Here is a 72,089-nt window from a genome sequence, read left to right on the forward strand (position 1 = left end):
TTACATAATTTTTATTTAAGTTAAAAAGGTTTTTATAAATTTATTTTGATTTTTAAATGATTAAAATGATTTATTAATTATTAATAAACTAGAAAAATGTTTAATAAAAAAAATATGAGATTGACCCAGTTTCGAACCCGGGTCTTGGTGGTATAAGTTCTGGGTATTATCCAACTACTCTGGTGACAATATTCGTTTATAGTATGGCTTTTAATACTTAAATATACCATTAGCTTTGAAATGGATTTTAATAATAATAATAATAATAACAATAATACAGGGTCCAACACAAAAAAAAAGACGCGCTTGACCCGGGTTTCGAACCCGGGTCTCATGTTTACAATGTTAACGATTTAACCAGTTGGACTAGGAAGCAATTCAATGAAGTTATAGAAACAATTTACTTTAAACAGATGTTCAACTTCATCTTCTTCATCTTCAAGAACATAAACCCTAATTTATCAATTGGGGTCTCTGTTCCATGTTCGTTATAATTAGATTAGGGGTTTTGTTTATTGGTGTAACGACATTAACAAGCATATATTAATTACCTTATAAGGTTTTGTTTTGACCGAAACCCAGTTGCCGGAAATGTAATAAGAAAACTCCCAATTACAGACAAATCGGTGTATTAGAGGGGGATTGAGAGGAATGAGCGAGTTGTTTATGAGTTTAGGCGTCTATTTATACTAGGTGGAGGAGCGTCTTCACATTAATTCGTTGATTTGATTATCCGAATTTTCCGGCGACCATTACGGACACGATCACGGGTTGATTAACGTGATTAACGGGTTGGTTATGATGTATTAACGAGGAGAAACATTTTCTAATATTAAATTTTGGTTTAAAAAAAAGGTTTACGGTGGCCAGCAGCCACTCCGGCGCCGGATTCCGGCGGCCGGAGGGTCACCGGAAAAACGTGACGGGAGGGAGGGGAAGGGATAGGGTTGGGTTATTATAATATTATAATTTAAATAGAATTTACAGTTTTAACCCCTAAACTTTCAAGAACTTTTAAATGATAATATAAATATCTTCTAAGTTAAAGTTTTCAAGTTTTACACTTTTAACCCAAAACTTAATAATCGAATTAAATAGTGTTCGGTTTTGGATTATTTACGCGTTTATTCGTACGTTAAGGCTCGGGAATTTATAAACAATTGAATATCAACGAACAACGAATAATGAACATTAAATGTCGAGAATCACTTTATTAATGATAAATAATAATGAATACACATCAAAACGACCCAACGGGTCGGGTTTACAAATACGAATATGAATCGAAAATTGACGAATGTCACAATCTAGTCGTCACGACTAAAGTAGTTGCATGCATCGTAATCTACAACCACGAGTACTGCATAAATGTTTTAGTCGTGACGACTAGATTACAACTTTTCGAGACACGGGTAGTTTACTAAACTAACCATAACGAGTTGTTTTGTTTACCAAATTCATTGAACCGTTTAGTTTGAAATCTAAAATAGTAACTACGAGTAGTTCTTTCTTATATATTCCCAATATGAGTAGTTCTTCCGTAAACTTATCCAATACTAGTAGTTTGATACCAGTTAACCCGTCGCGACTAGTTTGACCTTTTAATCTACTCGTGGCTACTCATTTTAGTGTTAATACGATTTAATTATAAAATATTCAAAAAAAGATTAGTCGTCGGGTGCAATTAATTGTAGTCATGTAATTGCCGTTTGCAAATGCATGAACGGCGCGTCTACTTTATCGGAACCCACTTCTTCAAGCCGCAACGAGTAATATTTTAGAATATTTTATAATTAAATTGGAGGGTTTTCTGATTAGAATCACCATACCACAAATCGTATTTACGAATAAAAAACACCATTAGGTGATAATCAATCGCATAGAGTCTTTTATCTCCGAACTACACATCCGTACCGCGACGAGTAGGATTTAATTAATTGCATCGCGGTGAATAATCTTTTAGAACATTTTAAATTAAATCGTATTAACGCTAAACTGAGTAGCCACGAGTAGATTATAAGATCAAACTAGTCGCGACGGGTGTTAACTAGTAACAAACTACTAGTATTGGTTAAGTGTACAGAAGAACTACTTGTATTGGGAATGTATAAGAAAGAACTACTCGTAGTTACTATTTTAAATTTCAAACTAACCAGTCCAGTTAGTTTCTTGTAAAAACCGGTTCGATGAATTTGGTAAGCAAAACAACTCGTTATGGTTAGTTTAGTAAATTACTCGTGTCTCGAAAAGTTGTAATCTACTTGTCACGACTAAAACATTTATGATGCATGCAACTACTTTAGTCGTTATGCAGTACTCGTGGTTGTAGATTATGATGCATGCAACTACTTTAGTCGTGACGACTAGATGGTTAGTGAACTTACTCGTCACGGTTAGTTTATGGCCACGTGGCATGTTTTGATTGGAAATGCAAACTACTCGCGTACTAAACTAATATACTCGTCATGACTAGTTTATAACAATGTTGTAAAAGTAGGTTTACAAGGCCGAATACTCGCTACAAGGTATGTCGCCGAGACGAGTTTCTGTAACTCCGCCTAGTTACTAAGAATCAATCAAAGTTGGTAAACCTTAGCCAGAATCACATCTAGTCGGTGAACTTGGGCCGATTTTGACTTAGAAAAAAATAGAACATTATTCGTATTTCTATAATATTAAAGAACAAATATCATTTTCTTAATTAATGATTAGCAATTTTTAGAATAATTTATTACATAAGAATACATTTCTTTTATTTATATTGTTATTCACATATTTTGGTATAAGTATTTGTAAACTTATTGGCATATATATAATATCCAATTATTTTCTTTATATTTACCACGTCCGAGTACTCTTCGAGTACCCCCCGAGCAATCCGAGTACACCCAACTCTCCAGTCGGCCGCCTAGGATCCGCCTAGCGAATTTTGCAACTTTGGTGTATAATACCTATTTTTAGAATTTTTTGAAAATCATATCTAAAACTAGAATTTTGTTTTCATAAATACCTATTTTAGGAATTTTTCCTTTTCAAAACAATATAAGTTTAGTTTGTACAAGGTATTTAGATGCATGTTAATGAAAATAAATAAATTTATATAATATAAAGCATGTGGCATGCGGGCGACCAGCAAACTCGTAATTTCACTTTAACGGATTGGCAAAAAGCATGTCTGCCTTCACATTGTTGAATTTAAATACATCAAAATCACAAATTTGTAACTTTTTGTGTACAGTTAAAATAATTTTCTAATAACTAACGTATGATTAACGATAAATTTAGTAAAGTAATTTATACATTATGTTTTCTATCTTTATGTAAAACAATAAAATAACCCCAATGGAGTTTGAGCCAAAAGTTGTATGGAAATGATATTTAGTGGGAACGGATTATAAGTGGTAAGTTGCTACTTATCATTAGTCGTAATAGAGAACAGTGGCAAATATCATAAATATCAAGTACATACTGATTAGTGAAACCGAACGTTGGTGGTAAGTTACCAGTGATCAGTAGTTAAGAGTAGTGCTAATGTGAGCAGTAGTAAGTATGGTAATCATGCTTATATCTCTGCTTACATGCTAAGTGGTAATTATGTGTAGTAGCAATTAAGAGTAGTGCTAAACTCGAGCTATATATAATAAGTTTCTACTATTGATTGAGGCACTTATAACTGCCAAGTGATTAGTGATGTATTATTTCACAAAGAGGTACAGCTTTTCAACCTAATCGTTGTAATGATTCCATGCGTGTAAAATGGAGATCTTTGGTCTGACTAAAAGACACGAATTTACAACTTCATTTTCGTAGAGAAGTCATTCTTATTATTCGTACAAAATTTTGATATCCAATTAATAAGTTTTATACACTCGAAACACCTTATCTAAAGTTAAACTCACTTTATTCTGAAAGTTGTATATGCATACGGGAATTCCAAATTCGCATAGAGCTATAACCCACATTTTGTGGCACCGGAGGCCGTACGTTGTTGTGGTCGTGAAGGGCAACATTGTGGCCGTTGCACAGTGAGAACACTATTAACAATTAAAATGTCATGTCGGAACTTATAACTTGTTACGCCTATAATTATTAACACAAATTGTTAAATAGTTAAAATGTTTATTATGATTGAAGAGGTAGGTCCCAGCAGAGCCCAGTTGGACCCGCAGAACTCACCTTGAAGAGAGACGTCTGCGCGGAAACCAACTGGATCCGCAGGACCCACCATGCTCAGAGACGTGACGTCCTTACGCGCAGTACGCAAGCTGTTCCCGCAGGAAATGCCTCCCAATGGTGAAGTACTCCGCCTGTTCCCGCAGCTGCGGATACAAGCCATCAGGGAAGACCACCCGCGCAGCAAGGCTACACGCACAAGGCACTTAGCTCTCAAAATAATTCAGTAGTCACCTGAAGGAATGAGCAAAGCCGGGAACAATCCCGCACAAAGGCGGGAGGGGGAATACTCCCGCCCAAATGAGCCAGTCCGTACGATACTGGAAGATCTTTTGTACTGTACCTGACGAGGTTTGGGCAAAAGATCTGACCAGAGATACGACAGCTCATTGACAACAGTATGGCGAGCAGCATGCTCTTGTACTGTATGTCACTATTAGCCGCTGCCTACTCACCAACTCCTGTCATACCACGTGCATAGCCTGCAGTTGGTGGAAAAGGAATAGTACACAGCAGGCCTGGTCACTGTCAGCCGCTGCCTACCCACCAACTACCAGCATGGCACGTGCGTAGGCCACAGTTGGTAGAACAGGAATACTATTCAGCCGGCTACACCTTCTTGGAAACCTACCTTCGGCTATAAATACCCCTAATGGTATGATCATCTCATCTTATCTTGTATCTTATATCTTATACCTGATATTTGCTCTAGCAATCTCTTAATATACACTTATATTCAAGAGCAATCTAGTCTGATTCTCACGCCGGAGGGTGGTCACAAGGAGGTACCCCCCCCTTCTCAGTGACGAGCTCACGGTGTCTGTTTTGCAGATTATCAGAAGAACCATCTTTGCCGGGTCTAACCCCTCGTGGGAAGCATCTATTTAACCCCCAGATTATCCGTAATCTTCCCGGGGTCGATTAGTGTTTCTTCATTGGCGCCATCCGTGGGGCAAGTGCAGTAAATAATCTCTCACTGGGATTCACCGATACCCAGTTAGAGAGACAACGAACGAGGCTCCCCCACCAAACACTCGATGAAGTTAAAGCATGGGCGGAAGCACGTCAAAAAGAATTCCAAGCTGAGTTGTATGAACGCTTACGTTCACTCCAACAGGCTGATGAATTCGAAGAGCACTTGTACGATAATTCGGAGGAATCCGATATTGACGCAAACCCTCGTCATAGGGCGAAAGGGAAGCGTAAGGAAATGGACTCCCAATCGAGAAAGCGTTTTGGAGAAACCTTCAAACCAAAAAACGCGGGTGGAAACCCACGTGACTTCTCCAAAATATTTACACCAACTGCTGCAAAGGCGGGAACGTCCAAATTTGCAAGGGACATTGCGGAAGCAATCGTCCCGAAAAGTGCCAAACAGATGTCCAACATCGGCACTTACGATGGTATATCTGATCCAGACGATCATTTGAACAGGTTCATAGCGGGGGCAACCGTCAGTAGTTGGACGGAACCTACGTGGTGTTACATGTTCCAAATGACGCTTGTTGGGGCAGCTAGAGTGTAACACCCCGACCAAAGGCGGATTATACATCGGGGCGCCACATATTGTTTCATTACTCGTGACACTATTGGGTGTCAATATTTAATAAATATATTCATTCGCGCACGCGCAGAGTAAACACAAGATAGCATAAATCAACATAAACCATTATATTATAAATAATAATAAAACAACAATAACTTGTCTTGATACATTTTAATCTAGGTCCAAAATAAAGAAAACTTCCTACGTGTCCTCGAACTCCAAAACAGCTACTGCAAACCTGAACATGTGTTAAAATAAACGTCAAACACTTGCGTGTTGGTGAGAAATCAAGTTTAATAGATAATAATAGATAACAATAAACACTGCGCGCAACACGTGTATGTCTGGTGTTTAACAAGGGTGTAATCAGATTGTGATCAAGCCTAAATAGATCATAGCTCATAGTTCAATCCGTGCTCCCAATTGAGCACAAAAACAAGAAAACATCTGTGCAAGTGTAAACAAAGAAAACCGTAAACGATAGGTCTCCCGTGTTCATCTAATGGATCCATGAAAACTTCGGAATAGGCCGAACAAAGCGGTTAATGATACACACATACAAATAAACAGCCAAGTAAACGTCCTCAACACATGGGATACTGCGCGACTAAAGTTCATAAACCAGTTTAAGACTCTAAGTTTGTACGAACACATGAACATCCCAAAACATTAAAATAAAAAGGGATTAGGTACGAGATTACTCACTTGATAAACGATGCGGTGTAAGATAAAGCAAGAACCAACTTTAAACAAGCACAAGTTAACCTATAAATAAGATTATTGTTTTAAATGATTTGTTTTAAGTCTTGATTATAAGTTAGCATAATTAATAAGTAAATTATTATATATTATATATTATATATTACCGGAAAAGCAGGGCAGAACAGGAAGGAAGACGGAGGCAGAGAGGAAAACGGCAGAGAGAGCAAGGAGGAGGTTAAATTAAGTGTTTGTGTGTGATGTGTTAGGAAAATAACATTATTATTTATAGAGAAACCCTAGGGAACATAATCCCTAGAAAAAGGGGAAAAGATCTCAAAAAGCAAAAGATTCCAAAAGCAAAAGATATGGCAGCTGCAGGGGGCAAGATAAAGCTGACAGGGAACAGTAAAAAGGCATGGGCGGGTCAGATAAAGGTACTGGTCAAGCATGGAAAAAGCAGATCTCAAAAGATAATGTCAGTCACTTTTTCTGCCAACCAATGGGGTTGGTGCGCATGCTGCGCCGAAAGTAACTTTTCAGACATTAAGCAGATTAGGTCAACAGCACAGAAGATAAGATATCAAAAGCAAACAAGCAAGTTAAAACAGAAGAAAGGACACAAGACAGCGCGAGAAAGCTTCGAGCGCACGCGCGAGAAAGCATCGAGCGCACGCACGAGAAAGCATCGAGCGCGAAGGCAAAAGTGCGCGAGCGCGAAGGCAGACAGAACCAACCTTAACGCGTCGCGGGAAGAATTACATTTCTAAGCGCGCCGCGGGAAGAACTTCAATTCTAAGCGCGTCGCGAGAAGAACTATATTCCTTAGCGCGTCGCGGGAAGAACGGTAACCATAGCGCGCCGCGGGAAGAACTAAAATCCTTAGCGCGCTGCGGGGACAGTTCGTCTCGCGTATCGCAGTAACAGGTGGTCTTCACGCAGGCTTCCTTGTAAGGAGTCTGGCGCGTGGAGCTGCGCAGACAACCTTAGGCGGGAAGGAACAAAGGACAAGCAAAGAGTTAGAAGAAAAAGAGGGAAACAAGGCTTAAGGGCGGGACGGCGACAAGAGGGAAAAGAAGGCGGAAAGAGAGAAGGAAGAGGGAGGGGACGGCGGAAAGAAAGAGAGAGAAGGAGGCGGGAAGGAAAATATATTATTATTAAAAGTAAAATATAAGCATAAATAAATATTAAATCACACAAGAAAGAGATCGGGTCAGAGAAACGGGTACCTGGGTCGGGTCGGATCGGGGCAGATGTCACAGTCTCCCCTACTTTAAGAAATTTCGTCCCGAAATTTATCTCGAAGTAGGTTGCGCAGAGAACAGGTGCGGGTACTTGATCTTCATTTGATCTTCCCTTTCCCATGTAAACTCGGCTCCGCGCTTGGACTCCCAGCGAACTTTCACGATAGGGATGCGACTGCGCTTGGTTTGCTTAACCTCGCGATCCATAATCTCAACAGGCTTCTCAACGAAATGCATAGATTCATCAACTTGAACTTCATCAAGTGGAATGTGAAGGTTCTCGTCAGCTAAACACTTCTTGAGATTGGACACATGGAACGTTGGATGCACATTACTGAGCGCGGGCGGCAGGTCAAGTCTGTAGGCAACTTTTCCTACACGCGCGAGAATCTTGAATGGACCAACATAACGAGGAGCAAGCTTACCCTTCTTCCCAAAGCGGACAACACCTTTCCAAGGCGACACTTTGAGGAGAACAAGATCACCAACTTGAAATTCGAGAGGCTTCCGCCTACGATCTGCGTAACTCTTCTGTCGGCTTCTGGCAGTCAGCAGATGATCACGGATCTTGGCGATTTTATCGGTTGTCTCTTGAACAAGTTCGGGTCCTGTGATTTGAGTTTCACCCACTTCGCTCCAACAGATCGGGGAGCGGCACTTACGACCGTAAAGTGCTTCAAATGGGGCCATACCGATACTGGAATGATAGCTGTTATTATAAGAGAACTCAATCAAAGGCAGGTGCGAATCCCAATTACCTCCAAAATCAAGAACACTAGATCGGAGCATATCCTCAAGAGTTTGAATAGTTCGCTCAGACTGACCGTCAGTCTGAGGATGATATGCCGTACTCATGTCCAAGCGAGTTCCTAGCGCAGATTGGAGAGATTTCCAAAAGCGAGATATAAAACGGCCATCGCGATCGGATATGATGCTCAAAGGAGTACCATGGCGGCAGACAATTTCCTTGACATAAAGCTGCGCGAGTTGCTCAACACGGTAGTTTTCACGAATGGGCAGAAAGTGAGCAGACTTAGTCAATCGATCCACTATTACCCAAATGCTATCATGTTTGCTTGTTGTCAAAGGTAACTTGGTAATGAAGTCCATCGCTACACATTCCCATTTCCACGTAGGAATTTCTGGTTGTTCGAGCAAACCAGATGGGCGTTGATGTTCAGCTTTTACCTTAGAACAAGTCAGGCATTTAGCTACGAACACAGCAATATCCTTTTTCATACCGGGCCACCAATAAGTAATGCGCAAATCCTTGTACATCTTATCAGCGCCAGGATGAACGGAATATCGAGATTTATGCGCTTCACTCAGGATATCAGCGCGAAGATTCTCATCAAAGGGAATCCAGATGCGATTGAGATAACAAAGAATTCCACTCAGATTAGGGACAAAGTGCGCTTCCGCGCCACACGCTAACTCGGCGCGAAGGTTACCATTACTGATGGATGCGCGCTGCGCGCCACGAATACGCGATTCAAGGTTGCTTTGAATCGGCGAGAAGTGAAGCTGCGTGCGCGGCAAGATACAGTTAAGCTGGCAGGGTTTTCGGCTGAGCGCATCGGCTACCACATTAGCTTTACCAGGATGATACCGGATCTCACAATCGTAATCGCTGATGAGTTCGTTCCATCGGCGTTGCCTCATGTTAAGTTCCTTCTGATCAAAGATATGCTGAAGGCTTTTATGGTCAGTGTAGAGGATACACTTAGTACCATAAAGGTAGTGTCTCCAGATCTTCAAGGCAAAAACAACTGCACCAAGTTCGAGATCGTGAGTTGTATAATTCTTCTTGTGAACCTTGAGTTGCCTTGATGCGTATGCGATAACCTTGCCTCGTTGCATAAGAACACAACCGAGACCTTGGTTGGAGGTATCGCAGTACACGACAAAATCATCATTACCCTCAGGTAGCGCAAGGACAGGAGCTTCACACAACAAACGCTTGAGCGTTAGAAAGGCTTCTTCTTGCTTCGAGCCCCAAATATACGGTTTACCTTTGTGCGTTAGAGCTGTTAGAGGCAAAGCGATCTTTGAGAAGTTCGAAATGAAGCGCCGGTAATAACCAGCTAAGCCCAGAAAGGAACGGATCTCGGAAGGAGTGGTCGGCGTAATCCAGTTCTTGATTGCTTCAATTTTGGATGGGTCGACATGAATACCCATCTTGTTTACAACATGGCCAAGAAACTGTATTTCATCAGACCAGAATTCACACTTGGAAAGCTTGGCAAATAGCTGCTCGGCTCTAAGCTTTTGCAATACCAATCGGAGATGTTGCTCATGCTCGGCCTTGGTCTTAGAATAAATCAGAACGTCATCGATAAACACAATCACGAATTTATCCAAGAAAGGCCTACACACCCGATTCATTAGATCCATGAAAACGGCGGGTGCGTTGGTTAAACCGAAGGACATGACCAAGAATTCAAAATGGCCATAACGAGTTCGAAAAGCAGTCTTCGGAACATCATCATCGCGGATGCGCAACTGGTGATAGCCAGAGCGGAGATCAATCTTGGAAAAACACGAGGCACCTTGGAGTTGATCAAAGAGATCGTCAATACGCGGTAAGGGATACCGGTTCTTAATGGTGAGTTTGTTCAACTCGCGGTAATCAATACACATGCGAAACGATCCATCTTTCTTTTTAACGAACAACACCGGAGCACCCCAGGGCGAAGAGCTAGGGCGGATGAATCCTTTAGCAGTCAACTCTTGAAGTTGGCTTGCCAATTCTTGCATCTCAGCGGGCACAAGACGGTAAGGAGATTTAGCTACGGGGAAAGCACCAGGGACAAGATCAATACGGAACTCGACTTCACGAGCGGGAGGGATACCAGGAAGATCATCAGGAAAAACTTCAGGGAAATCACGCACAACAGGGATATCGCGAAGCTTCTTCTTTTCTTCAGCAGGTTTAACCACATTGGCTAAGAATGCAACACACTTCTTCCGCATGAGCCTTCGGGCTTCGGCGCAAGACATAAGCTTAAGACCGCGGGAGGGTTTCTCGCCGTAGATATGAAGATCACCATTTTCTCGAGGTATGCGAATCATCTTCTTGGCCCAAATAACTTCGGCGCGATTCTTCGAAAGCCAGTCCATACCAATGATAACATCAAAACTTCCAAGAGGCATGGGGATGAGATCGATTAGAAAATCGTTTTCGTTAAGATTAAGCGTACAATCCTTGATCACAGAGTTTATTAAAATAGTTTCACCATTAGCCAATTCAACTGAAAATTTTTCTTTTAAGTTATCGCGTGGTCGCGCAAGCTTCTGCTCAAAGGCGCGAGAGATAAAACTTCGATCGGCGCCAGTATCAAAAAGTATAGAAGCATAATTTCCGTTAAGTAAAAATGTACCATTAACTACGTCATTATAAGCTTGCGCTTGGTGCGCGGTTATATTAAAAGCTCGTCCACGCGTCACTTGGTTTGAAATCTGGTTCACCGGATTCGCTTGTGTGATTTGCACTTGTAGTCTCGGGCACGCGTTCCGGAAATGACTGGGATCACCGCAGTTAAAGCACGATCTGGGTCGTGGGTTAGGGTATGTTGGTTGTGGGTTCTGCGGGTAGACTGGTGGTGTTGGCGCAATTGGATTGGCGGGAGGGACTCTACAGAACTCAGCAGAGTGGCCAACGCGGCCACAACGGTTACATTGTCGACACGGGGTTTGGGTTGGGTGGTGAAGTCTACAGGTTGGGCAAAAGGGGTGGTTTTCTGTGTAAGGTTTCTTAGTTGGCGGGGCAGGGAGTGCTGGATTGGTTAAGGCATAGTTGTGGACTATAGGGGGAGTTGGGTAGGCTGACAGTGGGTGAGGCGCATAAACTGGGTGTTGGTAGGTGGGTTGCTGGACAATGGGCGGGCTGGTAAGCGCGTAGGCCTTGCGCCTGCGCTTGAGGTTGTTACGGTTTGAGGGTTCTGGTTTGGTTTCTGTTGGTTCAGGGGCAGTCTTGGTGGGTTTGGTCTTCTCAGTTCCCCGCAGGAACAGGGTTCCTGCTCTGACATGGTTGTCGCTGAGCACAGCGGCCAACTCGATGGCGTCAGAGAGGGTTACGGGGTTTCTGGCCCACACAGAATCTTGAATTTCCATGGGGAGACCCCCAAGGAATTTCTCTATGGCGCGGCGGGAAGGGGTAACAAGGTGAGGGACAAGCAAACTTAGTTCATGGAAGCGCGTCGCGTACTCGCGCGCTTCGCCACTGTATTGCTTAAGGTTCCAAAATTCCTCCTCCAGGCGCTTAACTTCGTTGGGAGGGCAGAATTCTCGCGTCAGAATTTCTTTGAATTCCTCCCAGGGCATGCTAGAAGCAGTTTCTGCGCCACGCGCATGAGCTACTCCATTCCACCATGTAAGCGCTCTAGATTCCAGGACACTGGAAGCATATAGGGTTCGTCTGTCTGAGGGGCATTGGGTGTGGAGGAAAGTGTTTTCAATTTTCTCAAGCCACTGGAGCATCACGGTGGCTTCTTCAAGGCCTGTGAACTTTGGAGGGTTCCCCGCGTTAAAGGACTTAATGTTGTAACCAGAGGTATTAGCATTGTTTTGGCTCAAAGCTTGGGCTATTGCGGTGGCCATTTCCTGGGAACGTTGCTGCGAACGTCTGCGCGAGGCTTCTCTCCTCTGATGGCGGCGAGATAGCGGAGGCATTCTATAAAAGTTTTAATTTTAGTTAATATCTTGATTTTATCGCAAAGTATAACCTTATAAAGCTTGGTTTCGCAGAGTTAGATACTATCAAAAGTTATAGTAAAATAAATGACCCAAAATGCAGACTTAATAAAGGTAACAAATTCGAATCAAGAATCGACAATTCATGTATCACCATGACTTTCCGAATTCCCAATTTAAAATATACGAGCGAACGAGTATTGGAGATTGACGATTCATGTATCACCATGACTTTTCAATCTTCAATATAAAATATACAAGAAAATGAGTATTGGAGGTTGACAATTCATGTATCACCATGACTTTTCAAGTCTCCAACCTCAGAACATAATCGTAAATGGAAATTGAAAATCAACTATTCATGTATCACCATGACTTTTCGGATTTTCAAATCCAACAAACGAATATGTAAGTAAAATCAATAAAAATCGAAATTCAACAAAAATCGAAATATCGCGGAATAAAACAAAATCATATACTGCGCAAGCGCGAGCATATTCATAAATAACGAGTAATTAACAATAAGCGCGCAAACATGAGATTTCTCTCATGCGCGAGAAGGGACTCTTAGGTATTCTAGGTCGTTACGTCTAACCACCTATCCTAAAGTCAACGGCTCTGATACCAATCTGTAACACCCCGACCAAAGGCGGATTATACATCGGGGCGCCACATATTGTTTCATTACTCGTGACACTATTGGGTGTCAATATTTAATAAATATATTCATTCGCGCACGCGCAGAGTAAACACAAGATAACATAAATCAACATAAACCATTATATTATAAATAATAATAAAACAGCAATAACTTGTCTTGATACATTTTAATCTAGGTCCAAAATAAAGAAAACTTCCTACGTGTCCTCGAACTCCAAAACAGCTACTGCAAACCTGAACATGTGTTAAAATAAACGTCAAACACTTGCGTGTTGGTGAGAAATCAAGTTTAATAGATAATAATAGATAACAATAAACACTGCGTGCAACACGTGTATGTCTGGTGTTTAACAAGGGTGTAATCAGATTGTGATCAAGCCTAAATAGATCATAGCTCATAGTTCAATCCGTGCTCCCAATTGAGCACAAAAACAAGAAAACATCTGTGCAAGTGTAAACAAAGAAAACCGTAAACGATAGGTCTCCCGTGTTCATCTAATGGATCCATGAAAACTTCGGAATAGGCCGAACAAAGCGGTTAATGATACACACATACAAATAAACAGCCAAGTAAACGTCCTCAACACATGGGATATTGCGCGACTAAAGTTCATAAACCAGTTTAAGACTCTAAGTTTGTACGAACACATGAACATCCCAAAACATTAAAATAAAAAGGGATTAGGTACGAGATTACTCACTTGATAAACGATGCGGTGTAAGATAAAGCAAGAACCAACTTTAAACAAGCACAAGTTAACCTATAAATAAGATTATTGTTTTAAATGATTTGTTTTAAGTCTTGATTATAAGTTAGCATAATTAATAAGTAAATTATTATATATTATATATTATATATTACCGGAAAAGCAGGGCAGAACAGGAAGGAAGACGGAGGCAGAGAGGAAAACGGCAGAGAGAGCAAGGAGGAGGTTAAATTAAGTGTTTGTGTGTGATGTGTTAGGAAAATAACATTATTATTTATAGAGAAATCCTAGGGAACACAATCCCTAGAAAAAGGGGAAAAGATCTCAAAAAGCAAAAGATTCCAAAAGCAAAAGATATGGCAGCTGCAGGGGGCAAGATAAAGCTGACAGGGAACAGTAAAAAGGCATGGGCGGGTCAGATAAAGGATCTGGTCAAGCATGGAAAAAGCAGATCTCAAAAGATAATGTCAGTCACTTTTTCTGCCAACCAATGGGGTTGGTGCGCATGCTGCGCCGAAAGTAACTTTTCAGACATTAAGCAGATTAGGTCAACAGCACAGAAGATAAGATATCAAAAGCAAACAAGCAAGTTAAAACAGAAGAAAGGACACAAGACAGCGCGAGAAAGCTTCGAGCGCACGCGCGAGAAAGCATCGAGCGCACGCGCGAGAAAGCATCGAGCGCGAAGGCAAAAGTGCGCGAGCGCGAAGGCAGACAGAACCAACCTTAACGCGTCGCGGGAAGAATTACATTTCTAAGCGCGCCGCGGGAAGAACTTCAATTCTAAGCGCGTCGCGAGAAGAACTATATTCCTTAGCGCGTCGCGGGAAGAACGGTAACCATAGCGCGCCGCGGGAAGAACTAAAATCCTTAGCGCGCTGCGGGGACAGTTCGTCTCGCGTATCGCAGTAACAGGTGGTCTTCACGCAGGCTTCCTTGTAAGGAGTCTGGCGCGTGGAGCTGCGCAGACAACCTTAGGCGGGAAGGAACAAAGGACAAGCAAAGAGTTAGAAGAAAAAGAGGGAAACAAGGCTTAAGGGCGGGACGGCGACAAGAGGGAAAATAAGGCGGAAAGAGAGAAGGAAGAGGGAGGGGACGGCGGAAAGAAAGAGAGAGAAGGAGGCGGGAAGAAAAATATATTATTATTAAAAGTAAAATATAAGCATAAATAAATATTAAATCACACAAGAAAGAGATCGGGTCAGAGAAACGGGTACCTGGGTCGGGTCGGATCGGGGCAGATGTCACATAGAGCGTGGTTCGATCGTCTACCGGTCCACCACATCTACGATTGGGAAGACTTCCAGCAGAAATTTAGCCAACACTTCAGCCAGCAAAGAAAGTATACCGAAGAGCAATGGACAATCCTCAATTGCATTCGAGAAAAAGATGAATCTTTGCCAGACTTCATCACTCGCTTCAACTCAAAGAAGCTAAGTCTGGGTAATATTAGCGAAGATCTTGTTCGCGCTGCTTTCATCCAGGGCGCGAACGACCCAGAGCTCATCCGCACCTTAACGGGTAGAGATGGCATGCCATCCACATGGGATGCCATCATGACAGCAGCTAAACGCTTTGCGGAAACGGAGAAGCAACTGGGTAGAGATCTCCCCTAGAGCACAAACCTCTACACCCAGAAAACAAGAGAAGACAACGTCCTTACCGCCCGACTAAACAAAAAACGGAAGCTAGGCATTTGGCAGTCAAGGATAAACTTTGACACCTCATCCGGCTTGCAACATCGGTTAGGCGGAAGGGATAACGTACAGTCGAACCAGAACTCCAGATGGACGCCACTCACCAAAAGCGTCACCGAGATATTCGCCACTGAGGAGCTCCCATGGCCAAAGGCTCCAATAATCCGACATCGTCACAACGCTGATCGGAGCAAATACTGTGACTTTCACAGGACAAAAGGCCACAACACTGAAGAATGCACAGACGTGAAGGACATCGTCGAAGCATACGTCAGAGATGGAACGCTCGCGCACCTCGTGGCGTAACAAACGCTGAGCAGGCTGATGCGTGTAGAACCCCAGCTGGGGAAAACACGAATAAAATTACAGCTTCAATGCCGGAGACTACATACTGCGTAAACAACGAGATCCCAAACCAGGTGCATATCGGCTCGATGGCACTCCCATCCCAACATGGAATGGAGCTCAATCACACAGTTTGCTTGTAGATCAATTCCAAACTTGTAAAGAAAAGTCCCAGAGCCACCTCCCCGCTCTCGGTCTCTGAATCAGACCGAGGCACCGGATCGGCAGTGGAGGCAACCTTCGCCTTCCCCTTCCCGCCGGCAGCCTTCTTCTTCCGCACCAACGGAGGACCATCTGCGGATTCCTCATCAGAACACAAGATTAGAGGAATTCCAGCAGAGGTTTCAGCATTGAGGGGTCGAGGGTTGAATAACTCCTTACCTGGCCGCCTGGCGCTCAGGATCTCGTGGCCTGGCGGGTAGACCTCCACGAACCGATCTGCCGTCTGTTCAAGGATGGGCAACTCGTTCTCATCTAGAGCACGAGTACCCATCCGAGCGGGACTATCAGCCTCCCGCGGATGCAGGAGCGACTGCAAGTCGTTCCCCTCTAAAATAAAAGAAACAAACAGTTAGAAGACAAACCTATATAAACAAAGAAGACAGAGCATACCGTAAGGGACAGAGTTCAAACCGTATTCGAGGACGATGGGAACCTGTGACGCCTCCTTCCACACCCGGCTCATCCCAAGCATCACCATCCCGTACTCCGCAAAGCGGTATACAGGAGTCTGGACCCGGGAGATCTTGGCGAACCACTCCGCCTCCTGGTAGTTGAGGGCGTGAAGGGCGGGGAGTGCTCTCCCATTCTTAAAGGTCATCGCAAGGGGGACGACGCGAGCGGAGATATAAAAAAACTCACGCTTCCACGACCGAAGACTGCGCTCGGTAGCGCAGATCTTCAACCCCTTGATCCGATTGACCAAGGTATACCACCCCTGGATGCACCTCCAAGAATAGAAGGTCATCAACCGGTCAACATGGGGCTCCACGCCCAGAATGAGGCACACCCACTCAAAGTGGCGGATCTTGGCGATCGCCATCGGGTGTACCTCCGTCAAATGCACCCCGTGCCTCTCCAAGACACGGTATACAAACTTCGTCAATGAGAACCTGAGATTCCCATAAACAAAGAATGCAGCGTACACCCCTATCTTGCCCTTGGGGGCATCGTACACCGTCTGGTGTGGCTCCGGAAACTCAGGCTCGAACGGCTCGAGCATGAACTTCCGGACGACGTACCGATAGAGGTCGGCCGGAAGAGCACGCTGGTATTCGCCAGCAGTGCTCTTATCGTCTTTATCAGACGTAGACGTCGGGATGTCGACGTGCACGTCAGATTCTTCGGCAGCAGCTTCAAAATCGTGAGTAGAAGACATGGTTTGGAAGTAAAGAAGAGTGATTTCAGGAAAATGCTTGGCAGAAAGTATTCGCCGGAAATCTTTTACAAGAAGAGAAGAGTGAAAGTGTGAACTACAAAGGACCCTCTCCCCCTTTATATACTCATCGCAATTAATGCGATGAATTTAATGCGGAAGAGAGAGAAATCGCAGGTGCAATGAAACTATGACACGTGGCAAAGTGCAAGCTGGCAACAGCTATTGAAAGGACGCGTGCCATTAATTTCGCGGCCACGCGCCCGAAAAATCGCGCCCACGCGCCTGAAAAGGCGTCTGGAATGACCATGTACTGTCACGTCGCCATAACTTCCTGCACGTCTTGACACAGTCAGAAGAAACCGTCGGACGACGTTTCAACAGTTTGGACTGTTCTTATCCTTTCACCAACTCTTCGAATTTCAAAATTTCAAAAAGATTCAAAAGTAAGCGGGAAAATACCCCTTACCTTGGCAACCAAGTAACTATAAGACAGGTGCGGGTACAGTGTTAAGGCAAAACCCTTCACATACTTAGCACCTGCAGGGAATTGAAGCCAAGAATACCTCGGCGACCAAGTAACTATAAGACGGGTGCGGGTACAGTGTTAAGGCAAAACCCTTCACATACTTAGCACCCGCAGGGAATTGACGCCAGGAATACCTTGGAAGTAAAGTAACCGTAAGACGAGTGCGGGTACAGTGTCAAGGCAAAACCCTTCACATACCTAGCGCTCCGCAGGGAATTGAAACCAAGAAGGATCTTCCGGGCCATGCTTGCGGAAACGGGAATAACATCCCCGCATAGCGGGAACGTCGAGAACTGTATTGTTTGAAGCTCCAAGATGGAATTGGTGGTTTTAACATAATTGATCACTATGTTCAAAACTACCAAAACCTCATGGAGAATCTACACAAGTGGGACTCAACGCTCCTGACTTGCGAGGAGGTTACAGACCTACCCGCATCATACCCAAAGATCAAGCAGGAAAGTCGGGAATTTCTGCAAGTGACATTAGGACTTCCGCGGGAAGAATCCCCATGGAAAACCTTAAAACTAAACCCTTTTCAAAACCCTTTGCTTAAGTCCAAAAGTTCACCTCACTTATTAGACATTCATGAGAAGAACATTGGACTGGGGGGACTTGAAGAGGTAGGTCCCAGCAGAGCCCAGTTGGACCCGCAGGACTCACCTTGAAGAGAGACGTCTGCGCGGAAACCAACTGGATCCGCAGGACCCACCATGCTCAGAGACGTGACGTCCTTACGCGCAGTACGCAAGCTGTTTCCGCAGGAAATGCCTCCCAATGGTGAAGTACTCCGCCTGTTCCCGCAGCTGCGGATACAAGCCATCAGGGAAGACCACCCGCGCAACAAGGCTACACGCACAAGGCACTTAGCTCTCAAAATAATTCAGTAGTCACCTGAAGGAATGAGCAAAGCCGGGAACAATCCCGCACAAAGGCGGGAGGGGGAATACTCCCGCCCAAATGAGCCAGTCCGTACGATACTGGAAGATCTTTTGTACTGTACCTGACGAGGTATGGGCAAAAGATCTGACCAGAGATACGACAGCTCATTGACAACAGTATGGCGAGCAGCATGCTCTTGTACTGTATGTCACTATTAGCCGCTGCCTACTCACCAACTCCTGTCATACCACGTGCATAGCCTGCAGTTGGTGGAAAAGGAATAGTACACAGCAGGCCTGGTCACTGTCAGCCGCTGCCTACCCACCAACTACCAGCATGGCACGTGCGTAGGCCACAGTTGGTAGAACAGGAATACTATTCAGCCGGCTACACCTTCTTGGAAACCTACCTTCGGCTATAAATACCCCTAATGGTATGATCATCTCATCTTATCTTGTATCTTATATCTTATACCTGATATCTGCTCTAGCAATCTCTTAATATATACTTATATTCAAGAGCAATCTAGTCTGATTCTCACGCCGGAGGGTGGTTACAAGGAGGTACCCCCCCTTCTCAGTGACGAGCTCACGGTGTCTGTTTTGCAGGTTATCAGAAGAACCATCTTTGCCGGGTCTAACCCCTCGTGGGAAGCATCTATTTAACCCCCAGATTATCCGTAATCTGCCCGGGGTCGATTAGTGTTTCTTCAATGATAGTTTGAACTATTAGCTATATTACACATTGAAAATAATATTCTATTCAAGTGTGCTAGAAACAAGAAAGTTAAAACCGAAAAACCGAAGGCAGCATGCTGAATATAATTGAAGTGATATAAGAACATGTCATATGCAAACACAAGTCATTATATATAGGAGTGATTGCCCTGCAAAACCCTTGTATTATTGCCGACCAAATGGGAATAAAGACAAAGAAAGTATTTAATTATTTTGTAAATGGGTAGGCAAGCTAAGAATCTCACAAATAAATAAATAAAACAAAAAATGTAATTGTTTTTTTACAGTTATGTGATGTTATAGATATAAATACATGGCCGTTTTTAGGAACAGCACAACAAAGTTATGGCTTTAAGTCATCACCTGATAAAGTGTTTAATTTTCAAAACAAAACTAATATTTATGCGTCCGTAATTTGAGATTTGGGTTAATGTGTGTGATTTGAATGACGTTTAAACTGAATTAAGTCTAGGATGGTGTGAGAAACTAGATTACTTATGTATTTGCAAAAAGAGATGACATCATTTTGATTTATTTGGATTGAAAGCAAGATATATTTTCTACAACAATGTCTTGTTTTTATATATTGCTTTAGGCCATCAAAAAGGTTGAGCCTGTTGGATATTGTGGACCGTTCAGGTAAAGTCAAAGGGGCTGACCGAGTTTTGACCCGTAAGAGTTACACCTTGGGTAACGAGCATAAAATCCGCTTAAATTAGTTAACCGGTATTGACGATATTTAACTGGATTATTATTTATACTATATATAAATAATAATTTTAAAGTTTATTTATTACATAAATAAGATGGAGCGGGCTTTTAAACGAGTTGGGCTTTGGGACAAGGTTATGTTTTATTATTGATAATTAATATTATCCCTATAATCTATATATATATATATATATATATATATATATATATATATATATATATATATATGATTAGGTTCATTTCAGATGTGATTCTTATAGCGAGAAGTGATCTCAACCATTAGATTATTAATCAATGGTTGAAACATTATTGCATTTATTGTAATTAATAAAATTTGAAAGACATTAAAATAAATAAGAAAAGGGTAGTTTAGCTGTTTAGGTAGAATAAAATAATTAATCATTTAATTTATTTTATCTATCCCAAAAAAAAAGCTCAAAGCATAAATATTACTAATTTATTATTTGTAAGTTACAATTTATTTATTCATTATATGTTAGTGTAAGATTAAATTTTGTTCTTTTTTCATCAATAAACAGTTTATAATTTATAATATTTAAGTAAAATAGTATCTTCATCTTTGATTACTCCTTTGTAAAAAAAAATAAAAATAGTTCGAAGATGTGTAAGATGAAAAAAAAATATGTACGAATAAATTGAAGATGTGTAGGAAAAACAATAAGACGTGTATGAGAAAATTAAAGATGTGTAGGGAAAAAAATGTGACATTCGTCAATTTCGGGTCTTGTTTGTATTCGTTTTTGTATTTGTTTATTATGTAAACCGACCCGATTTGTAAACCGAAGCTTATGTTATAATCAAAATGATGGATTTATGTTACAATACTGTTTCACACTTGTTTGTTGGGTCTTGAAAACATCCTACCTTTATTTTTATTTTTATTTATTTATTTATTTATATTATTATTATTTTTTTGTTGTTTTGTGTTTTTGTCTTGATCCATTTTGCATTAAAACTCTTGTGTCTCATACCCATATTTGATCACCAACAGTACCCTATATATACACCACCTTTCCTCTTCATTTTCCCTTGCTACAACTCCAAAAAAAAAAAAAACTCTCTCAAACATCAAAGATTCAAGGTTATCTTCTTAAGTGTTCTTGAAGGATTTTGGTCTTTCATCTTAATTAGTTTATGTAGCCTTATTAATACTTGTTTAGGGTTGTGCAACATATATATAATATACACCCCTTGTTTACCTTTGGTAGTTACTTCTCCGATTCCGGTCGGTGAGGTTTCGGACCCCATAAGGCAAGGCTTCATGGAGGACTTCGTGTCCTTGATATATATACATCTATATAACTTGTTCATGCATATTAATCTTGCTTATTTTAGTTTGTTGGTCATGTTTACAAGTTCCATGGTTATGGGTTTTAAGAGTCTATGCTTCGGTTTAACCGTAAATAGCTATAAACCGTAAACCGAACTTTGTTACTAGTTTTGTTTGTTTAAACATACTTAGTGTTAGATCTAAGTTTCTAAAATCATTTTTACAAATTCTATGGTTATGGGTTTGTAGAATCTTACCTCGGTCTTAACCCGAAACACGATCCGAACCGAAAACCGAACTTTTGTTTAAAGACTTTATTGTTAACTTTTGGTATTTTTTATTTGTACATTATTATACAAGTTATTTAGTGTTTGGACATGTGGAAACCATCTATGAACTTGTTGTAAGATGGAAACCGAACCAAACCGATTCTTGCTCGCTTAAGACACACAAGTTTGTTTTTTTTAGCCATCAAGACTTGTATATTTCTTTAAAAATAGTTACAAATTGATTTTTAAATATTTTCTAAGTACTTGGAAATGTTGGATCCAACTTGAATCTCATTACAAAGTTTGGACCGACAAAACCGAACACTCGCTTAACGTACGTTGTTAGTTCTAAAACAATGGAACTACATACTTGGTTAAGTCTTATTAAATTTTATTGAGTTATCTCATAACATTCAATATTTTGGGAAGCTGACTTTGGGTTTGACCAATTATCAAGACCCGAACCGACAACCCGAACACTCGATAAAAAAAACCCGTTTTAGTATCTTTATTCCAAAGGGATTTGCATCCTTGCATTTTACCCACCTTATTACTTAACATAGGTTGAGTAAATATTAAGGTTAGATACTTTAACCCGGTTTCGAGCAAACTTACATTTTTAAAGGGTTATTATTATAAATTCTTAAATAGTCACATTTTAAACCTTGAACTTTAATTATTTACATTTCTCAACATTTATTTTGTTTAAAGACCTTCAAGACAACCTTTCTAAATTCAAGACTTCTTTTCTTTTTAGGCATTGTGCGTTAAACTCGTCGTTCCGACAAATCTCCAAATTATCATCTTTCAAGTTTACTACTTGAAGGTGAGTACTTCATACCCCATTTTCCATCTTTTATTTTGGGGGTGACATTTCATACTTATTCAACAAAATGCTTTATATTTGAATCTTAAACCACAAACGTAGTTGTATACTTTACCTAAATAATTGCTCGATTTGGTGTTCTATGCTTATATGCCTATGTGTTTATCGCTTTTGGTTGGTGGAACTATAAAATCCTAGACTATTTGGCATCCCCTTATAGCAAGGTGTCGTTAACGTAATGCAATTAACGATAACTATAAAATACTAGACTATTTGGCATCCCCTTATAGCTAGGTGTCGCTAATGTGTTTAGCGATATCTATTTATCCAAATTACCACTTTTATTTATCGTTTCGTATGCAAGTTTTGTGGCTATATTTATTATATACTAATATGATTAAACTTATGAATTGCTCACCGACCTTTGTGTTGACAAACTTTATTTTATGAAATGTTGCAGGTTTGCATCTTGGTTGATTTATGATTATAAAGAAAACGACATCAAAGACCTTAGGATATTAGTAAAAATGAACAATATCAATTTGCCATATTTTGTGATATCTTGTTTATGGTTATTTTATGGATAATTGTTATGTGACATTTTCGATGTTGTGAAATGAAATGAGTTTATTAAATACTGTCACTTTAATTAGTGTCATGTGCTTATGGACAATCGTTACACCTCGGCATGTTCCGCTGCCTTTGGTCGGGGTGTGACAAAAAATTAAGATGTGTATGAGAAATTAAAGATGTGTAGGAAAATTTTGAAGCTGGGTAGGAAGAAATTAAATATGCGTAGGAAAAATTGAAGATGTATAGGAAGAAAAAAAAGTGTACGACGAATGTAGATGTGTAGGAAAAAGAATATGTTGTCCATGAGAAAATTAAAGATGTGTAGGGAAAAAATTAAAATGTGTATGAGAAAATTAAAGATGCGTAGGAAAATTTTGAAGCTGTGTAGGAAGAAATTAAATATGTGTAGGAAAAATTGAAGATGTGTAGGAAGAAAAAAAAAAGTGTACGACGAATGTAGATGTGTAGGAAAAAACCTGTTGTGTATGAGAAAATTAAAGATGTTTATGAATAAATTAATATGCGTAGGAAACATAAGAAGATGTGTAGGACGAAAAACATACGTATGAAGATAATTAAAAATGAGTAGGAAAAAAATTAAGATGTGTAAAAAATATTAAAGATATGTATGAAACATTTGAAGGGGTGTAAGAAAATATTATTGTTGTGTAGGATGAACTCAAGATATAGGGTAAAAAATTATAAAGATAAATTTATTGTTTTATGAATTTATTGATTTTTTAATTATTTTAGTTATTTTGATTATATTAATTATATTAGTTAGAAATGTAACTCCTATGGTTTAATTATATATATTAACTGGAGAGAGAATAAATTTATATTACTTTAATATCATTTTCATATATTTTTAATTATGTAAGATTGAAAATTAAATGAGTGGCCCAGATTGACTTCTCGCTGTAACTTAACTTCTCGCATGATCCATCCCCTATATATATATATATATATATATATATATAAGATTAGGTTCATTTTAGAAGTGTTTCTTATTGCGAGAAGTGCGAGAAATGAATTCAACCAATCACATTTTTTTTCTTTTCTTTTATCATTTATTTAATGACAATGGTGTTATAGTAAAAGATCATGTTTTTTCATATTTGGTAGGTCATAAGTTTTGGAGAAGTTACAATTTTTGTTTTAATATTTGTTAACATATAGTCAAATCAACCAATGTTGAATTCTTGTTTTTTTTAATTTATCAAATTCAATGTTGTCGATTAATCCATATTATTTTTTTTATTCTTCTAATTTGAATTTCATACATTTGTCCAGATAATAGTTCCAAAATTCAATAGCGCTGATAATTACACAGAGTACTTAAATGAACCTACATAGTACATAAATGAACCTACACATGAATAAAATTGCACACACACAATTAGAAAATGCCACCTACAAAGTACGTATACGAACGTACGAAGTACATAAATGAACCTACATACGATAAAAAATTACACATACACAGTACATATATAAACATACGCAGTACATAAATAACATACTAATGATAAACAATTATACATAAACAATTTGAAATATCATATACACAGTACATATACGAACCTACACAGTACATAGTATATAAATGAACCTACACACGATAAAAATTAGACATACACAATTAAAATACCACCTACATAGTACATATATAAAACTACATAGTACAAAATAAACTTTTTTTATTACATTAAACAACAATATATGGATCATACACAATTTTTATATCACAAACACTGTACGTGTATGTATCCTACACTATATATATATATATATATCACAAAAAAATATTATCTTTCATTACTACACACCAATAATGTATATTACACACAAAAAGGTATTTTTCATTCCTACACAATATTTTATTGATCGTATGCAAAATGTTATATCACAAACAAATTACATGTCTGTATCCTACACAAACTCTATAGATCATAAACAAAATATTATTTTTCAATTCTACACACTAATTATGTATCCTACACAAACAAGTATGTCCTACATTAACATGTGTCATATACAAATTGTTATATCCAACACAAAATATTGTATTTAGCACAAATTGTTAAACTGAAATAATAAACTACATTGTCTAAAAATTGTAACTAATAAAAAAATATTATCAATAAACGTGTAAATAGAATTAATAATATGCAATATGCATGTTAGTTTGAAAAATACACTAGGAAACAAGAAAAAAAAACTACCATAATAATAGATGAAATAAAAGAAAATTAAAGAAATCAAATGAATTGAATTCAATTAATTATCAATCAATGAAAATTAAAGCTTGAAACTTTTAACAAGGAACGGTGGGAGTTACAGTTTTCTTTTGCTTTAATTGTGTTACATAAGTTACCACATTACCCTTTTTAATTAAAATAATCCTTATAATAAATTCTTATTAATTGCAAACATGCCACTTTCGTTAATGACCATTGATTAATAATATCAATGGTTGAAATTGACTTCTCGCACTTCTCGCTATAATATTACTTCTTGCAAGATCCATCCCCTGTATATATATAGAGAGAGAGATTAACATAACCTAGATGAAAACATGCACAGCAAGTTCAAAAAGGTGCAGCCATGAGAAAAGGAAAAACCTTTTTGGTTTTTCACGGCATCAAGCAATGGAATTTCCGTGCACCGGTTGCCACCGTTTCAAGTCACCGGCCACCACCGTACGACACCGCACAGCTCGCACTGTCCTTCGCTGTTGCCGCTAACTCGCAATTGCAGCTTACGCGCCACTTGCTGCACCCGCTCGTCTCGTATCGTCTCTTGGTGTCTCGACCGGTTATTCATTAACCGAGGTATATATTTATATCATTGGTAGTTAATAATAAATTGTTTAATATATCCGTGCTCGTATGGTTTTGTAACCGGATCCTGTCGGGTTTGTTCCGGTGTTGATTACTCGTTTACATTCCGCTGCGCATTTATTAATTAATACGATTAATTATTATTTGTCATATTTATTGAACCGGGTTTAATAAATAAATTTTTGACTGATCACCACTGAAACCCAACAGAGCCGACCCTGTATAAATACATTAAAAACGTAAAAAATTATCAAAACTCATTATCAAAATCGATACCATAAACAGCTTAATTAGAATCCGACTAAAAATAAAATTTGATCGTCGAGTACAAAAATCAAAATATTGTATTTATTTATGTATCGTCAACCAGCTTTAGTCAAATGCTAGATAGGTGCATATCCTGATATCCATATATATTTCCATAGGAAGAGGGTTTTGTTTTTCTAGAAGTCAGCATTGTTGTTTAGTGGTAATAATTTTTGATATGCTTGCAAATTGCAATAAGAAAGTGTTTCATGGTATACAAAATTGTTATTTTTTTATTGAAAACTTATTTATATTTTTAATATATCCATGTATTTCTAAGAAAAATACAGTTAACACCATTTTAGTTAACTAAATTGTCAACTCTAGTCCTTCTTGATCCATGTTTTACATCATATATCCGAATACCCGAATAATATCATCCAACTCGCGTATTGATTTTATGTCAAAAAATAAATATGCATAAGTTGGTATTTTGGGGTGAATAGATAATAGAAATGTGGTTTTAAGCATTATAGTCCTTCTAAACAAAAGATAGGGTCACATGGAAGTTGGTCAGAAATCAGATCTTAGGGAGTTATTAAAGGTAATAATGAATTATTCTCAATCTTTGATCAATGTCCATAGACAAACTCCACCATCATTCATTCATTACATGATCTCCATATTTATTTATTTATTATGTATTATTTATTATATATTTTATTTGGTTATTTATTTATGTTGGATGGCTACCCCCACCAGATATACATCTTATGTGTGTTTCATCTACCCAACGTTGATTTCAATGTCCATGTGCCTTTTGTATCCCACATCTTTCTTAGAGAAGGGATGTTTTTGTCATTCATATTTTTTAATAAATAAACTGTAAAATAAAAGGTTACTTCATTTGTCTAAAAGAACTACGTTACTTTTTTACTTTAGATAATAGTAATATTTTATTATGTTTAACGGTTATAATATTTAATTTATATTAGTTATTTGTCTATATAATGTTAAACTATTTTAACATATTGATATCAACTTATTTGTGGTGATTATGGTTGTAAACGAATTGAACCGAACGAAGTTTTGTTCATGTTCATTTGTTTAGCATTAAATTTGTTCGCGAATGGTTTATGAACCATAATCAAGTGGAAAATCTTTTTCATGATCCTAAGGAATTGAACTTGTTCACAAATGCAAATGAACATGCACTATTTAAGGGGAAAAAAGCAACATCCAGAACATTAGACATAATCGTCTTAATTGAATATAAAATTAAGCACTTGAGATAACAATAGTAGTCATAAACATAATCGATTTGTTAAGCAGTTGGTTCGTTACAGCCCTAGTAGTGATGGTAATAAAATTTAGAGTTGTATGTTTATTTAAGGTGATGTGTGTTTCATACTAAATTACTAATATGGAACATACATTTTTAAATGTAGTTTCATTAGAAAATATATAAAGTATTAAAGTTATAGATTTATAGGGTACCGGTACAACTGATAATCATATGATTTACAACCCATAATCATGTGATAATGTGGCATTTTTTTGAAAACTACTTGTCTTAAGATTATTTTAGAACAACTATCAGCTTTTACAAACGTTGATCGTGTATTTGCATACAAGGTATAACGTTACTTGATATTCTTTCTATCCAGATAATTTATTTATAACGGAACAAAAATTATAATTTTATACAAAATTGTTCATCAAATTGCACCATGTAACTCTTATTTTATTAATCTAACAAATAATATCACCGGCAAGTTGTAAAACTAGAAGTAAAATAAAAGAAGATGAAAATCAGTGTTCAAGAATTACATGCATAAGAACTTTTAAATCTTTTAAATTCATGATTTAAAAATTCAACGTATTCAACAGTAGCCCCATCTCCCGTGACAGCTTTTGTATGTGAGGTCGTGAGTTTGAGTATCGTCGGTAGTATTTTATTCCAGGTTATTTTGGAAGGAGGGTCGCTCTGAGAAAGCAAAAAACATTTTGGGTCGAAGGCGAAAATTTTTTGGGGCATAAAGTGAAAGGAGTATTTTGTTGTGTTTAAACAATTTAATTTTTATATGGGCTTACTTGGTTATAATTTGGGCTGTGTAAAAAACTTTTGTATAAAAATAAAATTAAACATGTTTTTAATTAGACTATAACCCATGACCTTTTGATTGAGAGTAATACCCCTTTGTCACTAGAACACGCTATTGATTATGTAATTGAGTTTAAACATTAAATATACATATTATTTTTAATAAAAATACATATATTTTTTAAAAAATTTTGGGCCTAGCAGGGTGTCGGGCATTTGATCGTCGACCACTCAGCCCCCTTCTAGGTCTGGTTCTGTTTAGAGGGTTTTCCTAGTTGAGAGTTTCCTTCTCAGAAGATAGGTCACTTAACTACTGTTCTTCAGACGTGAGAGTGGTCCATTTACAATGGTGATCTTGGCCATTCTCGGGTGTCGGGTCTTGTCGCTGCTAAAAGAACTAACTGATGTTTTTTCTTAATTGATATTACATCCGTGAAAAGATGTCCAACTCCTAACAAGTTGCGATGGACGAGGGCTTATTCCTTGCTTAGGCGTAAATAACAGAATTATAAAAAGACGAAAATGGGGTTGGACGACAAGTGCACATAAGAGCATGTGCAGTGAGCAACAAAGGGCTTTTTAGTAATGAAGGATGGGATTATTTTCCTAGAAGAAAACCAAACTTAGATTTATTAATTTATTTATATTTAGGTTATCAATCAATCATGTCACTTGACCGAGGAGGTTCTTCCCCCTTTTTATTCTCGCTTCAAACTATATTAATCAATAAAATATTTATCTTATGTATACGATATTAAGTTAAATTTGTATTTTGTTGATTATATGTTACACGGGTCAAAGTAATTGATTTTTTACTACATAATAAACATTAAGTTAAATGATATTTTGTTATAACGTTAAAACGTTTAGACTTAAACATGTGGGGGATGACGATATATAATATATTGCGTGACAGCTTTATACTCAACATCATCTAACGTCTATTTGTTGGTATTTAGTTGAATAAGCATACTAAAAACTTTGTGCCGTTAATCGTATATTTGTCTTAATACAAATATGCTTTAGATGTGTACGTTGTACAAGCAAGAACATTCCATACAGTAGCTTGTATCATTATCTAATAACATGAAAACTTAAAAATACTAACACAGGACTGTATTCATCTACTAACACAGGACCTTTAATAAGGTATATAAATCTACAAGCACAAATAAGATGTTCATGTTGATCCAATATTGAAGGACCAACATAAATATGTGACGATGAATGATTTGAGAATATTCATGTATACACACATAAATGTAAAACATACAAAATTTGAAAAAAGTTAGATTTGTGTATCAAAACGTTAAGACCATCCGTAGTGGCGTATATTGTGGCGTTTTGGGGCATAATGCCTGGGAACACCGCCCCCTCAGGCATTATGGATGATATTATGGTGAGGAACGTTATATACATAACGTTTTGACGGCTTACATTTTGAGAGTTTTGTGTGTGTGCGAGAGAGAGAGAGAGAGAGAGAGAGAGAGAGGCGTTTTGGGGACATTTTCACATTATATTCACTTTTTTGCAAAATGCTAAAAAGCTGACTAGGCGTCATATGGTGCAAAATGTCTAGGTGTGTCTAGTTTTGACTTCGCATGGTTTAAATGGTTTATATTTGTTTTACATAGTTTCATAAAAGTTTAATGCTTTGTAATGATCCTCTCTATATATTCATGATACGTGTAGGAAAAACACAACCGGTACCATGATTGTTTTAAGCATATGTTTTTGTCACATGCTTCCATGACTTCGGATAGCAAAATCATTTGAAAACCTAACAGTCTGCTTTGAAAGGGACTGAAGTACAACAAATTTATCCATTAAACTACGAAAATATGTATGATTAATTGGTGTATATCACATCACTACTTACACAAATACTCCCAAATCATAACACACATGAATTGGAATAAACACATATACATGCAAAATCACAAAACATAAATATACACATTACCAGAAATCATATGCACATTTAAAAACGACCTAACAGTCATAATAAAAACACACCGAATCGCACACACAAGCGAAAGCCACGAACACCCCCAATCGCACAATTTTAGGTCTCATTGTAAGATATGAAAATGTAATTTAATTTGTTTGTAAGATATGAAAATGTAATTTAATTTATGTGTAAAATGTCTAATATCTATTGTAGCGTACTCAATATTGTGTTCCTCATTGGCACAATAGCAACCCATTAATGGCATAAGTGTGTTCAACTCCAAAATTATTTGTTATAACCTACTATAGCATTGTATTAGCAAAAAGAACCGTATATCTATATCTATATTTAACACCAAAACAATTTGTTATGGGCTAATAGCCTTTGTGTAACAAACTCGATCAAATACGACATTACAAGGCTCATTGTTGGCCAACTAGTAGCAAGCAATCAACTGCCAGTAAGTAGGGATGGATGCTTTGGTTGAATTTCAACGATAGTAGTACTTATAAGTAAAACAATAAAATTATATAGTTAATCATTCGGATGGTACGTGGTATTCCTTTAGATATCATTCGGTGTGGAATTCCTTTAAAAATCATTCGGTGCTTTCCCTTGGTAATACGTCAGTAAACAAACGAGCAAATTGCCTGGACCCATTTTAGTGACGATCTTTCACCAAGGAATTTATGTTGATAACCGTGTTTATTAAAAAATCACCAACGTAACTAACCGTTGATCATGCGTCTTTCCAAGAAAAGAAACGTTGATCATGCTCATTAGTTTAACTTGTAAAAACAATGATTGTAACGTATTACGAAAACTTAACTTTCAGGTAAAGGTTCAAACTTTTGAAGCGTCGTTAAAAAAAGAGAATATTTCCTTTTGAAATATGAGGACGTGTAAAGATATGAATCCTGAGAAAACAATCTAAAGTTTAAAACAAATATCAAAGGGAAGGTCGTATAGGATACATGGAAAGAGGGCCCATCTCTTGAAACACGACAAGTTGATATTTTGGAATTTCTCTTATTATTGGTTTCTGAGGTTCATGTTCATGTTGGATCTGCATCCGCTAGATGGGGTTTGCTTTCCAAGAGGGTTTCATAACACAATCATTTTTCAGATAAATACTATTGGACCTTTTTCTCATATTCAATTCTTTTTATTTGTTTTATTTGTAACGTATAATGGATATCAAAAGCTATTAAAACTAAAATGTATGTTGAAACAAAAAAAAACTGACCGGATAGTAATTGGTCTTTTGCTAAGGATCGAGGGAGGAAACAAGAATATAAACCACTAGTAGCATCGGTCATGATAAGAATCTGACCATTATAAGATAAATGACGGATGGATCACCAATAGAATCTAGTAAGAAAAAACCTAGTAAAACATCGTTTGGCGGTGTACTGTTAAAAACATTTGTTGTCATAACGAGGAACATGATTTGTGTTAAAAATTTATATGCTGAAAGAGAAACCAAGAACGATTAAGTTAGGTTGGTGGGAATGATTTTCCTGTCCCGAAGTAATAATTTTATCTTGCTTCGGCGTCAATTGAGGCAATGGCGTAGCCACATACACATCACCGGGATCGGCCGAATCGATGAATTTTGGATCTGTATATAATCTATAGGTACGATTTAATGAGCGAACATATTCTTATTTGACGAGTGAACCTGATATTATTTAAAAAAATATTCGAACCCAATAATTATGAAAAATTTAGTTAGAAAATTTTCATTAATGAATATTTTTTTATAAAATATAAAAAAGTTTAAAAATATAAAAATTAGTAACAAATATTATAAATGAGCCAATAATAATCCATATATGACACATAGATTATAAAAAATAAGCCTAAATTATTAATAGAATGAGCTAATAAGCATAACCCAATTAACATTAAATATAATACCTAAAAAAATAAATAAAAAATGCCAAAAACAACAACCGATCATTTTCTTTTCTATCGACCAAGTCTAGACTATCGCCTCATTCTTCGCTAGTGTGGGCCCGAAAACAATGAGGATATACTTTTGTTATGACAGTGATATTGCGTTTTATATATTTTGCCGAATGACCAATCCGACCCATTCGGGAACGAAAACTTTGATGCTGGAAAATTATCGAGAACCGAAATATCCCAAACCCATAGAAAAAGATTCCTGGTTGCGTTACTGAATTGAGGCATGGTGATGTTTCCACCGCATCACATCTCAAAATTCATCTCCATCATGAAATTCTTTTCCATACGCTACAATTTCTTCTTCGTTCTTTCTAAATTTTGGGGTAGCCTTGTTGTTCAGGGACCTTTTTCTTCGTGCCAACCACCCGAGATGGTGTTCCCAGCGGGACCGAACCCACCCCAATCCCATTTCATGACCACTCCATGCGGTCATCCATGCACCCTAAGGCAATGTATTAACATCATATCGAATCAATATTATACCGAAATAATATTAAAACATAAACTTTTCATTGTTTGTTTTCAAATACAATATTTGTTTAGAAAATACTTGTCTTAAATACTACTACTAATTTAGTTGCTTCAAATTTTGGTTAATAATCACAAATCCAAGAAACTTTAATGCCACATGGTATTAGTCATTATGGACTTCGTACCCACCACCCCTAGGTATAACTAGGATCAAGTTTTTATATAATGCACATAATGCTAGAGTTGTAACTGGGGATGGTACCGGAAGTAATGCTATGCTATTTCTATATTTGTATACCGAAATTTGTCCTTTTAATTATTTCTCATGATGATTTTATATAATAAATCAACTTTATCAGTTTCAGAACTTCATAATTATGTTTATTTTGTACAACTAAACATGGTATGATTATTATTTTTATTGGTTATAAAAGTGGTTTGAAGCTAATGAATACGTTTTGTTTTGTAAACAATGTGGGTCACGACTATTTTGAGGTTGGGTACCAATTTACGTTATTACCCCTGTTGGAAATTGGAAAAGCATGTGGTGTCATTGTTCGTGGGGTTTTGAGGTGGTCACCATCGTCAATTCGCGTATGGGCCGTACGAGTTACGTTTAAATTTTCTATTACATTTCAGGTGTTGGGCCGGGTTTTGGGATTACTGGCCCAAACTTATTGGATCCGTAGCTGTTCACGACCCGAGCCGAACTGAGCAAAGGCTTGGTCGTTGCTTGGCTTGTTTACAATCAAACAGAACCGAACGGCTGAAATTAGAACTGAGCTAAAAACGAAACGAGCCAAAATCGAATCGAGCATTTTTCGATCGAACATCGAGCAATTTTGAGCATTTTTTTATTTCTTTTTCAATTTAAAAGTTTCAATCAGAAACAAGTTTGAAGACTGTAAATAATATGTTTTGTAAACAAATTAGTAGTTTTTAGACAAACCTATAATAGGTTGTAAATTTTCAGGAGAAAAATTTTTGAAGTGAGATATAATAAACATGTAAACAAACTTTTTAGTATTCTGAAAACATGAATCGAACAAATAAAACTATAAAATTGACGGAATAAAATTTTTTTAAAAGGGTTTAAAAAATTGTATACTTATAATTTATGTGTGTTGTGTATATATTTATATATTTGTTCATATATAATTATATATAAAATTAATTAAAAATATTCAAGCCGAACCAAACCAAGTAGACCTTTGCTCGTTGCTTGGCTCATTTACAAACTGAATCGAGCAGAGCGGCTCGTTTACAATCGAGCGAAAAAACGAGCAAGCATTTTCCTGGCAATTTCCGAGCGATCGACGAGCGAGTTCGAGCGTCGAACAGTTTGGACGGCCCTAGATCCGTTTTTGGACTTTCTTTTTTTTTAGATAGATGGTGTTGAAATTTGATCCACGTTCTTTCTGTTTTGTCTTTGTTGAACAATCTATGCATTTAAAAAATTCAAATTATCAACACTCTTTGCTAACCTCAAAATATACTTTCTATCTATCTATTTATTTAGTCTCGTAGCAAGAATTGCATTTGGGTGTCAAATATGGTATGTATGGATCGCCTCCGGCTCGCACAAAATCAAAACTGGAATTTTGATTTTATGTATGCGTTTGGTTTGGTTTGTTTTGGTTATGATTGTTTTCGGATTTAAATTAAGGTTCAAAATTTTTAGGCTGAAAAAGTTGGTTTAAAATAATAAATGTGAGCTGAAACTTTAACTTAATAACTTGTTAATTTAGTTGGCACATTTTGAATTCTTGTTCAAAAGTTAAAATCAATTTTTTATGTTTTTCTATAAATGTTTATATAGCGTATATTTTTGTTTTGTTTTGTTTTTTTTTCATTAATAGAAAAAGATAAGAGAGAGAGAGAGAGAGAGAGAGAGAAAGATGGTATAATTAACATTTTGATATATTTTGGATGCAAAAACTGGGTAGCGGAATAGTCCTTTTCTTTTTCTCGCATCTTAACTTTTCTCTTCTTCACTTTAGCGTTACATCAAACTTTTTTTTAATGTTAGTATTATCTTTTCATCTTTAAACTGTTTTTCAATTAATTAATTAAAATAAATTTGACTAATGTAAGAAATATAAAATTTGTTTAAAAGTTATAGTTAGTTGTAAATAAATTAATATTTCATTAACTTAAAACATATTACAAAACTAAATGAAAAAAAAAATTAAATTAAATAAGGATATTATTGAGGTTGATTACATAATTTTTTTTAACATCAAATTAGATTTTATTTATTTCTACTGATGAAACATAGATATTACATCAATATAGCAGGCAATTACATAATTTAACTTGATCTTTGACTTCAAAGCCGCTTAAACCATTTTTTTATATTGTTGCATCGTTAAATCCGGTCAAGTGGTGCCGGTGGTTGCTTTTCACTTGCACCAAACCCGCCTGAACGTAACGGGCCATATCACTAGTAATTGCCTATGCCAATTTGTTATTATATACATACGACCTTAGATACTTGAACTTCGTTGTCTGCGAGAACACATGACCTCCTATAATGATTTGGGTGTTCTCATTTGCACCATTTATATTCACCCTATAGAGAAGGCATGTCGTCTATATGTGGTTACCTAGCTTAAAAAACAGGAAAACCCTATAGAGACGACGTGTTGTCTCTATAGGGTGAACTATAGAGACAATTTATGACGTTCCTATAGGCCTTTTTCTTATAGCCAACTCTGTGGTAGGGTTGGAGAAGGGAGGAAAGAGTGTAAGTCTTTTCTTCCTCCTAAAAGATAGAGAGGTCGCTCTACTATGTGCTCCAACTCTAAATTTTTTAAGTGTACTAAAACTAGGACGAGGGTCAAGAACCAGGGGAGCATGACCATCTAGGGGCCATTTTAGCGCAATCATTAAAGGTTAGGCACCAAAAGAGCCTAGTTGGTCAGGCAACGCCTATAGCCCAACCGGCTTTAGGTTAAGGCATGTCGAGATTTGTAATTAGAGCAAACAACCCATAAGTAAAATAAAAGATACGTTTATTATAAAACATTAAAAACGATAGTTTAAAGAAACACTAACCGGACCCCGGGCAGATTATAGATAATCTGGGGGTTAAGTAATGTTTCCCACGAGGATGAGGTTCAGCAGAGAAGATTGTTCTTCAGATGACCTGCAAAACAGACACCGTAAGCTCGTCACTGAGAAGGGGGGGGGGTTCCTCCTTGTGACCACCCTCCGGCGTGAGAATCAGACTAGATTGCTCTGAATATAAGTGTATATTAAGAGATTGCTAGATAAGATATCAGATGATATGATGACAATATGATAAGATGAGATGATCATACCATTTGGGGTATTTATAGCCGAAGGTAGGTTTCCAAGGAGGTGTGGCCGGCTGAATAGTATTCCTGTTCTACCAACTGTGGCCTACGCACGTGCCCTGCTGGTAGTTGGTGGGTAGGCAGCGGCTGATAGTGACCAGGCCTGCTGTGTACTATTCCTTTTCCACCAACTGCCGGCTATGCACGTGGTATGACAGGAGTTGGTGAGTAGGCAGCGGCTAATAGTGACATACAGTACAGGAGCATGTTGCTCGCCATACTGCTGTCAATAAGCTGTCGTATCTTTAGTCAGATCTTTTGCCCATACCTCGTCAGGTACAGTACAGAAGATCTTCCCGTATCGTACGGACTGGCTTTTGGGCGGGAGTATTCCCCCTCCCGCCTTTTTGCGGGATTGTTCCCGGCTTTGCTCATTCCTTCAGGTGACACTGAGTGAGAGTTAAGTGCCTTGTGCGTGTAGCCTTGCTGCGCGGGTGGCCTTCCCTGATGGCTTGTATCCGCAGCTGCGGGAACAGGCAGAGTACTTCACCATTGGGAGGCATTTCCTGCGGGAACAGCTTGCGTACTGCGCGTAAGGACGTCACGTCTCTGAGCATGGTGGGTCCTGCGGATCCAGTTGGTTTCTGCGCAGACGTCCCTCTTCAAGGTGAGTCTTGCGGGTCCAACTGGGCTCTGCTGGGACCTACCTCTTCATAGTTGGATACCAAATACACATGCATGATGCTGCACGCATAGATCCATCTCTCCTTACATAGTAAAAAACCAAACCCGAACTTAAAACCTAATGGATACGGATCGGATCACTGGCTGGACGACCAACCGGACCCGCTTGATCACTACACCACAATGCCATTAGCTAAAACAATGGCATTTACCTTATTAATAACCAAACAAACAAGTTAAAACTAGAAATGACCATGCATAAATAATGCATAATCATTAGTAGTTGTTCCTCCTGGTAGTAGTGGTAGCAGTAGCAGTAGTACCACCGATATCCTCCTCACCACTACCCGCATCCCAAACGTCTCCTTCACCTTCTCAGCCACCCCTTGAGCCATACTCTTCGCTTGCTCAGTCGTCCTCTGCACCACACTCCCCGTCTTCTCTTTCCCGGCTTCGGCAGTCTCTTTAGTCGACTGTCCCATTTGCGTCGCCTTGTCCTTAGCCGCAGCCGCCTTGTCCGACAAGTAACTAGCTGTCTGGTCTTTCGTCTGTCGGGTTTTGTCCATCACTTGTCCGGCTTTCTCCTCGGCTTGACCTTTGACTTCACCGGCTCTGTAGCTTTGATTGTGGGATGCCATTTTTGTTACACAAGATGTTTTTGTTTGAAGAAGTTGTGATTATAAATATTATTGTTATTGTTGATGAGTTGTGGAGAACCAATGGGAATGGGGTGGGGTTATATAGGAGTGGAACTGGAGTAATGAGGTGACACGTGTCCTGCTTGGTTGACGCGTGTAAGGCGTATGTGGCTTCTTGATGTTGATTCGCTCATGGGAACTTGAGCTTGTTAGTTTATGTTATCCTATTTATCTAGTTATCTACTTTGGGGATTAAGTTATACGTAGTCCGTAGTCGGGTGGCGGGTCAAGTTAGATAAAAATGAGAATGGAAAGAATTTATAGTCACATAAAAAAATCCTTAAAAAGTTTTAAAAAAAATTAAATAAAAAATTATAACTCAAAATTTAATAAAAAACAAAAAAAGTAAGGACACAAAAATGTTTTCACCGTCTTCCTCGTTTTTAAAAACACAAACACACACAATTTGAGGGAAAAAGATCATTGTATCTTAAGATCATTGTATCTTTTTGTTTATCATTGTGTTTTGTGTTTATTTTCGTCATTGATTGTGTCTTTTTTCCTTAACATTGTATCTTTTTTTCTTGATATTGTGTTATATTTTGTTCGGCATTGTGTTATATTTTGCATATGTTGTGTCTTTTTTTAGTCATAATTGTGTCTTTTGTTTCTACGTTGTATCTTTTCGGCGGGTTTTTTTTTTGGAACAAGAATGACGATGGAAACATTTTTGTTTTTTTAATTTTTTCGTTTTTTATTTATATTTTGAGTTATGATTTTTTTATTAATTTGTTGAAATTTTTTTAGGGGTTTTTCTGTGCGACAAATCTTTCTCTCACTTTTCATTTTTATTTCCCTTTATATTTTAACTTTTCCCGTTTGATGGTTTCAATATTAAAGGGCGTTTTTTAAAATTTTACATATTCCAACAAGTATTTTTTTTATTTGGTCTTTTAAGAACAAGATACTAGAATTCGTCCAAACAAATAAAGGCGCACAATAACTAGATTAAGCGTATGATAACTATTGAGTTTTAAGTCTTATTTATCAAAAAAAATAGTGGTTTTTGGGTTGGGCTAGAAGGTTTTTACACTGTGGGTTTTCTCCTGAAGGTGGAATGAATATAATCGGGTGGTCAATGGTGCGCTAATGATTCAAATGAGAATTAAGAAAAAAATGTATGTTAAGAAAAATGAAAAATATAGGCTAGAAAATTTTAACTTCATTGAGTTATATACAATGAAAGAGAATAACTCTATTGTGTTAGTGGTGATGTTTTCAGGATACAAAAATTTGTACCTAGTTTTTAGTATACAATTAAAAGTAAACAAATTTCAACTTCAGATTTTCTCATCGTGAACTTAAAGAATTAGTTGCCGGACTCAGACACTAAATAATCACATGTTGTTCCAAAATGTTGAGTATCTCTAACGCGAAAAGTACCCAAATCGACACATTGATGATCAGTTCAATCAATGTTAGATTCCAAACTTTTTATAAAAACGCTTAATATCTCCCACAATTACACAATAAAATTTCAAACCCCATTAAAAGTTGTTAATATTTTTATGTGTGTGGGACTGGAGCCCCGCCCTTCATGTTCGTTTCAAGTATGCGGTTCCAGACTTCACATACAAACCTTATTCGCACCTCGCCTACAATTAATGCAACATGCTACCTAAGCGTTCGCAATTTCAGACGTCCTCCACGCAAGATTGTTGGAGGTGGCCGGTCTAAGCTTTAGTTGCTACTCACACACTAGTATCTTATATTTATTCTTATTCTTTGATTATAATTTTATTTTATTTTGATTAATTATCTCTGGTAAGCAATAACTGATAAATTGTTTGCTTTCGAAATTATAATTGTTTTAGCTTAACAATTTTAAGATACGCTCACATAGCCATATTCATATTCATATTCGATCAAATAAGCATAATAAATCTAAATTAGTGTTTATGATTTGGGTAGCTTAGATTGAGGTCCTTAAAGAATTGTTGATTTTATTCACGGAATAAAAAGAATTCAAAGATTTATACGCAAAGATGGTATTCTCATTGTTTAGCATGGAACTTTAGATATACGATATTTTCCAGCAACAGATCTTATGACTATAAAAGTTGGCAGTAAAACAAGAGGAGAGTCTGAGAGAGGGATTGTATTGACAACAAATTTTATTTTTTGTAAATGTTATTTTTAAAATTTATAATTTTAATCCTTCTAAAGCTAAAACTTTTAACATCTCTAAGTTGGAAAAGATACAACGTTTAATAAGTACAACTTGGGATGATCTCTGTTTTCTCATGCATTGACCAAGTCTACCATCATTAGAAACACACATCCATCCATTCAAATGTCATATGTTACCATATTTACACATTGAGGTCTCTTTCCACAGCCTTATAACCAACAATTAATCTTCATACATATAAATAGTCAATTGATTTCATTGAAAATACACATCGAAACAATCAAATAAAGGATGTCGAGCCAAAATCGTCAAGCGTTACTCAGCTATGATTGCGACGATGATCAACCACAGGGTCAGGTAACTAAATGGCATATTTATACCATGGATTAATTGGTTTGGAGCTCTTATCATAAACATTTGAGCCATTGTTTTTCTCCCTCCGACATGCGTTGTTATTCATTCTCTTGTTTTATCCGGTTACAGTTGCGCAGAGAAGATTTTGGCTCGGAACAAACCGAAAATTCTAGTCTTATAAATCAGGTATGTATTTCCTTAAAATCAAGATGACTTGCACGACCGTGTCCTTTTTTAAGAGTTTTATTACTCAACGAGTTTTAGGTTATTTATTCATATATAAATCATTTTTGAATAAAATTGTGAATATCTTATTGCTTTTTTTCTCTTATATGTAATGAAAATATAATTTTATGTTTAATATAACAAAATTTATTTTATTACCAATTTATGTGATTATGTTATAATAAAAGTTGTGCTAACATTAATATTTATCTTTTCTGATTATAACACGTCAATTACATTATATGATAGACAAAAAAACAAACATTATTATATCATACAATAAAAAACAACATATATTCAACAACAATAGAAAATTTATGGGGTGTTGCGTTGGTCTCCGGCTTGTGAAGGCTGGGCGTGGCTGGGTGTTTCATTTGGGTTTGCTGTCTATAAAAGTTTACGTTTCAAAAAAACAATAGAAAATGAATATGTGAAATTTCATATTTTGGTATAATGCAGACTGGTGGATCGATGAAAACGATGTCGTACGGAGCATCGGACATAGCTACCGGAGCGGCGAGAGGTGCGATGGGGCTAGCCCAAGGCGCCGCGAACCTAGCCCACGGTGCAGCTTTAGCCGTTAGGAATACATGGGGAACTAACACAGAGAGCCACAATCTTCACACACCCCTTCCCAATGCACAACCACGGAACTCTAGATACTAATGTGTGTTATTGATGGAGAAAGTGAAATTGTTAAATTTATGTAAAATCATTGATTTGAAGTTGTACTTATGAAATCTCATGATTTTTTGTATGTGACCAAATGTATAATATCAGTTGTTTTAAAAGTTTGAGAAATGCATATTATTTTATCAGTTATAAACAAATACAACTATACGCGAAGGCGTCTAGTAAAATAAAATTATAAATCTCACAAACTAACGACATTTTTAACTCCCCGGTATGCCATTAGGCCTCCGATGTCAAAGATATATGAAAGGAAAATGAAGATTCGTATAGAAAAAATTTAGCCATTCTAGAACTAGAATACAAAGATGTCTCTAATACAAGAATTATAGCCTTTTAACAAACTTCTGAATCAGTTAATGCACCCGCATCACAGCCATGCGTTTAAGATCGTTCAAATTAGCTTTTAAAAAAACGTAACATACAGATCAAACATTAAAATTCTGTTGATTTATGTTTTAAAGCATAAGACGCATTCGAAAGTAGACAAGTTGACTGCCTAACCATTGATCAAAAAAGAAATATACATAGGTAATTGGGGTCTGCCATTTACATTCCAATCACAACAACCAGACGAAACACGATTCGGATATCATACAATTCCATATTCCAGAACTTTAATAAACCAAAAGCTGCAACCACATGTTGGATCATGAATAATAACTAAGAACTTTTTCTGCTACGGCTGCTAGAACCAAAAACTGACCTTGAGCTGTTGGACGGACTGTACAAATCCTTAGGACTTCCGCCTCCATGTGAAGAAACATTTCGCGGTGAATTTGAACTTGAGCTTGAATCTACACCTCGTGTGCTTTCTTTTTCCAGAATTTTGGCTTCATTTGCAAGCATACCCAGCTGGTTCACAAATAATATCAAATAATATATTTTCTAGAGAATAATAGGTCAAGTGGTTTGGATTGGGTTGACCCAAAACACAGGATTATATAATTAGGGGTTTAAACAAGCCAGGCTGCTAGTGAGCTACTCGAGATCAGCTTGCTGAAAGCTCAATCCGAGCCGAGCTTGAGCCCAAGCTTGAAGCTGAACTTCACATTTTGAGCTTGTTTAAGAAACGAACCCGAACTTCACATTTTGAGCTCAAGCTGGCTTGCGAGCCTAAACAAGCTTATTTTACATGATTTTTATTTAATATAGTAAATATATATTCTATAATAACAATTATTATGTATAAAATTATGATAAAATTAACTAAATAATATAAATGATGATAATTAAAATATACATCAAAAAATTTATAAATACATATAAATTAATTAATAAACGAGACCAGCTCGAGCTTTAGAAATAGAGCTTGAAACAAGCGAAAATCGTTTAGCTCAAGCTCGGCTCATTGACACCCCTAGTTATAATAGCAAATATACGCATGCACAGTATACTTTCATACCCGGATCTCATTCTCTTTTATACGGTCCTGAAGAGCAGTTATGGCAGGAGTTAAGCTGCAAACCAAAGTTTAATGTAGTGAGCTATGAAGATAAAATAAAACTAATGCTTTATTTCTTAAAGGACAAAAAAAAAGGGTTGTGATTTCTAACCAATATTCCATTAACTTGCAGATAGAAGCTTGATAGGTTGATGTATGATGAATAAAAGAAAGTGGATGCACTTTCCCGTCCCTATATTCAACAGAAATTAGCTTTCATATATTGAAAATGGGTTGAAGTTGGTACCTCTAATTATGACATTAGATGTGATAAAGTATGATAGGTACCTCATATTTTGTAAAACTGCTTGATGGCATGCTGTTTTTTCCTCCTCATACAACACATGTTGCAAATCAGTGAATGAAGTCAGAGGAGATTCAAGATTGAGAAGAGACAAAGTTGGCAAAACATGAAGAGGGACTTCTTTCCTCACGTATTCTGCACCGCTGCCAAATATTTTAAGAAAAATGTATGTTTAAAGCAACAGTATTTTACTGAATTCAATAGTCAAATGCTACATGTGTGATGTGTGTACCTCATTTCCAAATTGGAACGGTGCATGGCTTCTTGCATACTGTCAGACATATCCATGGGATCAATATCAACTATTGAACTTTCTATGGTGGTAGCAGGGTAGTTGGAACCTATTCTTCCACTATAATTGGAATCAGCATTTGCAAAGAAACCCTTTAAGGCAGAAGAAGATTTTCCTCCACTCTGAAAATTTATATATGAATAAAGTTAAATAGAAAACAGAGGACCTATAAGCAGATAAAGTATGTTCTTAGATGGAAGGATTGCACCAGAGAGACTTAAATGGGAAAAAGGATTTGAGCCGACTCTAGAGTGCAGTAGTATGCGATTTTTGTGACACTGCGTGTATTTGGGTGTTAGTTAGATTTGTGTTTTTGTTTGTTGTGCCTTGTTTCTAGGTTTACCATTGATTGTGTGTTGTGTGTTATATCGTCCATTTTCTTATTAGTTTTTGTGTGAGAGCTTTGTGATGTTGTTTGGCTTGAGTGGTTTGTTGTGCATTTTTATCTATGTTCATTGTCCTATCGAGTGATCATTTGCAAACATAGACGATAGGAGTCATGATTATTCCTTGAGATTGTGTCCTACCATCCTAGGTATTATAAACTCGCTTTTTTAAAAAGAGAAAATCGCATTTAATTGCGTTTAACAGTGACAAGCTCTTTCCCGCCCTCCCCAAACTCTATGACACAATCGAAAGAGAATTCAGAGGAGAAGAGTTTCAACAAAATCAAGCGGATCTCGTTTATTCAGTTAATTCGTTATAAGTATGCGCTAACAACCAACCAGCTAACCAATTAGAACTCGATCCTGAACTAACAATTACAAATCAGACACTGTACTATTCTATCTTTCTATTTATTACAAGTTTAGTCCCTGCATTCTCTTAGTTCGTGACACCCTAAAAGAAGCTTTGCTATAAGTGGGACTTTACTGAGTAAAGTTTGTTTATCTAATATTTTTTTAAGTTGAATTGCTTCATGTAATGTAAATATAAAATAATAATTATTTCAGGTATTTTAAATATATTGTGCCCTTTATAAATTTCAATTGTGGGAGGTTTTATCATGCCATAGTTTGAATATCGGCCCATTTCAATTAATATAATTAAATGTATAGAATAAACGTATCTTAATTTTATGGTCCTAACCCTTAAATGGTCAATAACTTGTATTTTAATCTATAAGACTATAACAAAATTTTAGAAAGATACCTTCGAAGCTCCCATAGCAGCTCTTGAATCACCAGTGTCAAGTTCTAGACCTTCTGCCCGTGTTGATCCAGAAATTGTGAGTGAATTGTCTGAGCTTAATGATGATTCTAGATCTATAACTGAATTTTTACTTATAGGAGATGCAGGAACAACTCTTAACATATTACTTTGCTTTCCATCTAGAGACTGAAACGCTGTAACTTGTATTCTTCCAACCTGATATCCTTACAAACATAATCAAATTATCTCTCCTTTATAACCAATAAAACCAATGCACTATTACTGTAAAAGGAATCACATGCAACTCTAAACATGATATGAAATGTCAATGATTTATTATCATCTTAGAGTCGCTAGTGAAAAGATTTTAAGTAAAAAAATAAATTTGAATATAGTTGTAGACTTGTAGTTAAAAATAGAACCTTGTATTGATCTTCATTGAAACATGAAAAAATCAATCCTATAAACCCAGAATCTAGAAGTTGATACATAGCCTGAGTCCGCACATCTGCAAAAACAATTGGCACAACGATGCACATTTATTGAGAGAAAGAAAAAGATATATATATATATAATCCTATATATATATATATTAACATAAGAATATAAACACCAAGAAATGAGATTACAAAAAAGTTAATCGTCATCAAAAGTTCAGCATAGAAACACCATTACTCTATTCAATTTTCTGACTCATAATAAGACTTCAAAGTTTCTCTTATAACTCTTGATTTCAGACTATTTGCAAGATACTGTGACATGACTATGTTTTCTGACTCATAATAAAACTATACACTTTCACTTACCAACATGAGAAGGAAGGACTGTAATATGAGGATGTGAATGATACCAACCAATCACTCTTGTGGTTCTTCCAGTTTCAGCAGTCATTTTGTGCTATGGAGTTAATTAAACAAATACAAGCACTTTGTGAAATAGATTCAAAGAAAATGAAGATTTTTGTTTCAATAACTGTAAGTTTATATAAAAAGGATATCTCAGCCTGAACTGATGCAGCTGTCAACTGCTCAGGGTTTGTCTCAACACGGTCTTTCTGCCTATCGGACCGTGGTTGTGGCAATGCTCCCCAAATTAACGCAGTCACACTCCCGTTCTTTGAATGCTGAAATTGCCATATTTTCATATAAGAAATCAATTACACATTATCCTCTGGTATCAATAAAATCAAGAGCTAGTGGATATAGACATCAAATTATAGATAGAATTTGCAACTTCTTATTTCATCAAGACAGAATTAATGAGCAAAATGTGATGCTAAAGTGCTAAACCAAATAATATAATGTCTAAAGTCAACATAAATCCCTCTAATTGAGAAAGAACCTTGTATTAGTAACAAAACTCAGGTTCTTAATCATACACACGCACACCAGGTTTAACAAAGATAAGAACAATTCCCTAAGACGCGATCATAATCATCTGGCAGATAACTACACAAAAAAACTCAATCAGATGCAATTTCAATCACAAAAGCAATGGCGGTATTTATGAAACAGGCAAAATTGATAGATGAGCTAAAAACCCTAGAAAGTAGAAACAATTCTACATGGCTAAAAACGATAAAGGAGAAGACGCTACTGTGAAGATAAGACCTGAATACCACTTCCATTTACAGATTGATTTTCTGATGAAAGCATATAACGTAAGAAAACAATCAATGCTACAAAAGAAAATAGTATTACCTCTAACACAACAATTCCTCTAACTAAGTGGATTATTAAAAGCAGAATTCATGCTCCTAATCATACACACCTATGCAGTTAACGAAGTAAAAATCGGATATCCGTCAAGGACCGATATTTGAGATATAGGTTATCGCAGTGGGATATTGATAATTTTAATATCATGCAGAATTTATATATATAGGAATTTAACACTCTCCTACCGTTAACAAATTAACCTTCTGCAACTTGCAAAATACTAACAATTGTAGCAAGTAAGAGCTGATTAAGACTTAAAACACTAGCACTGAACACTAGCAATTAACAATTAAGGCTTAAAACAGTAATATAGGTACTAAAATCGAGAAAATCGGTGATATATCGGTTAAACATCGGTCAATATCGCTGATATTATCGGAACCGATATTTTGACCTATATTTCACATGGGGACCGATAACCGATATATCGCCGGTTGAAGGTGACAACAATTCCCTATGGCATGATCATCTTCTAGCAGATAACTACACAATAATCATCAATCAAATGCAATTTCAATCACACGAAGCAATGCAAATGTATAAACAAGCTAAAAACCCTAGAAACAGTTGTAAATAGCTAAACACGGTATAAAGGATAATACGCGAGTGTGAAATTAATTAGGACCTGAATATCACCGAGAAGAAGCCCCATGATTTCTTCAGTTTCGGTAGACAATGCGTGAGTGAGACACGTCAGCCACACATCCTCCGCCATTTTGACACTCGTTAGCGACATTTTAATCACCGGTTCTCTGATAGGAATCCGCCGGTCACCGGTGTGTTCGTCGGACGGTGTGTGTGACGGTGATCGGAAAAGGTTAGGTGCGATCGGAGTGAAGGCGGTTACGGTTTGGAGGCGATGAGTTTAGGTCAATGTTGATAAATGCTTCCCTGGTTAGTATTGGACTATTGGTTATGTTGCTAGAGTTATTGGTTTACTGGTCGGATCGGTTTGAAAAATTATAAGTGATTCGGTGATGTTACGTGTCACGTGTTTACTTAAACGAAGTTGGTGCGGGTTCGAATCTTATTAAATGAGATAAAGTGTGTGTTAATTGTTAAAAAAGTTAAATTGAAAAAGGTTATGATTACTAGAAACGCGTCCAACTTCACCGGTATCTACGGTGCTGCCGATATAGGTGCGATGGTAAGTGTGTTGGTTGTTTTATTGTGGGTTTCTTGTGTCCCACATCGTCGTGGAAACAAAAAAGAAGAATAAAATTAACTATGAAAAAAATACATCACAAGTTTAAGTAATGATTAAAGCTTTTTTAACCTCCCACCGGCCTTCTATGTTTATTTGGCCTTCTTACATGGTAGTGTTTTTAGATAACATTTTTTGTAGCTTTTATCAATGATTTTTGAATTTGCTCGATTATCATGATATAAATGATAAGGTCCATTAACAAGCCTAATAGATTCATTAAAAGCTATGAAGCACCAATGCTCATAATAATTTACATCCCTTAAAAAAATATTTGCACAAAACAAAATGTTCTTATTATATACATGCCTTGTTTTAGTTGGGTTGAGCTCTTTGACATAATATTTGAGTTAATCAATTTCATCACATCACCTAGCTCCTTAGTGAACATGTAATTGTTAATACTTCTAGCCACAATTTTAATTTCAAGCCTAGTTGAGCCAGATCAATATGAAGTTTGAGTCAACCTCAAGGCTCAAGCTAGCCTTGTCTAGGCTCAGTTCGACTCATTAACATCATTTAAGTGTTGTTTCCCATCGCTAGTTATTACTGTATAACAAAAAAGAAAGCCCCCCCACCCCCATTAGATATTGACTTGGTAATTAATTTTCTATAACGCTGCATTCTCGGGTTTAAAATATAAGGAAAAGAAATGATAAGATTGGATAGGGGAAGAAAGGAAAAGAAATTATATATTTAAAATACATTCTCGAATTAAAATAAAAGAATAGAAAAGAAATTGTTAATTATATTTTTGAGTTAGATAGGAAAGAAAATATAGGAAAAAAATTGTAACTTCACAATCATGTCCTCATTATTGAGTTAAATAGCAAGAAAAAGACAGGGTAAATTAGTAATATTGTACATAACTATAAACTTTCATTCAGAATCAGACCATATTTGGCTGGAAAGTTTTGGAGGAAAAAAACACTAATTTTTCTTTTCTTTTAATGAAAAAATTCAAGAATGAAAAAAAAATTTTTTTTTATCTTTTCTTTTTCAAACCCTTAAATAAAAACCTAAAGAACGCAGTGTAAACGATAAGTAATGCTATCTCAAGCAATTACATAAATGAGTAAAACGAGTCTTGGTATATACAATTGTAGGCGGTTTCTATGAATAAAAAGAAAGTGTGATTTACGTGGACCAAAATTAGTGGGCCAAAGCCAGCTAGTTGGGCCTCGAACATAACGGAAGTAAAACACACACCACTTCCATTTCCATTTCCATTTCCATTTCCAGAAGCTTTCACCGGTTTCCATGGCTGCCTGTAAGTACCACTTTTAGGGTTACTTGATCATAATTACGATTGATTCGAAGCTGATAACGTGCATTTGGTTGTATGCTACCAGGTAGCTTTGGAGCTTCCGGTTTGAAACTGTATAGTTTTAGATTAGGTCCTGGTAGAGTCGAATTATCGAATTTACAACGGAATTGTTATGGATTAGGGTTTAGAAAGTCTCTAGGGTTTGACGGTTTGGTGATATCGAAACGGTTGGGGAAAACATACAATCCGTGCCTCTGTGTGTCTGCCAAAAATGCTCAGTGTAAGAAATTTGGCATGTGATTTGAATTATGTGATTATTTGGTGTTTATTGGTTTCTAGGGTTTAGGGTTTATTTGATTCAATTATGCAAAACTTGATCTTTGCGAAAAAAGGAAGAAAGAAATCCATTGGGTGACATTTAGGGCTGTTCACGAGCCGAGCTGAATCGAGTGTGGGTTTGCTCGTGCTTGGCTTGTTTACAAACCGAATGAAGCTGGTTGGCTCGTTTACGAACGAGCCAAAGTCGAACGTGCATTTATCGACCGAGCATTGTTCGAGTTTCTGAGCGTTGCTTCTCTCGTTTTTTACATTAAAAATTTCTATAAGAAAGAAGTTTGGAGTTGGATACGATGCACGTGAAACGGTTTAAAAATTATGCGTGTGTGTGTGTGTGTAAACAAATTTAAAAAATAATTCGTACCTTTGCTCGTGCTTGGCTCGTTAACAAATAGAACGAGCATTTTTCGAGTATGCGTCAAGCAGTTTAAGCAGCCCTAATGACATTCATGATTTAGATGGTTTAATTGATTAAAGTCTTACAAAATCATGTTTCTTAAACTATAAAATGTAACAGCTAGTACAGATTTACAAGATCCTTCTGAGGTGGGGATATCAGCTGAATCAACAGGTCATTTCTCTCCAAATGCTTCAGAGGTAAATTATAACATGCAATGTATTCGATCATGCATCATTTTTTTATATTTAGCATCTAAATGATTTGTGATACAACCTCAATTGCAGGTGGAGTCTCTTTTAACTGAAATTTGTGATACAACCTCAATTGCAGAGTTTGAATTGAAAGTGAGTACATGTAATCTATTGTAATGGCTATAGTGTCCCTGTATATCTTTATCCATTTTGTAGTTATATATATTTTCTATTGTTTGTTTTTATTAGCTTGGTGGATTTCGGTTACATGTACTGAGAAACTTAGCAACAGAAGAAAATACAAATTCTCCACCACCCGTTTCCGCTCCAATAATCAGTGAAAACGTAGTTCCAGCTGAACAAAATGGGTCAGCATCATCAGCGTCTTTAGCCATCATCAAAGCTGAACCTACTTTTGGTGGAATTCAGAAGTTTCTCGATACAGCTGCAGATGAAGGGTTTACTATAATTCAGTCTCCTAGGGTGAGAAACAGTATATTTAATATTTTCCTTATTTATTTTTAGATTTTCATATAAAAGTAGTTTTATTTTTTTAATTATGCGACTTAAATTCCTATGTGCAATGCAGGTGGGGTACTTTCGAAGATCACGAACCATTAAGGGGAAACAAGCACCTCCATCTTGCAAAGAGGTAACCATCAGAAATGCTTCTAAGCATCATTATGAATCTTAAGAAGGTAGTAATTAAAACTTTTATTAGGAATTATATTATTTTTGTATGATTGTTTCAATACTTACAGGTAGAATTGTTTATAAACTCATGATATATTTAAGTGTGCATGGGCTGGTTTTTTCGGTTATCACAATAGGTTCGGTTTTTTGGTTTTTTCCATTCGGTCTTGAAATTTTTGAGCTGAAAAAATTGCCCAAAAATAATGAATTTGGGACCAAAACTTGGCCTATAATTTTTTCTCGTTCAATGATTAATTGATTATAAGTTATAAAACAATTGATTGTAAGTTATTTATGTGCGGTTCAGTTTTTTCGGTACATGCAAAACCACAACCGACCTGGAAACTCGGTTTTTGAAAGAACATAAAGCCAAACCGTCTGTTTTGAGTTAGGTTCGTTTGTTGGTTATTTTGGTTTCATGCACACCGCTATGCTTATATTCTACCTATACTTATAGTTGTAGCTTGAATTGTTCTAACAGAAGCAAGTAGTAAAGGAAGGGCAAGTTATTTGTTACATTGAGCAGCTTGGTGGTGAGCTTCCCATTGAGGTATTTTTTACTTTCTTTTTTCCTTTAATCTGTTTCAATTTATTGATTATATCTCTGTATAAATCTCATCTAAAACCGAATTAAAGTAAAATTCCAACTGCTAATCGATTAATTCATGTTTTTTTTTTCTGTTTTTCAGTCTGATGTAGCAGGAGAGGTTATTAAGATACTTCGCCAAGATGGCGGTATGCACATTTTATTCTTTATCAACAGTGTGTAATTTTATATCTTACATGTTTGTTTGTTGTGAACAGATCCAGTGGGATATGGTGATGCTCTAATTGCAGTTCTTCCTTCTTTTCCTGGGATCAAGAAGCTACAGTAAGTTGGCCCAGTCCATCAGTGTGATATCCGGCTGCAACCTGTTGGCAGATGGCTTAGTATTTATGGAAATTGTTTGGTATACGTGCATATTAGAAAATCCATTTACAGCAAAAAGATCTTTGTACTAGCTTTTCTCCGCAACATTTCTTTTGTATCTATTGGCTGTTTGACTGAGTTCTCATCTAATAAAGACGTAAATTGAGACTTGTTCTTGTCATCATTTCGAGATGTGGTTGATTTGTTTAGCTTGACTCAAAATGGTGTCAGTGGTTTTGGCCCAAGCCTCTGTTGATCACTTGGTTGAAACAGGATTCTAGATCATATTTTCTATTTTAGAACATCCAAAGAACTAGTGAAAAAATTTGAAAAGCGTTCTTTGTTCGAACTGATGCAAGGATCTAGATAAGACTACCTTAACAGAGATTACTTGCCACCATGGGAACATCGGATCTCTATCTACTTGGCGTCCAAATTAGGTCAGATAGCAAAATAAAATGCGAATAAAAAATACATTGCCATTGTAAAATAAAGAAAAATTCATTGCCGTTAAACGTTAAGGATATATGACAAATTCTATAGGTTTTCTCTGTAAGTTTCATCTTATAATAAACATATCATTACATTTTTTGTTGAAACATTTTTAAAGAACTTTTCCCAATGTAGCAAATGCGAATACCGTTCATATATTCATCAGTCAGCCGATTATGCAATTTCATCTTGAAAAACTACCACCCAACAGTTGTAGCTAAAACAATTAAAACTGATGATAACTTCGATAAGCGTTAAACCAATGGATATGGAGTATGTTTTCATGTTTACATCTACATTTTCAATGCATTCAATAATTTGGTCTTCAGTTCTAGTGGTTTCATAACAAAACTGGTTCTGGGTTTATGTTATTCTAGAATCTACTAAACTGCGGGTCGAAAGAGAAACGAGACATCTAAGAAACACAATCTTTCATGAACACCAAACAACGTGAAATTAGAATATCTAGTTCATGAAACAACACTTGCAATGCTGTTAACTTGTTAAGCTACAGAAAACGTTTCACGAACCCCACCTACACTCTGTTATGCTTCTTCCTTTCTGACCTGTCATGTTTTGTCTGTCTTCAAAGAGGTTCATTTGTATTTGGACTTCAAAAAGGTCCACTTGAAACAAGAAACAATCTTTTTAACATCATCTTTTATAGAAAGGAAGGCAGAAAAGACTGCGATTGACATTGTCGGGTAGCAGATGAAGATGGCATCTTTGTAGTATTTAAATGATGGATGTCCTTTTGATGACCGTGGGTCCTTATGAAGTCCCCAAATTAACAAAAGCATACCAAAAAACCCCAACCTCCTTGATTTAACCAGACCTATTATCGCCCCCGCCACAGCCAAATAACTTCCTGCTAGAACCTGATGCAAACACAACTTTTATATGAGTTTCATATTTGTTTTTAATCGGGCTTTTAACGATCAATAAATGTTTTGGCTTATGGTTTAAGAATTTGAAGAAGCAAAAAGAAAAATAATAAAAGGACGGATTAAAAACGCACCTCGATATGCTGTAAATCAGTTGTTATAGGGTATCGTTTGAGATCTTTCATATTGTATGTCTCAAGTAGTTTATTGTACTTTGGAATGGGCTTCCTGTTAATAATGGCTTTCCCAACAGCACCTGGATATAAGAGAGCCTTAACTACACCCGACGGAATCGCTTCACTTGCAATCAATTGCGAAGATGTTAGTTCCATTGGTGTCGTGCATTTACCGATTCTACATGGGAATCTGCATAGAGATTACAATAAAAACACATTAACAACATTTATTTCATATTTCATGTTTGAACATCATTTAAAGATTCAAGGAAAACTCTAAAACTTATAGTAACAACTAATGTTCAGTTATGGTAGTTGAACACAGAAACGATTCAAACTATACAAGTTTCATATAATCATCCAAACTTAAGTGCGTATATAAAGTTTTCTGATGTAGATTTTGCTGCACGAAAGCAGTCCAAACACACTCGAAGTTGTGTAAAATACAAATGAAAGTATAAATTAGTTCATTATAAATAAAAAAATATTCCTGGAACTCGATGTTTGCATACACTTGAAGCATCATGTGACACTAATACACTTGTTAAATTGATTGTGTAAAAAAATATTCCTGGAACTCGAAGTTGTGTTACACAATCAAGCATCATGTGACACTAATACACTTGTTAGCTTATTTAAAAATACTCCTGGATATTTCAACAAAACCAGCCCTAAATTAGTTCATTATAGATAAAAAAATATATAAAACAGTAAATCTAATTTAATTTTTAAACAGCAAATTCCAGACTCATTAGCAGCATTAAGACACGAATTTAAACAGGTCTTAACCGCGTAGACACGAAACCTGTTAAGCCCAAACCCAAACTTGCTTGACTTTGTGTCGTTTCGTGTCTGCGGTAACAGTTCCACGTCATAAATTGACAGCCCTAGGCCCCTATCTATTCCTATACGGCCATAAAGGAACAAGTAATCTAAACACACACACAGTAATGCAGTATGTACATGTATACGTCATTATTATGCACCTTCTCTTGCCACATTGCCTTTGAATCAATTCATCGTTAAAAAACCTAATTCCGGACACAATATCAGATTATCAATAATAAGTAACCGTTTTTTTTTCCACGGAAACTGTTCAAACCGCTTAATAAACGAACCGCTTCGTTTCATACATTGATTTACGATCAAATCGATGATAAATTAGGTCAAATGTAATCCTTCCATTGACGGTTTTCAATCAACAAACTGCAAATGTAACTGTCAAGGCGTAAATGAATAAGAAAGTGCAACAGAATGATACCTGAAAAGTGGAATCTGGAAGAAAATGAAGAAAAAGAAGATTCTAGAAGCAGTGAAAGAGATGATTGTTGCCCACACCTTCACTTTTGATGCCATGCCGGATTACGATTACGATTCTTTTCTTTTTGCTTTATTGTTATTTATATATTATTATTAATATTAATAATTATATTCTTTATACACGCGCTTTTCTTGTTCCAAATGGCCCACGATTACATCGTGGACCCTAACTGTTTTTCTCTATAACCGTTTCCTCATTGTTTATACATGCTTTTTTTATTTACTTTTTCTTTTAAATAACAATTTTCTAGTGTCTTATTTATTATTTTTATTTTGGAAACTGAACTTCAATTAACCATAAGCGAAAACCACCTCATCTTTCTCTAAGACAGAGAGAAGGCCCGCCTACGACATTACATCAAATACAAATTATACAACGACTTTCAATCCTTATTGTTACTATTGTACTTATTATTAAACCATAAGAAAGTAAGCATTTGTACATCCGCTACAATCTCTACCACTTTGCCTCGTTTTTTCTCAAATTTTTACTCGTTTCTAGCTTTCCAAATCCTCCAACAACACGCAATGACCACCCCTCTCACAATCTCCTTCCGAAAAGTAGACAAGCCATCCATATTATGAATCTCCATCACATCTTTTAAGCTAAAAGCAAAAAAAATTGGGTAGACCACACCGTCTTAATATACCTTCTCACACCCCATAGAGATCCACACCTAGTAAACACATGGTCCACCGATTCCTCATCATCTTCACAGTTCACACAGAACACATAATGCATTATCCGAGTGAATATTCCTTCTTCTTAGCGCCAAGTTTGTAGGAAGGCGATCCAACAAAACTCTCCACGTAAATATATTGCATTTATCCGGTAACCACTTACACCACTCAAACACTACATAAATTTTCTAGTGTCTTATGCATTCATAGTTATGCCACGACAAATTCACACATATAGCTATGATATGCGCGAATAAATTATTATGTGTATACTTTGGTATCTGATACACGAAAACCGAGCGTAATAAATGTCACGTGAATCATGTTATAGTATCCACGTTAATGTTTTATTTAAATTAGGTCATAAGCTCAATGGTTAATGTCATTCGAGATGTTATATTTATGATGAAACTTGCTCTAAGATTTTAGGCCCAAGCTCGATGTTTTATTCTAGTCAGGAGGTTAAGGCGCAATGCTCACTGCACAACAACTAATGTTGGGATCTCATACCCTATACTTAAGATGCAAATCATATTTTTCATTAGCCTAAGTTATAGTAATACACGAGTAAAAGCAGACACATCTCGTGTATTTCATGACGGTAGGGTTATACACTATGCTCTCATACTTATACATTTCAGGCACGGTTTTCAATACTCTCTTATAAATATGTATTATAATATAAAATACTTTATATATCATGTAGCATGTTAAACAAGTTAACATGTGGTCTAGTGATAGGAGGCTTGGGTTCTCTAGTGGAGACTCAAGTTCGAATCCCACTTGTGTCACATACTTGGGTTTTTGTCCCACCATGTGTTACGACAGAGAGTTCTGCTATTGTGGTGACACAACGATTGTCAAGTGGCAGTCGGCGATATGGTTTTCCGGGGTAACGTCCAAGCCAAACTCTGAAAGCCTGCGTGGGCACGATTAAGATAACATATTTTGGATAGAATGGGGCAACGGGGCTCTCCAAATTTAAGAGTGCAATAGCTTAAATACAGAAAAGTTGTCTTTATAAAAAAAATAAAAATAAATTCACATGTGACCTTACAGAGTGTATTTTATTGGAATTTTTGTCACAGATTAATAATAACCCATTAAAGAGTTGTTTCATGCATTTAATATTAACATTAAAGAATATAACTATAAAATAAACAAAAACTTTTCAAAATAATACCGTTAAAGTTACATTTATTTAATGATGAAAGATATCTTACTATTTTATTGTACAAATAAAAGAAATGTTGATGTTTATGTGTTAAGCTTTTCTTTTAATTTCTAATCTCTTATCTCATTCATTTTAATTATTTATGGGTTATGAGTCAAAATTATTTTATCAATTGGGTTATAATATAGTCTGTATTTTATTCATTATTGGTTAAGTGTCGTTTTGATGTCTGAGATTTGACCAACTACGCAAATTTAGTACCCTAATTCATAAGTATTTTGAGAATCACATTAATTGAAATAACAAACCTTATTTATTTTTATCATTTGACAAATCCCATATAATACACGGATTCAAAAGCCAGTATACATATAAATTAAAAGAGGCTAAGACGAACTAGCAAGGCACAAATTTAAATGAAGAAATAAACAACTCAAAATTGTATCAATTTCTCCAAGCTATATATCTTATCTTTCATTGGTGTATAATTATACTATATACTAGGATAATAGCATGTGTTACACACGGGTGGAAAGCATTTCAACAAACAATATAAAATATAAACTACGCATTCAGTCAACACGAATATTTGACATAAGTTTTTTACCCTCAGATGTTACAAAAGATGTTAAACTATATCTATAACATAAAAAGAAAATACTTTATAAATAAACAATGCAATGAATAAGAAATAATATAGCATAAATGAACCATTAGACCTAAAAAAAAATAAAAGACACATATTAGTAAAAGATTTTGTAATATTAATTGAAAACTAAATTTACAAATACATGCTAGCTTTAAACTGTATCACATTAAGTTTCCGAAAATCTATTTGTAAACAGCTTTATTTATTTATTTATTTTTTAAATGTTCCTAATTGTTCTAAAGAACGTTTTTTCCTTTTTTCTTTTAGAATGTTTTTTATAAATAATTTTCGGAGATATATATATTTTTATAGCATTTTTCATGTCATTTCTTAATAAATAAATAAATAAATAAAACTTAAAGAACATTCTGTTTGATCACAATTCACCGGCTCTTCTTCTTTCCTCAAGAGTAAATTAAATTATTGACAAGGTGGTTATTAATTGGAATAAATAGACTTAATTATAGAGTTAATTGCATTAATTTGAATAAATAGATTTAATTGTATAATTAATTGAATTAAATTGGAATGCTTATTTTAATTTAGTGGATTAAAAATAATTATGAATATGTGGAAATTATTGATATGAAAATATGATTACATGGAATTCTATGTGGATACTGGATAGGCTAGAATAAGGACATGTGGAAGTTAACTGTGAGCTTGGTCAATTATCTCATAGCATTTATTATTTTGGGAAGTTAACTGTGAGCTTGGTCAATTATCAAGTCTCGAACCGACAAACCCGAACACTCGTTTAAACCTCGTTTTGGGTATTCTTATAACCAAGGGTTTTGCAATATCGCATTTTAACCCACATTATTACTTAACATAGGTTGAGTAAAAAAAGAAAAAAACTAATGAATAGAATACCGAGACCCGGTTTCGAGTAAACTTATTTTACAAAACTCGTTTCTTTAATTTCTCAAATATTTACATTTTAAATCCTAAACTTAATTTATTTACTTTATTTGTCATGTATTTTATTTTAAACCCTTCCAAGACTACCTACTAACACAAGACCCGTTTAATATAGGTCTTGCTCGTTAAACCAATCTCTCCGATTATTCACGACACATCTTTCAAGTTACTTGTTAATGTGAGTACTTTTTCATCCCCCGTTTTCCATCTTTCATTTTGGGGGTGGCATTGCATACTTATTCAAATTCAATTGATTTATACTTGAGTCTTAAACCACAACACGTATTGTATATGTTTACTTAAATAAATGCTCGATTTGGTGTTATATGTTTTACATGATTATGTGCAAATTCTTGAATGCTAAGGCGGGTAGCCTCTTGAATGCTAAGACGGGTAGCCTCATCAAAGTATGATCATACGTTAATTCCGAGTATATATGGTATCCCCATATAGAAAGGTGTCGTCAATGTATTCTTATTGACGATTTCATTATTGTTGTCAATGTATTCTTATTGACGGTTTTATTATCTAAATTGTTGCTATTATTTATTGTTTTCATATACTAGTTGTGGATTTCATACTATATACTTATTGTCCAAAACTATGAAAATTGCTCACCAATCTTCGTGTTGACAAACTCTAATTTATGCAATGTTACAGGTTTGATGTTAGCTTGATTGGATTACTTGAAGAAACTTATTATCTTGGCTTTAGGATATTAGAAAATAAAAGAACAAGTTATTTGTTTATCTATCTATTTGGCATTTTGTATGAACAATTGTTATGTTATTTATGATGATATGGTTAAATGAGTTGTTTAAATATTGTAACTTTATAGTGTCATTGTGCAATGAGCAATCATGTCGCACCTCGACGTTTCCGCCTTCATTGGTCGGGGTGTGACATTTAACATTTCCAACGTATACGTGTAGACAAGTCCGATCTTCAAGCCTATAATCAACAAGGCTTCCGCTTCAACATCATCACTAATTTCTAGGCAAAAAAAATTAACAGACCACAAAGACACAAAAAAAATGGCAGGCCTACAGAGATCATCAGTATCATTCAGAAGACAAGGATCATCAGGTTTAATATGGGACGACAAGTTCTTATCCACCGAATGCACACCGCGCTCATCCAACGTTGATCAGGTTCAAACCGCCTCTTCAAACACGACGTTGAGATCCATCAACACCGTTAGACGAAATCCGTCTAGACACGGTGGAGAAGTTAACGGGAAAGAGCCGTCGTCACCTAGGGTTCCGGTTTGTGGACTTTGTCAAGTTTTTGGTAAGGCTAATAATAATAAAATTCGTGCACGAAAAGATTTACGTAAACGTAGCATTGCTTGATCGATTGATTTGAGAACATTGGATATTGCTTCGATCCTTGTGTTTTGTTAAGATAATAAATAATGAAGTGTAAGATTTTGTTTATTTATTTATTTTATTTTTTATGCGACGCGATGTGCAATAGTTAGACAGACGTGCCTCAGCTGGAAGGCTTTGCATACTTTATGGTTATTAGATCTTTTTTAGATATTTGATGGACATAACATTACTAAAGTTTCACGTTGAGGTGATCGGAAACATATTACATCTTGCTAATTGGAGAACATATGACTTTACTCGGAGAAAATGATGTGGATATCCACGGTTTGGAAATTTAAAAACCGCATATTACAGGCATTTGGATCAGTTTTGAGCTTAAACCGAACTAAAACAAAAATTTTAGCTTTTAAATTTTTAGTATCTAAGTTTTAGTATTTTGGTTTACGGCGCAATCTTTGTATTTGTTTTGCTAAGTTGTAGTCATGTTTTGATTTTACATTTAAGAGTTTGAAAAAATTTTAGCCAAAAATGATATTTACTAAGCTAAAATTTTTAGGCTATTTTCTATGTTAACCAATAACCACCGTTTAACGAATTTTTTTACATAAAAGTTCGGATAAAAATCCCAATAAAAAGGATTCAAACAAGTTAAGCGCATTGCAGTTTGGTTGTTTTTTTTAAGCGAATTAACAACCGAAATTAACACTTATTTTACAATCTTCAAAGTAAACTAAACCAAATTGTCCATCGGTTGTTCGGGTTCATCTTTGTTGGTTCGGGTATTTTACAATCTTCAAAGAAAACAAAACCAAATTGTTCATAGGTTGTTCGGGTTCATCTTTGTCGGTTCGGGTTTTGTTGACTTAGTCGTTTTTATTGTTCAACTTGACACGTGTAAACTTTTCTATAATTTCTTTTCAAGAAATTTTAATAAACTAGAGCATTCTCAACCCATCATCTAAAATTATGTGAGAAAATTTGCAAATTATAGGGTGTGATTGTGAATGTAAATTATAAGGTGGAGAAAGAAATTGTAGTGTTTTTTTGAAAATTTGAGGAAACTTTTTTTTGCCCTTATTTATTTTTTTAATATTTGTTGGATTGATTGTGAACAGAGGAGAGAGAAAACTGTAATGATAAAAATATAAACGAATATTATTTAATTAAACAAAAGAAGGAAATGTAGTGTTTTTTTAGTGTAATTATAGATCCGAGGATGTGTGAACACTCAAATTTTTGAAAGACTAACCTAATATAACTCCTTGAAAACATTAGGCAAAGGTCCTTTGGTATGCGCATTTAATACCATAATACATTAATTTATTGTTATTTAATATCATCTAATTACTGTTATTTAATATTATAATATTTTTATTTTACATGCTAATCTTTGAGTATAAATTTATAATGCTCAAAAAATATTAAAGAACCATTTTCTTGAATAATCTTTTAGTTTCAGCATACTAAAAAATCATAAGCATGTCATCCATAGAGCTTTATGTTGCATTTTTTCTCATACTCATAATTGCCGGTAAATCACACATTACTTAATTTTTATAGAGCGTTAATGTTTTACCTCTGTACTTATGACATGAATAACACACTTGTAATGACTTACTAATTGCTTTTACTGCTCAATGCATGCTAACTAACTAGGCAGCACGATGGTAATTGGTGAAACGTGTCAAGAAACTTATAAGCTTACCTCATGTTTTTTAAGCAGTGCCAAGATGATTGCATATACAGAAGATGGTCGAAAACTAGCTTTTGCACGCGTCTAGATATTTGTGTTTGCCTTTGGATTTGTTAAGAGCCATGGATTTTAATAAAAATTAATTAATTGTTATTGTCTTTAATTAAAGAGTCCGATATCATAAATAATGTTATGCAAGTAACCATATTAATTAATAACAAATTATGATTACGAAGACCATATGAATGTTTTGGGAAGGTGATTTTTTTTTAAATTAGTTGTTAAATAAAATTACTTATTTTTGAGTGAGAGTTAAAAATCATTTTATAGAAAATCTTACCTATGTTCCATTACGATACAAAATTAAATACTTAACATAGCTTTTTATAAATTTACTTTTTTTTACTGCATAAATCATATGATCCATATATTATAATTAGTTTTAATAGTATCATATTTGACATCAAAGTTGTTATCGTTCTTAATAGTATATTCATTCGCGAGTATAAAGTGTATAACTATTGGGTTATGCACGTGTGCCAGCTCGACGTTGTATAAAATTTATATCTATACCTAAATGTTGTAACCTCGTCACAACAACAAATTCATGAATTTAAAAAACATCATAATTTGAAGTTGGGATATTTGCATGTTTCCTCTTCCTATGATCATTAGTTATATATTTTCCCAAGCCAAAAGTATAATTATATATCTTGTCTTCATGAAACATATATATTACATATTTATTCTTTTAATTAAAATTAACTTATCGAGTGACTATTTTATCCTTATTTTTACAATATATTTTTTAAACGATGGACGCGTTAACCAACTTCAAATGCGTTATCTGCGTCGGATGCCTAATCAACGACATGATTTATAGAGCCTTAAAGAAGAATGTATGCTTATGATGGGACCTTTAGAGAAGAGAACATTTTTAGGAGCTTGATTACCCGAGCATAGGATGAGATTGTAAAAACTTAATATAATGCTTGGGAATCGAAAAAGAAAATATAAATCAAAAGTGGAAACTACAAAGAAAAACAAATCTTGGAGTTGCAATCAAGAAAAGCGGAAACTCTCATGGAAAGTGAGAATTGGAAAGCGAAAAATGCTTATCTGTTTTGTATTTCATAGTATAAATAGGTGTTTGTGTATTCATTTTGGTACTTCTCTTTGACATTGTAATATACACTTTTGAGAAATACAATAAGATCTTATACATAGTCTTTTGTATTGATTACACATCATGATGATCATGCTTACACAACGTGTATCATTTATTCAACATATGATTACGCTATTCGATCCATGTAATGTTAGATTTGATATATGACTATCCTTACAAACTAGTTTTATACCCGTCCGGTGGACGGGTGCTTTAATGTCATAATAACATAATTAGTTTTTCTTTGCATTTTAAAGAAACAAATATTTGTCTACCAAAAGATCCACAATGTGTGAATACATGATTATATTATAAAATAGGTATACAAAAACTACTATATTTTTTTGGGGCATCTAGTGATCATAGGGAAAATAACAAATGTTACAACAAAATTTTCAATTTCCTCTATTGGAGCCACAATCAGCACCACTGCACTGTTCCTACTACAGAACAAAAGTGAAGTAAAATTAGTCAATTAGCTATGAAAAGAAATATAGACGCAACACACCTGCAGATGACAATCAAAATCACCGAAACTAATTATCAAATTATAAACATGTCAGAAGTATACCTCAACTTATCAGAAGGACTAAAGAGCACTTCAAAAGAAGGATAAGTGCTTCTGATGAAGGTTGTTTGTTCATCCTGCAACAAAAGATCTTAGGTATTAAAAAGTGGGCATAATCAGTTTGCACATGCTCCTTTCTAACAATATTATTCCTGTTCCCCGTTCATATTGCATTATGAATTATCAGTCCAACTCCAAAAAGTCAACCTCTATAAAAAATCAAACCCATAAAAAGAAAATTTTGACAAAAAAAAGTCAACCAAAACAAAATTGACTTTTTCTTAACTCTCAAAATACCCTTCATTCTTACACCAACCCAACCTTTTGACCAAAAACATCTTTCTTAATATGAGTTTGAAGCTCCTCATAGACTGATTCGACCAAATGAATCTCCTCAAACTCATTATCCTCTAAATCTCTAATGACACTTCACCTTAGGGGAATCTTTAGGCTGCAGCCTGCACATGATCTGCAAAGTTTTGGGCAGAATTAGAAATTATATAAGTCTTTGCGTGTGTTACATAAAAGTATGCATCACAAACAGTATCTCTCAAGTAATTGATGGCTATTATATGATTATAGTCAAACTTAAAATCAGATTTCAAGAAAATGATAATAGAATGCAGAGTAACTCATACCTACCTCCTCATGATTGATGATCAACTGTCTCGGCATAAAGTCCATAAAAATATTATCAGCCAAACTTTGTACCACGTCATAAACCATGATTGAAACAGCCCAATAGCATTAATCCATGATTTGAATCAGCTCAACAATACATCAGCACATTCATTCCATTTTAAATCAGGCCTATCATATATTTTAATTTTACACGGCTATATTAATGTACATCAAATTTTACATATAAATAACACAAATATATCAAAGCCATTAAGTTAATTGAAAAATATAAATCAATAAAAATTATCAAGCATGTAGATCAAGATATAGAATCACTTAGAAAGCCTTCATTTTTTTGTTTCTGTACTCTGCATAAACAATACAAAAGTGAACTATTTAAAAGCTAATGTAATAATCAAATAACCATGGAAAACCAATTATCTGAATTACTTTATTAATTAAGAATATGACTTTGAAAAAAAAAAAAGAAGAAAACATAAGAGTTTACTTAGAATTAATATCAACTATGGTTACATCATGATGAGCAGGCCCGCCTTTTAACCAAAATGAGTCAGGTGGTAAGTTGTTATTTTCAGTAGGTACTCGAATTTTATCTACTTGAGTAAGAGCATCTCCACCATTATATCAACCGCGATACCTTGCATACGAATATACAATTAATAAACCATATTTAATCAACTATCATAACACATAGAAAAGAAACTACACAAGCATACTTTTAACCCAACCAGGTTTGTTCAATATGGATGATATGTTGTAGATAAATCTTTCCCAAAAAGTAGCACCTGTAGTAGAACAATCAGCATTGGAATTCTTTTAGAAGATGTAGGATATTAAAAATCATGAGGAGGTTAGTAATATTCAATCAAACTTGTACAGGCGATTATGCGTACCTCTCCGACGTCCTCTAACATCAAATTGCCAGATTTGGGTTCAAGCAAAAGAGGACACGAAATTTGATAGCTACGCATATGATATAATATTATGCCTTTTGAAGGTTGATTTGCTCATTTTTAAAGTGAAACTTTGTTACAGTTTAGGACAAGAGTTGAGGGGGACGATGATTTAGGGAGTGGTAACCGCAGAATAAGGGAATTGGAGACAGAGTGTGGAACCTCCCTCAACTTCAGGTTTTTAATCAGTTTGAAAGGTCAGGATTTAAACGGCTGAGATGATCTAAAAATACAGTTAATGATAGGGGGAATAATATATTATATAATTGTGAGCCTTAGGACTCTGGTTAAACCGGGAAATAAAAAATTGAAACATGAAACGGGATGAAATGTTATAAAGAAAGCGAGTTGAAATTGGTTGAAAAGAATATAGTCTTTGATCGTTGTTATATACAAATAAGTTAGTGTGATTTAAATATGTTTAGACTGACTCATGAAGTTGAAACTGAGGAAATAGGAATGAACTGACAGACATTTGGAGCATATGAGTACAAGATCTAGCAAACATTGATAATCAGTTATCTATAATTGAACATGAAGTATAGATTGAACGATTTCCGCATATATTCCATAAATGTGATACTTTAGGAATTAACTAAGCAGGTCTATAGACCCGTTTGATTAATAATTGTTTGAACTCGTAATATAAATTACATGCATTGGGTTTTGAACCTTAATAGGTCGAAAGACGTCATGACATTTCATGCTATGTAAAAGCACTCGCGTATGATAAGTAACGCATAAGTAAAGGTGAAGAAACACTAATCGACCCCGGGCAGATTACGGATAATCTGGGGGTTAAATAGATGTTTCTCACGAGGGGTTAGATCCGGCAAAGATGGTTCTTCTGATAACCTGCAAAACAGACACCGTGAGCTCGTCACTGAGAAGGGGGGGGGTACCTCCTTGTGACCACCCTCCAGCGTGAGAATCAGACTAGATTGCTCTTGAATATAAGTGTATATTAAGAGATTGCTAGAGCAGATATCAGGTATAAGATATAAGATACAAGATAAGATGAGATGATCATACCATTTGGGGTATTTATAGCCGAAGGTAGGTTTCCAAGAGGGTATAGCCGGCTGAATAGTATTCCTGTTCTACCAACTGTGGCCTACGCACGTGCCATGCTGGTAGTTGGTGGGTAGGCAGCGGCTGATAGTGACCAGACCTGCTGTGTACTATTCATTTTCCACCAACTGCAGGCTATGCACGTGGTATGACAGGAGTTGGTGAGTAGGCAGCGGCTAATAGTGACATACAGTACAAGAGCATGCTGCTCGCCATACTGTTGTCAATAAGCTGTCGTATCTCTGGTCAGATCTTTTGCCCATACCTCGTCAGGTACAGTACAAAAGATCCTCCAGTATCGTACGGACTGGCTCATTTGGGCGGGAGTATTTCCCCTCCCGCCTTTGTGCGGGATTGTTCCCGGCTTTGCTCATTCCTTCAGGTGACTACTGAATTATTGAGAGCTAAGTGCCTTGTGCGTGTAGCCTTGCTGCGCGGGTGGCCTTCCCTGATGGCTTGTATCCGCAGCTGCGGGAACAGGCGGAGTACTTCGCCATTGGGAGGCATTTCCTGCGGGAACAGCTTGCGTACTGCGCGTAAGGACGTCACGTCTCTGAGCATGGTGGGTCCTGCGGATCCAGTTGGTTTCTGCGCAGACGTCTCTCTTCAAGGTGAGTCCTGCGGGTCCAACTGGGCTCTGCTGGGACCTACCTCTTCAAAAGGATGCTAAGAATTTGTGTGTGAGTAAATGCTTTATATTAATCATTTACTTGACCAGGTAAATAGAGATAATGAATAAAATATCTAAGGTGTTTTATTTGACCATGTAAATGGTTAGTTTCAAATAAGAGTTGTGATTAACTTATTTGATGATAGGGTGGATTAAAGTTTTGACAAGAGTAAATTAGTGGATTCAATAGTGTTTCTCTAAAATATAATTGCATGTTAATGCTAGAGATATATTATAGTTCTAATTGCGAATTATGTCTAAGGAGAATTGAAAGTCATTTTTTAAGAAAAGAACAACTTATCTCGTGAATTAGATCCGATTCGTAATAAGTGAAACCCAATAGATAATTTTCTTGTCATGTGTTGGAATAAACAGTAATATTCATGACAACTAAAATGTGCGGAAACATTGAGGTTTGCTTGTTAAAATATGTCATTGTAGGTTCTAAACATCGTTGCAGAAGTTGCTAAGCGTACCTTAGATGGTTGACTAGAGAGTTGTGAGTACTCGGTCTATGCAGAGAGTACTCGGTCATAGTAAATTATAAAGAAATTATATATATGTCAAATATCATAAGTTTATTTATATTTATAACAAAATACGTAATAACAATTTAAATAAAAAACATGCATCTTTAAATACTAAAATATTATAAAAGTTGTAAATCATTATTTAGAAAAATGATATTCATTTTTTTAATATTATAGAAATAAGAATTATTTTTATTTTTTTAAGTTAAAATGAGGTTGAGTTGACCGACCAAATCCAATTATGGTTGAGGTTGACCGTTTGATTGATTCTAAGTAACGCGTGATTAAACACATTCATCTAGCAACATACCTTCTAGACCTTCTTTTACAACACTGGTTATAAGACAATAAATGATTTTGAGAACAAAACCTATTTAAGAGGGGCAAAGTTATGACATTCCTATTTTAATAATCTATTTAAACTTACACATCCTCCTAATTCCTAAATTTGGTATTCAAACTATGATGAGTTAAACTAGATAAGGTTCTTGTTAAAAACTTCATTTAAAAAGCTAGTGCTGAGTAAATTGTAAAAGATTAAGAATAGAGGGGTGCAATGTGAAACTTGGCGTCCAACTTGAGTACTTGACTTATACTTAATCAAAGAAATATGAAAATTGAAAACTACCCACTAATTAATTTTCATGTGTGTTTGATGAGAAATTTAAGTAATAAATCATATTTTGGCATCAAAGAAGAAATCCAGACTTATTTCTTGTGTTTCTAAAGACTCTTTGCTAAGTATCATCTTCGGACATGCTAACTTATTGACGTATTTCAGAAAGCCAATAAATAAAAAAAATGTTTAACAATCATAAAAGTCGTTCTTATTTTATACAGTAAAAATATATTTTCTAAATACCACAAACCACTACTACGTTTAATATTAAATTGTATTAGTTACAAAAAGAGAGTACATATTAGTTATAATATTGGATAGGAAAATAAAGATTATCCCTTTCGTTGCTGAGTTGTCATTGGCTCGTTATGATATTAATATGACATTACTTTTGAACAACCACAAGACTCTAGAATAATAAAGTACAAGGGTCACATGGTAATATGTGAAAGTGAAAGGTAATAAAGTCAAAAAGTAGTAACGAATTGAAGACTCTTCCAACATGCTTCAACCAACAATCTTTTGAATCCCTCCAAAAACACATCAATATAATATGTAAATTGTAAAACATTAAATACCCATTTCAGTGTTCAATAATATTAATGTTACCCAACAATAAAGATTATGAATAAAGCAGGATCATTATTATTTGCTTCCGGTCGCAAATTTGTTTGTGCCATTGTTTACTTTGTACTTCTGTTTTCAAATTTTGCAGATGCAGCAGGAGGTTTTGATTCTTTACTGCAGCAGTTGCCGGAATTGGGGGTTTTTATGAAGGTTTTCGAGTCAAGAATTGAGTTGAATGTTAAGGATTACGGTGCGAAAGGGGACGGAATTGGTGATGATACAAAGGTGATTAATTGATTAAGGTTTAATGTAACAGTGGTTTTTGTTCACAAGGTGTTTGTTGAAATGCCAAAGAGAGTTTTTATAATATGTTAAAAAAGGCTCATGGCTTGCTTGATTTTGGTTCGGTTGTAAACGAGCTGAGCCCGAGTTAAGGTGTGACTGAGTGATCCGATCTATCTGGCTCGTTGGCTTGTTTGTTGGACAGGTTTAAGTTAAAGCTCAAATTTTGATACTTATAAGTTATTAATTATGATATGATCCAAATAGCATTACAGAAGCATAAGTTAATGTTTTTTTAGAATTGTTGATATTTTTCTTTTGATGCAAATCGGTGATTTTATGAACCTTTTAATGTGTATTTGAACAATTGTAGCTTATTAAATAGTTTTGTTACTTTATTAAACTTATTTTATGAGTTGTGCAGTTTGTTAATACATATTGAATCTATTTATAGATTTTGACTATTAAAATTCGTTAAAATAAACAAGCTGACTCGAGCTAAAAATTTTCAGCCTGGTAAGATAAACGAGCTGAGCAGAGCTGGCTCGTTTAATAAGGTCTCCATGAAGAAGACAATTGTTTGCACCCTCTGCTTTCGTATGCATCTGTTCTATAAAGGAATTAATGTGTTAACAGTGCCATGTTTCCTTTAGGTTTTCATGGATGTTTGGGACATTGCGTGTTCTTCAAAGGTAGAATCAAGAATCATAATCCCTGAGGAAAGTTATTTTCTTGTTAAACCGATCAGTCTTGGAGGACCTTGCCACTCAAAAGTAACTTTAACGGTATTAAAAACATCAATAAATTTATATATTATTCTTCCACAGCACACACTTGTCTTTTATTCAAATTCTTGTTTTCCTTCTGCAATTCTGCATAGATTGCAGGTTCCATTGTTGCTCCAAGTAATCCTGATGTTTGGGACGGTAAAGATACACGTAAGTGGCTATATTTTCATAATGTGCATCACCTAACAGTTGAAGGAGGTGGAACCATTGATGGAATGGGCCAAGAATGGTGGGCCACATCTTGCAAGACTGACCCAAAAAATGTATATTGTTGCATACATACATATTCATTGATCATTATATTATTTCTATCTTATTATTAATATTTGTTTTTGTAACCTTTTTACAGCCTTGCAGACACGCTCCAACGGTCAGTACTGCTGGATTTGCTATTATGTCGAAAAGATGATAATGATTAGGTTATTATGCAGGCTATAACTTTTCATAGATGCAACAATTTGGTGGTCAAAAATCTTATGATTGTGAATGGTCAACAAATGCAAATGGCATTGACCACATGTGACACAGTTTCAGTGTCGCATCTGAGTGTTTTTGCTCCAGCTGGCAGCCCGAATACTGATGGTATCCACATAAGCGAGTCCACCGATGTTGAAGTCAAAGACACCACTGTTAGAACCGGTTGGTTATAATTTATATTGATTATAATTTTCTATGATCATTTTTTATTCAGTTATGCTATGAATATTGATCAGGTGATGACTGTATATCTATAGTCAGCAACTCATCAAAAGTTCAGATCAGGCGGATTGTTTGCGGTCCAGGTCATGGGATAAGGTAAAAACCATTAATGGAAAAAGTTTATTTGTAATGCTTGCAAACTTATTAGTTATTGTAATAATATTCTAGTACTGGAAACATATTCGTGATTAACTTCTTAGTTATTTACATAAAGTATCGGAAGCTTGGGAGAGTCGGGCACCTGTGATCAAGTGTACGATGTGAGTGTTCGAGGGGCGTTTCTGTCCAACACTGAAAATGGCCTCAGGATCAAAACATGGCAGGTACTATTCATATTAGATGATAATCAGTCGATTTGGCCTATTATTTTAACAGCTTATATGAGTCGAGTGATAACAAAAATTAGCTGAAAAGAAAACATATAAAAATGATTAAACTGGTTATTTATTCCTTTATTGATTATGTGCATCAGGGCGGTAGTGGTTTTGTACGCAACGTTACATTTGAGGATGTTTGGATGCAGAACGTATCGAATCCAATCATAATTGATCAATATTATTGTGATTCAACCAAGCCATGTCCAAACAAGGTATAATTTCATCTTCATTTATCTAAAGATGTGATTTATTAATAAAAGTTGGGATTTTTATAAAATTGCAGACTTGTGCTGTTAATGTGGAGAACATATCTTTTGTGAATATTAAAGGAACTTCAGCTACTAAGGAGGCAATAATATTTGCGTGCAGTGATGCTTCCCCTTGTGAAGGGGTATATTTGGAAGATGTTGAAATTGTATCAGCATATGGGGGTGTTACAACTTCATTTTGTTGGGAAGTCAAAGGGTCAACCTCAGGCTATGTATACCCCCCTGTTTGCTATTCTGATTGTAATAGCTTCATTAAGAAGAGTGTTTTACCTACCACTAATCTTCAAGCAATCTAATCAACATCTTTTAACTTGTATATTATATAGTGAAAGGTGTTTGTTGTCCCTGATCTGCTGAAGAAACACTAACCAGACCCCGGGCAGATTACTGGTAACCTGGGGGTTAGATAGATGTTTCCCACGAGGGGTTAGACCCTTGGAAGATGGTTCTTCTGATAACCTGCAAAACAGACACCGTGAGCTCGTCACTGAGAAGGGGGGGGGGGTTCCTCCTTGTGACCACCCTCCGGCGTGAGAATCAGACTAGATTGCTCTTTAAATATAAAAGTATATTAAGAGATTGCTAGAGCAGATATCAGGTATATATGATGATAATGTAGTAAGATATGATAAGATGAGATGGTCATACCATTTGTGGTATTTATAGCCGAAGGTAGGTTTCCAAAGAGGTATGGCCGGCTGCAACAGTGTTCCTGTTCCACCAACAGTAGCCTACGCACGTGCCCTGCTGGTAGTTGGTGGGTAGGTAGCGGCTGACAGCGATCAGGCCTGCTGTATACTATTCCTGTTCCACCAACTGACGGCTACGCACGTGGTATGGCAGTAGTTGGTGAGTAGGCAGCGGCTAATAGTGACATACAGTGCAGGAGCATGCTGCTCGCCATACTGTTGTCAATAAGCTGTCGTATCTTTAGTCAGATCTTTTTCCCATACCTCGTCAGGTACAGTACAGAAGATCTTCCTGTATCGTACGGACTGGCTTATTTGGGCGGGAGTATTCCCCCTCCCGCCCTTGTGCGGGATTGTTCCCGGCTTCGCTCATTCCTTCAGGTGACACTGAGTGATTGAGAGCTAAGTGCCTTGTGCGTGTAGCCTTGCTGCGCGGGTGGCCTTCCCTGATGGCTTGTATCCGAGGCTGCGGGAACAGGCGGAGTCCTTCACCATCGGGAGGCATTTCCTGCGGGACCAGCTTGCGTACTGCGCATAAGGACGTCACATCTCTGAGCATGGTTGGTCCTGCGGATCCAGTTGGTTTCTGCGCAGACGTCCCTCTTTTAGGTGAGTCTTGCGGGTCCAACTGGGCTTTGCTGGGACCTACCTCTTCAAGTCCCCCCAGTCCAATGTTCTTCTCATGAGTGTTTAATAAAGTGAGGTGAACTTTTGGACTTAAGCAGAGGGTTTTGAAAAGGGTTTTTCTAAGGTTTTCTATGGGGATTCTTCCCGCGGAAGTCCTTGTCACTTGCAGAAATGCCCGAGTTTCCTGCTTGGTCTTTGGGTATGATGCGGGTAGGCTGTAATCTCCTCGCACGTCAGGAGCGTTGAGTCCCACTTGTGTGGATTCTCCTTGAGGTTTTGGTGGTTTTGAACATAGTGATCAATTATGTTAAGACCACCAATTCCATCCTGGAGCTTCGAACAACGTAGTTCTCGACGTTCCCGCTATGCGGGGATGTTATTTCCGTTTCCGCAAGCATTGCCCAGAAGATCCTTCTTGGTTTCAATTCCCAGCGGAGTGCTAGGTATGTGAAGGGTTTTGCCTTAACACTGTACCAGCGCTCGTCTTACGGTTACTTTACTTCCAAGGTATTCCTGGCGTCAATTCCCTGCGGGTGCTAGGTATGTGAAGGGTTTTGCCTTTACACTGTACCCGCACCCGTCTTATAGTTACTTGGTTGCCGAGGAATATTTGGCTTCAATTCCCTGCGGGTGCTAGGTATGTGAAGGGTTTTGCCTTAACACTGTACCCGCATCCGTCTTACGGTTCCTTGTTCGCCAAGGTTTACTTGGCTTCAATTCCCTGCGGGTGCTAGGTATGTGAAGGGTTTTGCCTTTACACTGTACCCGCATCCGTCTTACGGTTACTTGTTTGCCAAGGTAAGGGGTATTTTCCCGCTTACTTTTTAATATTTTTAAATTTTGAATTTTGAAATTTGAAAGGTTGGTGGAAAGATAGGAACAGTCCAAACCTCTGAAACGTCGTGCGACAGTTTCTTCTGACTATGTCAGGACGTGCAGGAAGTTATGGTGACGTGACGTTATATGGTCATTCCAGACGCTTTTTCAGGCGCGTGGGCGCGATTTTTCGGGCGCGTGGCCGCGAAATTACTGGCACACGTCCTGTCAACAGCTGTTGCCAGTCTGCTTTTTGCCACGTGTCATAGTTTCATTGCACCTTCGATTTCTCTCTCCTCCGCATTAAATTCACCGCATTAATTGCGATTAGTATATAAAGGGGGAGAGGCCTCTTTGTAATCCACACTTTCACCTTTCTTCTTCTTCTTCTTAGTGATTTCCGGCAAATACTCCCCTTTTCAGGCAAGCATTTTCCCGAAATCACTTTCTTCTTTCTGCAAAATGTCTTCTCATGATGGTGAAGCTGTAGCCGACGATAGGAGTACTGCTGGCGAGTGCCAGTGTGCTCTACCTGTCGATCAGTACCAGTACATCGTCAGGAAGTTCATGCTTGAGTCTCTTGAGCCTGAGTTTCCTGAATCCCACCAGACTGTGTACGATGCCCCCAGTGGCAAGATCGGGGTATATGCTGCATTCTTTGTCTATGGGAACCTTAGGTTTCCTTTGACAAAGTTTATGTACCGTGTCCTGGAGAGGCACGGTGTGCATCTGACCGAGGTGCATCCGATGGCGATTGCCAAGGTCCGGCACTTCGAGTGGGTGTGCCGGATTCTTGGTATTGAGCCCTACGTGGATCGCCTGATGACCTTCTATACTTGGAGGTGCGTCCAGGGGTGGTACACCCTGACAACCCGTATTAAGGGTTTGAAGATCTGCGT

The 72,089-nt window shown here is 36.4% G+C and overlaps 5 protein-coding genes across 5 annotated transcripts; 3 read left to right on the plus strand and 2 right to left on the minus strand.

Annotated features, from left to right (window-relative positions):
* Nucleotides 1-41,247: 41,247 nt before the first annotated feature.
* On the minus strand, nucleotides 41,248-46,413 carry LOC143598535 (uncharacterized). The gene is made up of 10 exons (XM_077076730.1): nucleotides 46,159-46,413; nucleotides 44,812-44,938; nucleotides 44,622-44,708; nucleotides 44,238-44,323; nucleotides 43,816-44,031; nucleotides 42,604-42,785; nucleotides 42,356-42,514; nucleotides 42,180-42,260; nucleotides 42,029-42,083; nucleotides 41,248-41,478 (listed from the first exon to the last, which is right to left on the minus strand). The coding sequence occupies exons 1-10, from the start codon at nucleotides 46,267-46,269 to the stop codon at nucleotides 41,287-41,289; spliced, it is 1,296 nt and encodes a 431-aa protein (XP_076932845.1). The 5' UTR covers nucleotides 46,270-46,413; the 3' UTR covers nucleotides 41,248-41,286.
* Nucleotides 46,414-47,976: 1,563 nt separating this feature from the next.
* Nucleotides 47,977-50,508, plus strand: LOC143598536 (uncharacterized). The gene is made up of 9 exons (XM_077076731.1): nucleotides 47,977-48,007; nucleotides 48,090-48,284; nucleotides 48,858-48,937; nucleotides 49,025-49,084; nucleotides 49,181-49,414; nucleotides 49,521-49,583; nucleotides 50,106-50,174; nucleotides 50,314-50,359; nucleotides 50,429-50,508. Exons 1-9 carry the CDS (start codon nucleotides 47,998-48,000, stop codon nucleotides 50,497-50,499), a joined length of 828 nt encoding a protein of 275 aa, XP_076932846.1. The 5' UTR covers nucleotides 47,977-47,997; the 3' UTR covers nucleotides 50,500-50,508.
* Nucleotides 50,509-51,561: 1,053 nt separating this feature from the next.
* Nucleotides 51,562-53,444, minus strand: LOC143598537 (uncharacterized). The gene is made up of 3 exons (XM_077076732.1): nucleotides 53,348-53,444; nucleotides 52,045-52,276; nucleotides 51,562-51,904 (listed from the first exon to the last, which is right to left on the minus strand). Exons 1-3 carry the CDS (start codon nucleotides 53,440-53,442, stop codon nucleotides 51,623-51,625), a joined length of 609 nt encoding a protein of 202 aa, XP_076932847.1. The 5' UTR covers nucleotides 53,443-53,444; the 3' UTR covers nucleotides 51,562-51,622.
* Nucleotides 53,445-57,865: 4,421 nt separating this feature from the next.
* LOC143598539 (uncharacterized protein At1g15400-like) lies at nucleotides 57,866-58,183 on the plus strand. Its single transcript, XM_077076736.1, has one exon. The coding sequence runs from the start codon at nucleotides 57,866-57,868 to the stop codon at nucleotides 58,181-58,183; it is 318 nt and encodes a 105-aa protein (XP_076932851.1).
* An 8,517-nt stretch (nucleotides 58,184-66,700) lies between these two features.
* LOC143598538 (putative polygalacturonase At1g80170) lies at nucleotides 66,701-69,400 on the plus strand. The gene is made up of 9 exons (XM_077076733.1): nucleotides 66,701-66,928; nucleotides 67,579-67,710; nucleotides 67,806-67,976; nucleotides 68,063-68,083; nucleotides 68,145-68,352; nucleotides 68,427-68,508; nucleotides 68,627-68,735; nucleotides 68,885-69,001; nucleotides 69,073-69,400. Exons 1-9 carry the CDS (start codon nucleotides 66,701-66,703, stop codon nucleotides 69,352-69,354), a joined length of 1,350 nt encoding a protein of 449 aa, XP_076932848.1. The 3' UTR covers nucleotides 69,355-69,400.
* Nucleotides 69,401-72,089: the final 2,689 nt, after the last annotated feature.

This window comes from Bidens hawaiensis, unplaced genomic scaffold (assembly GCF_021521415.1).
Source record: "Bidens hawaiensis isolate Kalapana, Puna unplaced genomic scaffold, B.hawaiensis_p1.1 tig00050483_1, whole genome shotgun sequence".
In the NCBI taxonomy this organism is placed as follows: Eukaryota; Viridiplantae; Streptophyta; class Magnoliopsida; order Asterales; family Asteraceae; genus Bidens; species Bidens hawaiensis.

Bases quoted from the DNA above. Each gene is read 5' to 3' on its own strand.
- LOC143598537 (XM_077076732.1), bottom strand. From the start codon at position 53,442: ATGGCATCAAAAGTGAAGGTGTGGGCAACAATCATCTCTTTCACTGCT. The intron at 52,277-53,347 runs GTATCATTCTGT...ATCTCTATGCAG, and splicing joins TTCCAGATTCCACTTTTCAG to ATTCCCATGTAGAATCGGTA. The intron at 51,905-52,044 runs GTGCGTTTTTAA...TGTTTGCATCAG, and splicing joins CTGATTTACAGCATATCGAG to GTTCTAGCAGGAAGTTATTT.
- LOC143598536 (XM_077076731.1), top strand. The intron at 50,175-50,313 runs GTATTTTTTACT...TCTGTTTTTCAG, and splicing joins GTGGTGAGCTTCCCATTGAG to TCTGATGTAGCAGGAGAGGT. The intron at 50,360-50,428 runs GTATGCACATTT...TGTTGTGAACAG, and splicing joins GATACTTCGCCAAGATGGCG to ATCCAGTGGGATATGGTGAT.
- LOC143598538 (XM_077076733.1), top strand. From the start codon at position 66,701: ATGAATAAAGCAGGATCATTATTATTTGCTTCCGGTCGCAAATTTGTT. The intron at 67,711-67,805 runs GTATTAAAAACA...AATTCTGCATAG, and splicing joins ACTCAAAAGTAACTTTAACG to ATTGCAGGTTCCATTGTTGC. The intron at 68,353-68,426 runs GTTGGTTATAAT...AATATTGATCAG, and splicing joins AGACACCACTGTTAGAACCG to GTGATGACTGTATATCTATA.
- LOC143598539 (XM_077076736.1), top strand. From the start codon at position 57,866: ATGGCAGGCCTACAGAGATCATCAGTATCATTCAGAAGACAAGGATCA.
- LOC143598535 (XM_077076730.1), bottom strand. From the start codon at position 46,269: ATGTCGCTAACGAGTGTCAAAATGGCGGAGGATGTGTGGCTGACGTGT. The intron at 44,939-46,158 runs GTCCTAATTAAT...TGGCAATTTCAG, and splicing joins TTCTTCTCGGTGATATTCAG to CATTCAAAGAACGGGAGTGT. The intron at 42,261-42,355 runs GTACCTATCATA...TGTTGAATATAG, and splicing joins GCAGTTTTACAAAATATGAG to GGACGGGAAAGTGCATCCAC.